This window comes from Microcaecilia unicolor, chromosome 14, assembly GCF_901765095.1.
Source record: "Microcaecilia unicolor chromosome 14, aMicUni1.1, whole genome shotgun sequence".
NCBI classification, from domain to species: Eukaryota; Metazoa; Chordata; class Amphibia; order Gymnophiona; family Siphonopidae; genus Microcaecilia; species Microcaecilia unicolor.
Genome location: NC_044044.1, coordinates 674336 through 746424, shown reverse-complemented (window position 1 = coordinate 746424; position 72089 = coordinate 674336). Strand labels below are relative to the sequence as shown.

Genomic DNA, 72089 nt, shown 5'->3' with positions numbered 1-72089 from the left:
TATTGTAAGCCACTTTGCGCCTGCAAAAAGGTGAGAAAAAGTGGGATACAAATGCAATAAATAAATAATAAATAAAAAATATGTAGATCTCCTCGCTTTGCCAAAACCACTCCTCTTTTATATGAACTACATTGGTTACCAATAAGAGATAGAACATCTTGCAAATTATGCGTTTTCATTTTCAAAATTCTGTTTGGTCAAGCCCCATCATATATGAATAATCTTATTGAATTATCCCCTTGTAATGCTGTTTCATCATCTAGAGAATATCTTGTCTTACATTTCCCTATCTGTAAGAAAGTGATATATAAAACAATTCTCTGTTAATTTCTCCTATCGAGGCACCAAAATTTGCAATTATCTTCTTAAATCAATCAAGTTTACAGATGATTACCTAACTTTTAGAAGTCTTCTAAAAACACATTTCTTCAGTCTGGCCTTCTGAATACAAAGAACTGTATTTGAATTTTACCCACACCCTTTTCTTAATCTCATTTCCCATCTAGTCCTGCCTAATTATGCTCTTACCTATCCACTCTTAATTATTTGTTTGTCCTTGAGATAGTCTAAATCCCTGGTTACTTACTGCATATGTATTAATTTACTTCTTGAATGTATTATAATTTGTTTTATGTTCTGTACATTATTATGTTTTATTCACTTTATCGTTTGTTTGTAAACCACATTGAACTTGAGTCTATTTCAGGCTAATGTGGTGTATAACTGTCATGAATAAATAAATACTGTCCTGCTCAGCGAGAAGATCATTATCATCTATACTAGCCAATGCTGACCTGGAAAGGGACATAAAGGGGCCCTTTTACTAAGCTGCAGTAAGCACTAATGTGTACTTACTGCACGTTAAAACCCACTGTCGCGGGGCATACTCAGGTGTCCTGCAGTAGTTTTTGGATCACTGCATGCTTCCCATGCGCGAAAAAATACTTTTTATTTTTTTAGTGCTGGGAGGCACGTTTTGGGGCAGAGAGCAGGCATGCCCAGCGCTAATCGGATAGCACAGCTACATCGCCATGCAGTAACCGATTAGTGTTGGTAAGGGCTCCCATGATAATGGCCATGCCTTAATTGGGGAAATTAGTATATTGCCATTAAGAGGACATTGAAAATGCACCCATTTTACAGCTACGCAAAAAGTGGCCTCAGCATGTGTGAAACCCATTATTTTTATTGATTTTATCACAAATTGACAAAGAAAGTAAGCAATTATGACATAATTTATTTATTTATTGCATTTGTATCCCACATTTTCCCACCTATTTGCAGGCTCAATGTGGCTTACAGAGTTTTGTTATGTCATAGTCATTACAAGATGTCAGGTATAATTGGTAGTGTACAGAGTTTTGTTATGGCATATTCATTATAGGATACCAGATACAATTGGTAGTATACAAAGGTTAAGTCAGGGTTAAGTAAGGGAAAAGATAAGGAAGGCTTTAGGAAGGATAGTATAGAAGGTGGACTGTCAAAGCTGGTTAACATGTTAACATGGTTAACAAGTTAACATGTTAAGATTATGTACTCAAGCTTATATGATACAATATATACAGCTCAAGAGCCTGTGATTATGGTATATTGTGAGTAAGTATAAAACCATATGTAATATGATATTATAAAATCTGATTAGTGGAGTATGCATGCTAAGTGAGTGTTAGAAGATATAGTACTCATTCTTGATCTTGATATTAACTGGATAAAGATACCACTAATCGTTGCTGGTCATGTAATAATCATATTGGAACATTGGATCACCTACTATATTATTGTCCTCTACTGGATGAATATTGGTCTCTTATAGGGGACTCCATTTCACATATCTTGGACAGTAAGGTTTCTTTAACTTACAGTATCATAATTATGGGCGAATTTGGCACTAGTAATGTTTTAAAACCACATGCAGCCAAATTATTACGTATACTGATACAAGTTGCTATAAAATTGATATACCAGAATTGGAAAGACTTTACGAAATTATCTTATGATATGTGGTGGAACACAGTCTGCTTGACTGCTAAATATGAAAAAGTAGCAGCAGAGAAATGCAGTTCCCTTACAGTCTTTAATAAAACTTGGTCTCCTGTGATTAAATATGTTGCACATTATGAAATGTAGGTGCAGGTGTTATAGAGTAGTGAGTAGGGTAGATGTACACACAAATCCTAATTGTTGCTAATTAACTCCAATTATTGTTGATGCCTCGTTAACTAATTTGTGTATATGCCCGGGGAGTCCAAATTTGGGTGACATATAGAATCTGGGGGAAACTATGCTAAAGTGTTGGAAATATAGATGATATTATAAAATTATAATAAAATTATAAATATTAGACAGTAAGTAGAGAAATACTACTTACTGTCTAATATTTATAATTTAATTATAATTTTATATATACGGTTTAATTTGTTTTATATAGACTCCTGACGCAGGCCTGACCGGCCGAAACACAGCTGTGTCGAGTCTCGATCACCCCATTTTTGAATCATAATTGCCAAGGTTAATAAATATACCTTTAAGTTTTTACATCAACGGTGTCATCCTGATTCATTTTTTCTTTTTTATTATTTTTTTCCTTTTTATTTTTTAATTTTCATTTTAGTAATCTTCGCTGTTTTGTCCATTGTTGTTTTTTTGTGAAGACTGGTTTCTTCTGTTTTTTTGAATTATTGCCACACAAGTCATTTCTGAGGTTTTTCTTTTCCCCCCAGAAATGGCATGCGCTTGAGGCAGGACTACTGCCGTTGGCTACATTGGGCCAGTGGTAGTACCGGAAGAGCAAACGGTAAGCCCGCGTTGGGCTTACCTCTGCTCTGTAATAGGGCCCCTAAAAGAGCTGTTTCTGTTGAATTCTCAGGGGTTGATATTCAAAGTGATTTAACTAGCCAAAAAAGGCGGCTGAGGGGAGATATGATAGAGGTCTATAAAATAATGAGTGGAATTGAATGGGTAGATATGAAGCGTTTGTTTACGCTTTCCAAAAATACTAGGACTAGGGGACATGCGATGAAGGTACAATGTAGTAAATTTAAAACGAATCGGAGAAAATATTTCTTCACTCAGTGTGTAATTAAACTCTGGAATTCATTGCCAGAGAATGTGGTAAAGGCGGTTAGCTTAGCTGAGTTTTAAAAAGGTTTGGACGGCTTCCTAAAGGAAAAGTCCATAGACCATTATTAAATGGACTTGGGGAAAATCCACTATTTCTGGGGTAGGCAGTATAAAATGTTTTGTACTTTTTTGGGATCTTGCCAGGTATTTGTGACCTGGATTGGCCACTGTTGGAAACAGGATGCTGGGCTTGATGGAACTTTGGTCTTTCCCAGTATGGCAATACTTATGTACTTATGAAATGGCTTCTGGCTGGTTAAATAACCAGTTCAGGGCTAACTGCTAATTTTCAGTGGAACTTACATAGTAACATAGTAAATGACAGCAGATAAAGACCTGCATGGTCCATCTAGTCTGCCCAACAAGATAAACTCATTTTACATGGTATGTGATACTTTATACCCGAGTTTGATTTGTCCTTGCCATTCTCAGGGCACAGACCGTAGAAGTCTGCAAAGCACTGTTCTTGTACTAAGCTCTGAAGCTAACGTCGAAACCCCTTAAAATTTAACTCCAGCCCATCCATATCTATTCAGTCATGATCAGGGCGTAGACCGTATAAGTCTGCCTAGCACCAATTTTGCTTCCCTATTACCAGCATTGCCACCTAATCTCCGCTAAGATTCCATGGATCCATTCCTTCTAAACAGGATTTCTTTGTGTTTATCCCACTTAACCAGTTAATATAGCTAAAAATAACCGGTTAGTGCTGAACTGAAAACCAGCAATTTTGGGGTGTTCTGGGGCAGAGTCAGCACTTGGCCCACTTAACCTGCCAAGTTAATAGGTCTGCATAAAAGTCAGTCCTGTCTTTATGTGGTAACCCATAGCTGGTTAAGTGCTGAATATTGCATTTAACCAGCTATGTGTTAGCAGGTTCTGGAAACCCAGAAATTCAAGGCTAGTGCCTGGACATGGCTCGGCATTGAATTTCCGGGTTTAATGTTGGCAGTGGTCAGCAAAACGCTGATCATTACCGGCTGAATATCCGGTCTATAGTGTTCAAATTGTTTGGTGCGTTCTTCATGGAAAAGTTGTTATTGTGCAAATCTAAAAGTGTAGAAACAAACCTAATTCTTCTCACTGAGTTATATTTGTAAAGTTTAGACATAACATATACAATGTCCTGAGATCTTTAAATTAATATTTAACTCTTTATTCCAAGAATAATTGTTTTTGTTAATTTAATTGAACATATTAGTATCCTGTGTGTTAATTCTGGGAATCCTTCTCCAGCACATTCCATCAACTGAGGTAACTGCTCAGATGGTGGTTTGATGCTGGTGGCAGCAGTTTACAATAACTCCCTTTTCTGGGCATATTACTTTGGCAATTGTGAGAATAAAAATGGCCAAAGTTATATGTAGGACTACTGCAGATGTTTTAAAAACATTTTTGCATTGGGTGCCTCCCTGATCGAATAAATGCTTTTGAATATCAACCAGAAAATGTTTACTGTTACTACTAATAATAATTTTATTTACAAAGTTTAATAGTTAATATTATAAAATAGTATCCTTTAATAGTGTTTTCTTAAATAATTATAGCTATACAATGCATTATCATTTTATATTGTCAACTTTATATACAATATTCAATACCTGTTAAATTAAGAAACATCACGGGTCACGGAAGAAAATATGAGAGAATCTTTGTCAATGCTTTAGACACAGTTTGGTAACATTAATGAAACTCTCTATTCTTACATTAATGAAACTCTCTATTCTTACTTACATTAATGAATATCTTCATATTAGTTCATAAACAAATACCTGTGGACTGCAGTTATTTGTTTGCCAAGACTGCAATATGCGCCATAAAGTAGACAGGAAGCAGGAGATAAATTCTCTTCCAATATGGTGCAGATAGTGTTTTGTACAAGGTATTTATATATGTTTATTCTTCCAGGACTCTAAGGTCAAAGATAAGTGATACATACAAATTGGTTCTAATTTTCCACCCCAAGCATCTGGAAGAAATTAGACACTCCTCTATGTAATTATGTGCCTAGAGGCCTTGATTAGCACAAATTATAATTGGGGTTGCAGTAGAGAATGCAAGCTTGCTGAAGGTCAAATAAACAAAAAAAAGCACGAATCAGGGTCAGCACAGCCCTCTGTGCAAATCATGTGCCCACATGGGGTGGCATGGTTGGGATAGAAACCAGCCATGCCCTGCTTCATTGTAGCAGCAAGCAAAAGGAGGCAGCTATGCTGAAAATGTCACTATCCAGCTTATAATCGAAAGTGATCGCCGGCCATCTTCCAACACAAATTGGGAGACGGCCGACGATTTCTTAAAAGCGGCGAAATCGGTATAATTGAAAGCGACATTTTTGACAGCATCGCCACTTTCCCGTCGCTTCGCTGGCGAAAATTCAAGGGGGTGTGTCGGTAGATTAGCGAAGGCGGGACATGGGCGGGCGTGGCTACCAGATGGCTGGCTTTCACCGATAATGGGAAAAAAAGCGGCGTTAAGCAGTATTTCGTCGGGTTTACTTGGTCCTTTTATTTTCACGACCAAGCCTCAAAAAGGTGCCCCAACTGACCAGATGACCACTGGAGAGAATGGGGGATGACCTCCCCATACTCCCCCAGTGGTCACCAACCCCCTTCCATACTAAAAAAATAAAACTAAAAACCTTTTTTGCCAGCCTGTATGCCAGCCTCAAATGCCGTACCCACCTCCATGACAACAGAATGTGTTGTATCCTCCAACAGCCTTTCCCTGGTTGCGATGTGGCTCTCGGGCGAGTGTGACACCTTTTCTGATAGGTGCCCTGCAGAGTCACATTAGCAATGCATTGTGATGGGTGTAGGGTACTGGGCTCTACTCCCATGGTGCTTTTCCCCCCTGCTAACTGGGTCAGAGTGTGCCCTGTTTTGTTTCCTGTTGTAGTCCATGCGGTAGTGGCCATTTTTGTAAGCCAGTTTTAGTTCCCTTTCCTGTGTTACCCACGTTAGAGAACGTAGTTCTTACCTTGAATGGTGCTGAAAGAGGGCATTGTACACCATTGTGCCAGCTGTGACCTACTGCTAATCTTAGTACCAGGGGACTCTTTGCCAGTGGGGCACAACCTCTGATCTGCAGTTAACTGTGAGTAAACGTGGTTATTTCAAGAAAGGACTTTTTCAGAGAGATTAGTCTTCAGGTGTGAACTGGTGTGCCAACGTTATACAGCAGCAATAAGTCCTTGAGGCTGTATGCAGTTCCATGGAGCAATTTTAGTGGGTGCAGTACATTTGTGGGTAGTGGGTTTGGGGGGCTCAGCTCCCAAAGTAAGGGAGCTATGCACGTGGGAGGTTTTCTGAAGTCCACCGCAGTGACCCCTAGGGTGGCTGGTTGATGTCCTGGCATGTCAGGGGGGCCAGTGCACTAAAAATGTTGGCTCCTCACACGGCCAAATGCCTTGAATTTGGCCGGGGTTTGAGATGGCCGACATAACTTTCCATTATTGCTGAAAAACAAACCCGGCCATCTCAAACCCGGAGAACTCCACGGCATTTGGCCGGGCTAAACCATATTATCGACAAAAAATATGGCCAGCCATCTTTTTCGATAATACGGTTCCAGCCAGCTGTAGCGCCGCTGCCAACATAGATCGCTGGCGATCTATTTGGCCGGCGACATTCGATTATGCCCCTCTACATTATAAAAATCCTATATAATAAAACTCACCCTCAGCGTTCTGAAGACACTGACGTCATGTCACTTCCTTCAAGACGGGTTCGAAGGGTTTGTGGTGGTGAAGCCACCGAAATTGCCAAGTCTCGGGGCCCCGCCCTCGCGTCAAACATGATGACGTCGAGGGCGGAGCAATGGCATCACACACCGAGGGCGGAGCAATGGCGTACGGTGCGTTCAGGAGGTGTGGAGCAATAACGTCAGAACAACAAAGGGGTCGGTAGGTAGGAGCGCCCGTTTCATTTGCTCCAGAAACGGACCTCTGTTACTAGTAAATAAATAAAAAGCACAGAGCTTTGAACCTGTGCCTGCATGCTAAATGTCCAGTGCATTTCCCCCCTACCGATGCAATTTGTCAGACTGGCAGCACACAGGTTGCATTGTATTTTTCATGTTGGTTATGGTAGCAGCAATATAGGGTTACCATATGGCTCCAGAAAAAGGAGGACAGATTGAGCCAGTCTAGGTTTTACTTCCATTGCTTTCAATGGAAGCAAATCCCAGACTGGATCAAGCTGTCCTCCTTTTTCTGGAGCCATATGGTAACCCTACAGCAATATAAGAGTAGATATTCAACTAGGAGAGGGGAAAAGGCCAGGAAGTTGCTGGAATAAAAGGAGAAGATAGAGGAGAGATGCTGGACTGGGGAGAGGGGAACAGAGAGAGGAAAAGGGAAACGGTGGATCATAGGAATGAAAAGGATAGATAGATAGATAGATAGATAGATAGATGCTGAACTGTGGGGGGAAGGGGAAAAGAGAAGGCTTACTAGTCTCACATAGAATCACCTTTAAAATCCTTTCTCTGGTACACAAGACATTACACAGGAATACCTCCTAATCTCTCATGTTTATTTATTAGGTCTGCCATCTCCATTTGGGCAGCGGAGCCACGGGCTTTCTACTAGCCAGGCAGGAACTGCATATCCCCTCTAAATACTTAATTACCCCAACCTTGTAGTTACACATGACAGTGTTACACAGTCTAGGCAGTAGCAACCTCCCCAATTAGAAAGGAGCCCAGGATCCAGTAGATATAATAAGATAGTTTATTAGCAACAGTATCTCACCCAAATGTAGTACAAGCAAATCAGGCAGTCATATGGTGGAACAGCATTACATGACATGTCCTCTCTCTCTCTCTCTCTCTCTCTCTCTCTCTCTCTCTCTCTCTCTCTCTCTCTGGCCTTCTGGAGTCTTCGGAAGTCTTCTGATCTAATACCCTTCAGACTGCTCCTTTTATACTATTTTGGCCCCATTGATTCCAATGGACACTAGCTTTGTCACCAGGGCTCTTGGCCCTTATCAGTTGATAAGAAATGACTTCACAAGTTCTCAAGCTCTAAGTATAAACAAGATATGTTCAGAGTTCATCTGTGAGATGACTTCACAGGTCATTTTGCTCTCCTCAGCTCCCCCTCCCTCTACTTGCATCTGACCCTCTACTATCTTTCATTTTAATCAAAACATCTTTGCTCATGACTTCTCGCAGGTGCCAGTCCCAGGATTGTGGACAAGAGCAAATGCCCCCTCCCTTGACAGTTCTCAATCACCTCATTTCAGCACTTGCTACAGTGAAATATATTTTGTATCAGAGATGATTTTTGATTTTAAGAGGCCCAGCTCGTTAGCCTGAGCCATTGGCCTGTAGTTTACTGAGAGCAAGTGCTAGCATATTTCTACATTCCCCTCTTGCCGGACCTCCAAAGGGCCGGCACACATGACTACTAGTGGGTGTGGCCGTCCTTTCCAGAGGGCTCTTAGAGTCCTGTGGGGGGGATGTATATATCTGAGGTGACAGGGGTGCTCTGGCACAATATGGGACGAGGCATGTGAGTCAGCATGTGAATACATAATTATATGCTGGATGAAATGCAGCATTGGGATTCCCCATTTACCATAACCAACCCAAGGAGCCTAACTATCCTACAACTACCCCTCCAGGGCGGAGCGAGACTTGGAAACATGTGAAGTCAATTAAGTCTAAGAGTCATACAGTGGAATCAAAAAGGTTGAGTGCATATGATTGCAATCAACTAATATATCATTGTTACAAAGCTGATCATTAGTCAAACTTTGATTAAGTAAATATAGCTTAAATTGGTGTTAATAGGGAGCAAATATTTCATTTTAGCATTTAAAAAGGATTAATATTGGCCAAATAATGAATAACTACTGCAAACTCAAGAGCATTATAATTATGAGTGTTGCACTGTTTAACCTGCAGTAGTTTTATAATTATGGGCAAGATAATGGCAAAACTCTGAGTGTAATAGCTCTAGATCGTATATGAAGGCACTGTTGAGTTATAGTGTTTTTGGGAAATACATAGGAACACAATCTTCTTCTTCCTTTGTACAGAAAATGAAGCAAATCAATACATTTCTCTTTTGATGACTGAGAAATCATCAACAGTAGAGAACAGTCTGCTTAGTTACTATTTGAGGTCCAGTGATGAAAGGTACAACAGTTTTAAAATAAGAGAAAACCCAATCTAAACCTGTCTATACAAATTGGCAAAATATAACAAACTGGAAAGAAACATATGATAGTTCAGTTGAACAGCATAAGCAGAATAAATCTTCCTTAATAAAAGAGGTATACTTGCGTTACAGGTAATAAGAGTAAAATAAACAGCAGTAGTCCTACACAAAATTTATGGTGGAAATGTAGTTTGTTTTGTACTGAGAGTAGTAACAAGGAGGCTTAAGACAAACCTCTGGACATAGGGAATGATGCACCAGACACCAGTATCAACACCTGATTTAGTAGCTAATTTTGTTGGCTAAGGCAAAAAGGTCTTGTAATGCCTTTATAACAGAATCATCACTGTCAGTATTATTGGGAATGTAAGTACAACAATGTTTCTGGCTTTAAATTGATCAAGTACCCCTCTTGACACTCCTATAGCATTTATAGTGACAATAGAGGTACTCGGCACCTGTTAAACCGTATGTGGAGAAGAGTTTATAAATTTCAATATATCTATTTCCAATTTTCCGGATGAAAAACCAAGGATGCCACCCAATTTGAACAATGTTATACGTGGCATACCAAAAATATACAGGGTCTCCGGTAGAGAGTCTGATTATTGGATGTGTAATCTGTTCAATTTTAATTTGTCCACATCCCTGGAAAATTTCAAAGTTATCATACACGGACCTATTAGATCCAGTAGTCCATGTATCAAATAAAGGGTAACACAAGATATAAAATCTAGTTAAAGGGTCTGAGTTAGGATCATCATCCATTCCAGGATCCCAATTTAGGGGGTGAGTGGGACAGGCACCATTCAGAGGCTCATTAGAGTGAGCACCAGCCATTTGATAGCCAGGCAGGTGTAATGCAAAAAGTATGAAATGTAAAGCCAAAAGAAAAAACAAAACAAACGATGATTTGTATTGTTAGGAATAATAGAATTAAACAGAATTAAAAAGGCAAGTAATGATTAGATACAGGGTTTCAATTAAAATAGAGTAAGTCTACTGTTGGGGTACCTAGGGTGGATTCTTGTGATTGAGGCCCAAGATAGGGGTTGGGGGGGTGTCGGCCTGAGTCATGCAGTGGGAAATGCCTCCCTAAGTCAGGATAATTAAACAGGGAAAATATAGGAGTCAAGTAACAGTAAGGATAGAGAAGGTAGGCAAGAGTACAGTAACAAGAAATTCAATAGCAGTCTAACATTTGTCTAGGTAGCATTAATGAGTATACTGAAGAAACCTGTGAATCTTTTCAAATGTATAATAGATCAGTCTCAAAACCAAAATTAGGAGTGATATAAGCACAACAAGTCCCAACACAGTCTTTGGTGTACAAAGTACAGTGTCCTCTTGTGAGTTGCTCTGAGTGTCAGAGCAAAATGTTGTACTTGCGTCACACGGTTCCACTGGAAAGATGGCAAGTGCAGCGGTGGGCTCGCTTTGACGGGCAATGTTCCGTTCAGGTAAGGTGATTTCTTCCTGTAAGGTAATATCTGTGGTTGTCAGATGCTTGATCATGGGAGTGAGAAGTCTTGGATAATGTTCTTTTAGTCCATCAACTTGAAGTGGTGGCGGAGGCTGCAGAACCAGTGGTAACTGCTGAGCTGGTGGGGATGGCTTGAAAGGGACTGAATCAGGAGCCTTGTAGATGCAGATGTCTTTTAGGTGGACCCAGGAAGTGTAGTCTTGTAACTTGACTAATTTGGAAGGGTCCTACATAAATAGGGGTGTAGTACTTCCGGTGAACCAAATCTCCAACTTTGAGAGCTTTTGGATGACTGGTGGCAGGGGCAGGGCTATCATTACCCTCCCCTCTTCTGACTAAGATTGCTTGTGAAATCGAAGACAGAAAAGTAATGATATTTGGTAACACATCCTAATATACAGAATATTGGTCAGGCAAGTGGTTAGTACATAAGTACATAAGTACATAAGTAGTGCCATACTGGGAAAGACCAAAGGTCCATCTAGCCCAGCATCCTGTCACCGACAGTGGCCAATCCAGGTCAAGGGCACCTGGCACGCTCCCCAAACGTAAAAACATTCCAGACAAGTTATACCTAAAAATGCGGAATTTTTCCAAGTCCATTTAATAGCGGTCTATGGACTTGTCCTTTAGGAATCTATCTAACCCCTTTTTAAACTCCGTCAAGCTAACCGCCCGTACCACGTTCTCCGGCAACGAATTCCAGAGTCTAATTACACGTTGGGTGAAGAAAAATTTTCTCCGATTCGTTTTAAATTTACCACACTGTAGCTTCAACTCATGCCCTCTAGTCCTAGTATTTTTGGATAGCGTGAACAGTCGCTTCACATCCACCCGATCCATTCCACTCATTATTTTATACACTTCTATCATATCTCCCCTCAGCCGTCTCTTCTCCAAGCTAAAAAGCCCTAGCCTTCTCAGCCTCTCTTCATAGGAAAGTCGTCCCATCCCCACTATCATTTTCGTCGCCCTTCGCTGTACCTTTTCCAATTCTACTATATCTTTTTTGAGATACGGAGACCAGTACTGAACACAATACTCCAGGTGCAGTCGCACCATGGAGCGATACAACGGCATTATAACATCCGCACACCTGGACTCCATACCCTTCCTAATAACACCCAACATTCTATTCGCTTTCCTAGCCGCAGCAGCACACTGAGCAGAAGGTTTCAGCGTATCATCGACGACGACACCCAGATCCCTTTCTTGATCCGTAACTCCTAACGCGGAACCTTGCAAGACGTAGCTATAATTCGGGTTCCTCTTACCCACATGCATCACTTTGCACTTGTCAACATTGAACTTCATCTGCCACTTGCACGCCCAATCTCCCAGTCTCGCAAGGTCCTCCTGTAATCGTTCACATTCCTCCTGCGACTTGACGACCCTGAATAATTTTGTGTCATCGGCGAATTTAATTACCTCACTAGTTATTCCCATCTCTAGGTCATTTATAAATACATTAAAAAGCAACGGACCCAGCACAGACCCCTGCGGGACCCCACTAACTACCCTCCTCCACTGAGAATACTGGCCACGCAATCCTACTCTCTGCTTCCTATCTTTCAACCAGTTCTTAATCCATAATAATACCCTACCTCCGATTCCATGACTCTGCAATTTCTTCAGGAGTCTTTCGTGCGGCACTTTGTCAAACGCCTTCTGAAAATCCAGATATACAATATCAACCGGCTCCCCATTGTCCACATGTTTGCTTACCCCCTCAAAAAAATGCATTAGATTGGTGAGGCAAGACTTCCCTTCACTAAATCCGTGCTGACTTTGTCTCATCAGTCCATGTTTTTGTATATGCTCTGCAATTTATTCTTAATAATAGCCTCCACCATCTTGCCCGGCACCGACGTCAGACTCACCGGTCTATAATTTCCCGGATCTCCTCTGGAACCCTTCTTAAAAATCGGAGTAACATTGGCTACCCTCCAGTCTTCCGGTACTACACTCGATTTTAGGGACAGATTGCATATTTCTAACAGTAGCTCCGCAAGTTCATTTTTTAGTTCTATTAATACTCTGGGATGAATACCATCAGGTCCCGGTGATTTACTACTCTTCAGCTTGCTGAACTGACCCATTACATCCTCCAAGGTTACAGAGAATTCGTTTAGTTTCTCCGACTCCCCCGCTTCAAATATTCTTTCCGGCACCGGTGTCCCCCCCAAATCCTCCTCGGTGAAGACCGAAGCAAAGAATTCATTTAATTTCTCCGCTACGGCTTTGTCCTCCCTGATCGCCCCTTTAACACCATTTTCGTCCAGCGGCCCAACCGACTCTTTGGCCGGTTTCCTGCTTTTAATGTATCTAAAAAAATTTTTACTATGTATTTTTGCTTCCAACGCTAATTTCTTCTCAAAGTCCTTTTTTGCCCTCCTTATCTCCGCTTTGCATTTGGCTTGGCATTCCTTATGATCTATCCTGTTACTTTCAGTTGGTTCTCTTCTCCACTTTCTGAAGGATTGTTTTTTGGCTCTAATGACTTCCTTTATCTTACTGTTTAGCCACGCCGGCTGACGTTTAGTCTTTTTTCCCTTTTTTCTAATACGTGGAATATATTTGTTCTGAACCTCCAGGATGGTGTTTTTAAACAGCATCCACGCCTGACGCAAGTTTTTTACTCTGCGAGCTGCTCCTTTCAGTCTTTTTTTCACCATTTTTCTCATTTTGTCGTAATCACCTTTTCTATAGTTAAACGCTAGCGTACTTGATTTCCTAGTTTCACTTCCTTCAATGCCAATATCAAAACCGATCATATTATGATCACTGTTATCAAGCGGCCCTCGTACCGTTACCCCCTGCACTAGATCATGAGCACCACTAAGGACTAAGTCTAGTATTTTTCCTTCTCTTGTCGGCTCCTGAACTAGCTGTTCCATGAAGCTGTCCTTGATTTCATCAAGAAATCTTATGTCCCTTGCGTGTACAGATGTTACATTAACCCAGTCTATATGCGGGTAATTGAAATCCCCCATTATTATTGTGTTGCCCAGTTTGTTTGCGTCCCTGATTTCCTTTAACATTTCCGCATCCGTCTGTTCGTCCTGGCCAGGCGGACGGTAGTACACTCCTATCACTATCCTTTTCCCCTTTGCACATGGAATTTCAATCCACAGTGATTCCAAGGAGTGTTTTGTTTCCTGCAGAATTTTCAATCTATTTGATTCAAGGCTCTCGTTAATATACAATGCTACCCCTCCACCAATCCGATTCACCCTATCACTACGATATAATTTGTACCCCGGTATGACAGTGTCCCACTGGTTATCCTCCTTCCACCAGGTCTCAGAGATGCCTATTATATCTAATTTTTCATTTAGTGCAATATATTCTAACTCCCCCATCTTATTTCTTAGGCTCCTGGCATTCGCATATAGACATTTCAAACTATGTTTGTTGTTCCTAAGTACATCATGCTTAGTACTTGACAGTATTAATTGGCAATCTTTTGTCTGATTTTTATTGTTATTTAAGGATACCCGATCTACTACAATCTCTTTTGCAACCTCACTATCAGGATACTCTATCTTCCCTGTTATGGTGATATCTTTGAAAGATACCTTATCCCGAACCATGCTCTTTTGAGCGACTGTCGGCCTTCCCCCCATTTCTAGTTTAAAAGCTGCTCTATCTCCTTCTTAAACGCCGATGCCAGCAGCCTGGTCCCACTCTGGTTAAGATGGAGCCCATCCTTTCGGAATAGGCTCCCCCTTCCCCAGAATGTTGCCCAGTTCCTAACAAATCTAAAGCCCTCCTCCCTGCACCATCGTCTCATCCACGCATTGAGACTCTGGAGCTCTGCCTGTCTCTTGGGCCCTGCGCGTGGCACAGGTAGCATTTCAGAAAATGCTACCCTGGAGGATCTGGATTTCAGCTTTCTACCTAAGAGCCTAAATTTTGCTTCCAGAACCTCTCTCCCACATTTTCCTATGTCATTAGTACCCACATGTACCAAGACAGCCGTCTCCTCCCCAGCACTATATAAAATCCTATCTAGGTGACGCGTGAGGTCCGCCACCTTCGCACCCAGCAGGCAAGTCACCAGGCGATCCTCACGTCCACCAGCCACCCAGCTATCTATATGCCTAATGATCGAATCACCAAGTACAACAGCTGTCCTAACCTTTCCCTCCCGGGCAATATTTGGAGATATATCCTCGGTGTGAAAGGATAGTACATCCCCTGGTGGGCAGGTCCTGGCTACAGGAGTACTTCCTACTTCACCAGGGTGATGCTCTCCTTCTAGGAGACCTCCCTCCTCCAAGGTAGCACAGGGGCTACCTGACTGGAGGTGGGACTTCTCTACAACATCCCTGTAGGTCTCCTCTATGTACCTCTCTGTCTCCCTCAGCTCCATCAAGTCTGCTACTCTAGCCTCAAGAGAACGGACACGTTCTCTGAGAGCTAGGAGCTCTTTGCATCGGGCACACACAAATGACACCTCACCAATTGGGAGATAATCATACATGTGACACTCAATGCAAAAGACTGGATAGCACCCCTCTCGCTGCTGGACTGCTGACTCCATCTTAGTGTTTTTTGAGTTTTTCCGTAATTTAAAACTTGCTAAAGTATTAAGGATATCAGCCTATCACTAACTTACAGTTCCTCCTTTAAACCCCAATCTTCAAGTTCCGAAAGCACAAGCAAAATTTGTTCACTTACCAGAGAAATATCCTCTTCTCCCAGAACTTATTAGAAGGAAAGCTGATCTTGGCTAAGAAGTACCTGGTAGCTCTGGGTAGGTGGAGCGAAAGCCCTGGGTAACTGTGGCGAAGGCCCTGGGAAGGTCGGGGTGGATTTGGGAGTCACCCCGGATGCAGCTGTGAGGATATGCAGAACGCTGCAAGTCCTCCACAGCACCTGGTAGGAGCACTGTGCACCTTGAGCAGAGGCCCCGAGTGGATCGGAACGGACCTGGGAGTCACTCCGGTGAAGGCTCCGAGGATATGCAGATGAGCTGCAAGTCCTCCACGGCACCTGAAAAGGCAACCGGTGGGAGAGCTGGGCACCTCTCAACCAAGAAAAGGCTTACCAGGGGTTAGGCCGAAGCCAGCATTCCTCCCCCTGAGGGTCACCTGATCTTGGCTAAGAAGTACCTGGTAGCTCTGGGTAGGTGGAGCGAAAGCCCTGGGTAACTGTGGCGAAGGCCCTGGGAAGGTCGGTTATCAGAATTGGCTGTAAGAAGGCACATATTGCAGCCTATACAGAGCTGAAAAGGAGACAGCTTAAAAAAAACAGATGGGGTGGCTTGAAGAGCTAACAAGTGGCAGAGCAGTGAGCCAATTTTTATTTCAATTTACCATAAGTTGTATCAATTTAGTTTGTAGTGCTCAACTAGGCCATTTTGTTTTGTTTTAGAAAACATCCACGTAGACAAGCAGGTACCTTTTTACCTTTGCAAGTATCTGCATATCTGTAAAATCAGTATAGGCCTGGCCCTTGCACAAGGGGCAAGTGACCAGCAGGTATGCAGCAGATGATATACTGATCTGAAATGACATTAGACAGAGAAGCTTTTTCTTGTTTTATTCAAATATGTTGCCAGTAACTCTTATATACTGCCTAATAAAACAGAAAAGCAAAGGAAGTCAATCCTGGTCTCCCAACATTGTGAACAGAAACATTTATAGAATTAGGGAAATACAGTGCTGTGTAAATTGTAAGGGATACCCCCTCTTGTGAAATAACTAATGCAGGAAGGGTATTTATTGATATGGGAAAGACTGATATGGAAAAAGCAGGTTGTGTAGATACTCCAACTATTGGGTGTTCAAAGAAATGTGACCTGATTGAGAGCATATACAGAGAAATAGAAACACAAAAAAGAAGATATAGGGATGAAATGAACTGAACACTTCTTGTTGTGTAAACAGACAAAAAGCATTGTAACTCAAAAGCTGTAGGTGGCATTGTATATAGAATTGAAGGCCTCACATCATGCTTGAAAAGGAGGTAAACATCAGAATAAATAGAGCACAGAGGATACCAGATACATTACCCCATTCAAACTTTTAGATCAAACCTCTGGACCGTCAGCACATTCTCTCTCACCATCTCGACTTGCGATATTCTGTCATGTGAGTTACTAACAATATGCACTTATAACAATGCATCCATAGTGCACATAAACAGCTAAACCATTTTACATTGCAAACATCTCTGAAACCTGTCATATGGAAATACCAATCCCTGTATATCCTTTACAATTACCCCAAAATGAATGGGATTCTCACATCCATTAGCTGTCTTCCACAACTTAAACCAAAACTATACTGGATATCTGTATCATGGTAGCCCCCTCTGGTGGCTAAAAAGAAGGAAAACAGTTCTCAAATTTAGAAAATAAAAAAATAAAGTTGAATTGGAACAAGTGAACTTGCTATGTAAATAATGAGAATGTAATTAAATGTAATTAAAGAAAATACAATTGTACAAGAGGGCAGAAAAACAAGGGCAGGCAAATAAAGTGGGTAATGGAGTGAGTGTAGGAGTAAAGCAGCCTGCTAATTTCCATTGCTTAAGTTGTTACTGAAGACTGTAAGGTAGAGGAAAAAACTGGTGAAAGGGGGGTAAGGTGGGATGGGTCAGCAGGGGGAGTGGGTGCGTTAGGAGGAGGGGGAAAAGAGAGGGGAGAGGAAGGGGGTGGAAGGGAGAGAGGAAGAAGGGGTTGAAGGGTGGTGGAAGGGGGAGAGGAAGGAGGGGTTGAAGGGTGGTGGAAGGGGGGCTGGAAGGTGGAGAGGAAGGAGGGGTTGAGGGGTGGTGGAAGGGGGCTGGAGGGGGAGAGGAAGGAGGGGTTTAGGGGTGGAGGGGGAGAGGAAGGAGGGGTTGAGGGGTGGTGGAAGGGGGGTGGAAGGGAGAGAGAAAGGAGGGGTGGAGGGGGGAGAGAAGGGGGTGGATGGAAAGGTTAGCTGTAAAGAAAAGTTCAAATCATAATAGAATAATCAAGCTCATACTGCATTCTAAAGTTTCCTCTGTCCTGTGAATCAACAAGCTATGAAACAGAAAACAGGAAGCATAAAAATTAGCAGGATGAATCTGCGCTTACTAACAGAAAGACAGGTCATAAATCTTTACACACACAGTGACTTAGGAGAGCAAATGGAAGGGAAAGAATTTACTTTAAGTTCTCCGGTAGCAGAGCTTTATAAAGAGAATGTTAAGAGGTTACTAAAAGAGACTGAAGAGAAGTTGGCCATGTGGAGATCACTGCCCATAACACTCTTAGGACGGATTGCCCTCTACAACATGAACATAGTACCCAAATGGCTATATGTATTCCAAACTATCCCACTCTACCTAAAGAAAAAAGATGAAAAGATCTTAAATAAAACTTTACAGAAATTCCTTTGGCAGGGGAGAAGGGCACGTTTGCCTATGTCTACCTTAACAACTCCGGTGGAATACGGAGGACTGGGATTACTGAGTGTACGACACATGACCGTGGCTTGTGGAATGCGCCACATTAACGACTGGTTCCGTGGAACAGAAGAGTTTTCTAACATGAGTTTGGAATTACAAGTGGTGCCAGAGACTCATTTCACAAATTACCTACATGTGCACAATTGTGCACCTGGGCAGTTTACAATGGAAAGAAATTGAGAAAAAGAAGAAAAAGTGAGAGAGAAAAGTAGAACCTCATAAGCAAGACAGGAGGTTAGAAGGAGGGGGGGGGGAGTTTATAAAGGATCATAGCCTCTTTGAATCAGCCAGATTTTTTAGTTTCACGTTCTGTTTTGAAAAGGAAAGTTCAGTTCTAATGTTGAGCAGTAACTTATTCTACAAGAAAGAGCCAGCATAGGAGAAACTGTGGTGGGTGACATCAAGACGGAGTAGGGTGTGGGTGGGAAGACTGAAGGGACCGAGTAGTGAAAGAAGGAAGAATCTAGATATGTAGTCTGGAGCAGAGGGTGAGAAGTATAAACTTAATTGTAACAGAAAGAGGTAACCAGTGTTCAACAATCGAGTAGGGTGACATGGTCAAAGCAGGGGGAATTGTGAACAACTTCTGACTAAACAAGTTGTAGCCATTTGAGGAAGGAAAGTGGGAGACCTGCACAGAGAGAGCTGTGGTAGGCCGAGCGTGAGATTTAGGATTTGCTCAGGGAAATTTCCTTTTGATTTGTGCATTGGATTCTCCCATAAACCTATTTAATTGTGGATGTCAGATATTGCATGATTTTATGTTTATCTCTTCGCTTGCTGAGCTGTTTTTGTTTCTTCTGATTTCCTCTTTTGCTGTAGCAAGTGATTTTGCTTGTGGTATATATTGTAAAATTCTGGAAATATAAAATAAAAACATTGCAGCTGCCAAAACATCCTCCGCCCCCCCCCCGGCCGCTTTGCTTTTAACTCGTAACCACTTGTAACCACTCGCCTCCACCTACCCTCCTCTCTTCCTTCCCGTTCACATTAATTGATTTGATTTGATTACTTTATTTATTTTTTGTCTATTAGATTGTAAGCTCTTTGAGCAAGGACTGTCTTTCTTCTATGTTTGTGCAGCGCTGCGTACGCCTTGTAGCGCTATAGAAATGCTAAATAGTAGTAGTAGTAGTAGTATGTGGGAGGTGGCCATATACCAGAAGTTTTAAGGTACTCATGGATAATGCCGTCAGCCAAAGCCACATGGAACTGGATATGTCGGCTGCATAAGTTCTCAGCTAGAGTGACACAATTTAGGTCCATATGTGGAAATAGAAGTTTCACACCTGGAAACATGTATGCGGTCTTCCACAGATGGAAAAATAAAGGGGTGACATATCTCTTACAGGTGCTTAACCGCGAGGGCAAGATAAAATCGTTTTTGGAGCTGCAGAAAGAGTTTGGACTCGCAGCAACAGACGAATTTCATTATAAGCAGCTTAAACACTATGTGGATACCTTACCATGGGAATGGTTGGCAGAGGACGTTCAGGAAGAACTAGCATCAGCATTTTCCATGGAGGCGCAACTAAAGGTCCCACTCACATATCACCATCGTCATATTTGAGATACCGCAGCGGAACTGGACTATATAGGACTGGCTGAACAATGGAATAAGGACCTGCCGATCAGGATACAAGCTTCACAATTACAAGCACATATCCTCTCCATCAGACAATTAACTAAAGCAGCGAGCCACTGGAAATTACAATATAAATTCGCACTGAGACTATACATAGCCCCTCGTAGAGCTTTTCATATGGGTGTGTGTTCCCATGGGGCTCATGCCCAAAATGTGGAGAAGAAGGAGCGATGCTCGGACACATGTTCTGGAGCTGCCGGAGCATGGGGAAATTCTAGAGAGACATTACAACCTATGTTTCGCAGTTATGGAACACATCTTGGATATGTGAGGCGACTTTGTTATTTGGTCAACCACTGTTGAGCACACCCAGCCCCGGGGGGCTCAAAGAGTTTGTACTTAAAGCCACCATCGTACCTAAGCACGTCATTCTGTCAGAATGAATCTCAACCAAACCACCCACGAGACAACAATGGAGAATCAAGATGTTGCACCTAATGAGATTAGAACGGCAAGGGATTCACAACCTAGACTCAGAGACAGGGAAGAAATTCCAAAAGTGCTGGACTCCCTTTTGGATGACACTCACCCCAGCAGCCCGGAGTTACCTTTTGAACTTTTAAAGACAGTTAGTGGAATAAACAACAAATAAGAGGATTAGTTAAGACTCAAGATGTTGTTGATGTGAAGGATTAGCGGGAAAGTAGTTTAACTCCATTAAAAGGGGGCGGGGGAAAGGGGGGAAGGGGGGAGGGAGGGAGGGAGGGGGGAAGAAAAGTAAAAAGTAAAAAAGGCAATACTGTTGAAATAATGTTAACATGATGGGAAAAGGAAAAGCAGTTGTGAAAATGTTTGTACACAGTATGGTTCTTTTCCCGGACACGGAATGAACATAGTAACATAGTAGATGATGGCAGAAAAAGACCTGCACAGTCCATCCAGTCTGCCCAACAAGATAACTCATATGTGCTACTTTTTGTGTATACCCTACTTTGATTTGTACCTGTGCTCTTCAGGGCACAGACCGTATAAATCTGCCCAGCACTATCCCCGCCTCCCAACCACCAGCCCCATCTCCTAACCACTGGCTCTGGCACAGACCGTATAAGTCTGCCCAGCTCTATCCTTGCCTCCCAACCACCAGCCCCGCCTCCCAACCACCGGCTCTAGCACAGACCGTACAAGTCTGCCCAGCACTATCCCCGCCTCCCAACCACCAGTCCCGCTTCCCACCACCGGCTCTGGCACAGACCGTATAAGTCTTCCCACCACTATCCCTGCCTCCCTACCACCAGCCCCGCCTCCTGATCTTGACTAAGCTCCTAAGGATCCATTCCTTCGGCACAGGATTCCTTTATGCTTATCCCACGGAATGAAGTGTCTGGGGTGTTGTTATTTTCGAGCTGTTTGCCTTTTAAATAAAAAAGATTGAAACATAAGTTCTCCGGTAGCAGAAAATACAAAAGAGATTGAGCAGACAGAAATCAGTGCATGGTGAGCATTTTATTAACCAGACCGGTGTGTTTAAAAAAAAAAACAACAAACCGGACAGTCTACACAATAAATCAGACACTTTTTCAAAGTAAATAATTTAATGTGACAAGATGTTAAATTGCTCACAGATATGTTTCAGCAGCATTGCTTATCTTTAGAAGTTTAAATTAAGCAGTGCAGTGCTACAGAAAAAATGTGAACGGCATTAAATATTGGGCTATAAAATGGTGTTTTAGAACTAGAAAAGGAAAAATGGCAGCACAGATTAATTAAAAGTTGCATTTGAAAGCAAGCATTAATAAATGTGGTGACAAAGAATAGAAAGTTATGTTAGAGCATGCTATCAGGATTAAGCATAAGGGAAAAGAAAAGCAGGGACTGAATCTAGGCAACCAGCCAAGTCTGTAGAAAGAGAGATATAGCAAGGACACAAGACCAATCCTGGTCATTTTAAAAAGAATAACTTGCACAATCTATTTAAAAATTTAGCTAAAAACAAATCTAATACATTGTTGTGATTTAGGGGATTCAGGAGTTGGACAAAAGTACATAATCTTTAAATAGGAAGCCTGATGAACTGGGCCCATTTTATTCCTACGTAAATATCAGATAAAGTAACGACATTATACCAGGGCATGGTAATACAAAATGTAGTAAAAAAAAACCATACATGGTTAGTACAATAATACAAGACAGTGTAGGACGTAACGACTATTTAGAATTAAGTCAGAAGAGTCTACTAAAAATAAAAATGCTAGTACAAGAAGTAAGAATTAAGTAAACACACTCAGGATAACTCCTAATCTTTAATCCAATAGCTTAAGTATCATTCCTTACAATAGTACAGAACAACACCCAAGCCACTAGAGCAAAGTGATTATAGGGTCCAAATAATCTGCTTAGGTATGGGCCATGCCTAGTTATTGAGAATGGCGTTGGTCCGGGTTCCACAAGGGGAACGATTGCTGGACAGGGGGATTATTACGCAGTGCAAGTCTATCAAAGGACCTGGAATTGTGGCGGCAGTCGGCTGCAATTTTGCCTAAGCGATGGCAGCGCCAGCAGTCAGCATTTGCGGGACAATTGGGACTGGATTGGTGGGCGTCTACATAGGGTCGCATGTCACGGTTTGGTGGACCTCATGAAGGAATTCTCTGTCTTGGTCTACCTCGGGACATGGTATACCCATTGCTGGTATCATTTTGGTAGGACCTGGAGTTGGGACCTCTGGCATTATGATAATAAGTACCAGAGTACATGGTAAAGGTGGGCGGGGGTGAGTCATGTTTCATGCAGAAAGGAAACTCAGTACAGTCTGGAGGGCAATTGGCACAAGGGTTTTGAATCTCTGGACTGGAACTGGAACTGGTGGATGGTGTACCGTAACGGATGGGGGACAAATTTGGTGAGCAAGAACTAGGAGTTGAGGGGAGACAGGGTGATGACATGGGGGTACTTGATCTGGAACTGGAGGAGGAAGCAGAGGAAGAAGGAGTGGTCAGTGCAGACCTTTCATCCTTCAGTTTGGCTATCTTAAGGGTCATAAGATGGGTGAGCATGGCCTTTTCTTTACGTAGCTCATTCTGTGAATTTTTAATTAGGACCCTGCAATGGTGAAGTATATGGTCCTTCATCTTGGACCATGCTTTGACAGTACTGTCAAGACCCTCTCTAACTTTAGGAGGAAGGGTCTCCTTGAGGAGATGGTAAAAGACTGGCAGAGCATTTGTAGCATCAAACCTCTGTTCTTTCTCATCTTGGTATAGTTGCTGCATCCGCAACAGGAAGGTTTCAATTGGTTCTGTGTCTGGAACCCATCTCTGAGAGGTAAGGACAGAGAAGTCCTTATGAGGGGGAAAGGCAGTACAAATGGCAGCCATTAATTTAGTTTCAATTAAAGAGAAAGGATTATCATCAAAGGTAGTGGAGGCCATGATTTCAGCATAGCCCGCTTGTGTAAATAGGTCACCCACATTGGCGTGGGGGGGGGGGGGGGTGCGACCTAATAGAGCTTTAATGTCGCCAACAGTGAATGAGGTTCCAAGTGTGATTTCTCGGAATTGGAGAATCCATCACCCACCACCATTGGTATGCTGGTAGTTGTTGTACAAGGGTATTTAGGTCAGCAGCAGAGTAAGGAGTATACTCCGTGTGGGGTTTCCCGCCAGACATTTTGTTAAGGAGCGGCAGGACTTTAGCAGGGGGTTCAGGAGAGGAGGGAGTGAGTACAGCAAGGCTGTAGTTAGTACCATCGGGTAATTTGTAACCTAAAGGTTTTTTGGATCAGGTATTGTCTGCAATATGTGGAACATAGGTGTCCGCATAAACAGGGTGGTAGTGCCAGGCAATAACAGCGTCTATTCGGTTGTTAATTGTATGATCTTGTGGAACTAGACTGGAGGATGCAGAGTCACAGTCTATAGGGGATGATGCTGCTGGCGGGGTATGGGAAGGCAACAACTCAGATGGGAGCTGTTGGGTGGAGGAACTCACTAATGGAGCCTCATTTGGTGAAAGGTGGGGCATGGCATCAGATTGGGGAGGCTGAACCGATGTAGGCTCAGCCACAAGGGGGGCATAGAAGGCTGTACAGACATGGGTACAACCTATGGATCAGAGTGGCCCATGGGGGGGTGATCGAGTACCCTATACTTCAGAGGAGGCAGAGTGTCTGCAACTGAAATGGCAGCAGGAATTGAAGGGACAGATCGGGGATGGTCAATTGGAATCTTGGGACGCGCACCCAGGGTGGTCAATCTGTGAGGGCTGTGCCTGACCGAGATTGGAATTAATTTGACGGTGGAAGGAACGGAAGGACAGGGGATTGGGGAGGGTAGGATGGGAGATTCACATTACTGACTGTAGCAGCAGCAAAGTGCGGTGACTGGGCGGAAACCGTAGCTTGCCCAACCAGGGCAGCTTGAGGGAGGCCAGTGGGGTCAGGGGGTATGGCAGGGATAATAGGATTGGGAACAGCGTGCTCCCTAGCCGGTGACTGAGGAACCTGAGCAGGGAGTGAAGGGGTGGTAACCCCTGATAACAGCAAATCTCCAATAACCTGATCTATCCGATCAAACACAGCCATGGGATTAGCTGGTATTGCACCGGCAGATACCTGCCGTGAAAGGATGGGAAGTCCCTGGGAAGGGGGCAAGTTAGAGGTGGCAGTATCGAGCATCATTGCAGGGAGAGTAGGAGGACTAGGAATAGCCGGTATGACCATGCTGGGGACACCAGACATGCGTCTGGGTAGCGGTACAGGGTGAGGAAGAACGGGAGGAGGAACAGGTATAACAGCACCCGGGATGACAGGTTGAGGGATAATAAGGATAGCAGCACCAGGAACTGCGGTGGCGGCACCTGGAACAACAGGTGGAGGAATGGCAGGGGTGACAACACCTGGAACAACAGGAACAACAGGTGGAGGAATGGCAGGGGTGACAACACCTGGAACAACAGGTGAAGGAATGGCAGGCATGGCAGCACTTGGAACCATAGGTTGGGGGAAGACAGGGGCAGCAGCACCTGGAACAATGGGTTGGGGGATGGCAGGGGCAGTAGCACCTGGGACAATGGGTGAAGGAATGGGAGGGGTGACAACACCTGGAACAACAGGAACGACAGGAGGAGGAATGGGGGGGGGACAAGACCAGGAACAGCAGGTCTTGGACCGGAAGGGACAGGAATCAGGACAGGTGACAGATCTACCGTACCGGAAATCTGTACCATGGTGGGCTTGTCCAGAGTGATAGGATGGGAAGGAGGAAGTGGAGGTGTGGGATTCAGGAGATGCGGGGGTATAGGCATATAGCCAACTGCTATGCCACAGGTTAAAAGTTTTTCAGAGAAGCCTGGCTCATATGGAGGCAGAGTCCCCTCATATGAGGGCAGGACCATGGGTGCAGTGGCATCCAAAGGTGGATGTGCTGGGGTTTGGGAGGTGAGCAGAGGTCTGGACTTGCCTTCTTGCTCTCCAATAAGGATAAATGTATTTATGGCATTGAGATGTTTATCTCTGGACTTCCCTGTTTTATGGGAGTCATTATAGGTAATTAGGGCACGCAATTTAGCAGGTTCAAAAGAACCGGAGGCAGGCCAATCAAAGGTCTTATCATTGGCATTCCAAACTTTAAACCATTTCTCACAGATACGGGTGAGGGTTTTCTTCTCATTCGGGAAGAATTTCAAAACTGCGTCTAAGGGCATGGTCATGGTCAGAAAAGTGTAAGGCACAAAGTGTACTACAAATGGTGTTATGTAATTATATACTGGGCTATATTAGAGTGTGACAGGAGTCTTAACAGAGTAAAGAAAATACAACAAATGTGGCTGAATATCTAAATCTGCATTAAGGAATGAGTCAAACAAAAATGAAGTGAATTTTATACTTACCTGTCTTCAGGGCTGTCGGTTCTCCAAGGAGACTTCACAAAAGAGGGCTATTCAGATACCCCACATGTGCCCAAGGAGGCCTGAGAATACGTTTAAGTAAAAAGAAAGGGTTGCCTACGGCAATGTCATAAAGGTACAATTTTAGCTGAACCGGACAAAAACAAAAAACTTCAATATGTGCACAGACAAAACAAAAAATTCAATAAGGATATGTAAGAGTCAAGGTACTTAGCGGACCACATGGTCTAAACCTGGCCCATCAATTAGTCTGTCCACTTATTGTGAGTACTCTCAGGATCCATCACAAGACACTTAAGACACAGTCGCCAAAAAAATACCTATATCAAAAAAACCCTCGGTCCATCTTGAACCGGAAAAAACCCTCGGTCGATTCTAGACCGGACAAAACCCTTGGTCAATTGTAGACCAGACAAAACCCTTAGTCAACTGTAGACCGGACAAAACCCTCAGTCAACTGTAGACCGGACAAAACCCTCGCAGTTTAATCACTTCTAAACCTCTAAAAAACGTAATTGTCAGCTAAAATTATAGTACCTGAATGAGGGCAAACCCAAAAACCACTTGTTGGTATGCACAAAGGGGCATAGGGTTGCAACAATTCTCTGTAAAAAAGAGAGACCCTAAGAGAAACCCACAGTACAAGGACAGTAAGTTCCCCAAACTAATAGGCAAATTATTGGAGGTGGGAACCAGTATCAAATAAAATCTTCCTATACAATGCCTAGAACACTAAAAAATACCTTGGTAGAGGTTAGAAAGGCGCTTCATACTCCCTTTATTATTGCTGGGGAAAGAGCAGCAGCCAACACAGACTGTAGTAAGTCTGGAACATCTATAAAGGGTGGGGTCAGTCTCCAGTAATTGGAAACTGGCTAAAAGTAATGCATGACCCAGCTGAACGTGATAATTGGGGAAGCAGCCGGGGGGGGGGGGGGGGGGAGGCTGTTTGTGTATCAGAAATTGCTGCTGAAGGAGGCAGACTGAAAATCTAGAGATAGAGAAACATAAATCTCATGTGCGTGAAGTGGGAGATCCACTAGCATCAGTCCGCACCGGGACAATATGTTGATAAGACAGTTGTACCAGTCCCGGGAAATGGGACTGGGGTTTAAAGGTGTGAAAATATAAAGCAGCAGTGAGTTAGTTAGGTAAATGTATGAGCAATACAGTTGACAGAGGACAGGCAGCAAAAGGTTAAAAGAATACACTTGTAATGACTGTTTGACTTATACCACCTCAGCATGGGACATGAAGAGAAAAAAAAACGAAAGAAAAATTGCTTTTAAAATTCAGTATGTCAATTGAACTGCATCTGTGCTCTGTGCAGGGCTGAATTGATAAGCCAGCTAAACTTGGCACGTCTCCCAGCTTGGCACGACCTTGAGACACTTTTACAGTGCTCATTAGGGAGAATATAAAATGAAAGAAAAAAATAAATGCAGTTCCGTGGCCAGGGTGAATCAAATTAAAAGTATAAGAAAAATATTTTAAAGAAATTTACAGTCCGGTGCCCAATGTTAATTAAAGGTGCTTAACTGTTAATTAAAAGTTAGGGAGGCAGATCCTAATCCCAGAGGGAATAACCATCCTCTGCTACCAAAAAATGTTTATTTATTAGGTCTAACAAAAGAGAGGGAACAAAGTACAAACTAAAGTCCAAACAAAAAAACAAAAAAACAGCACCACGGGCCTTTAAAATGGAACAAAGTTCTTTAATGAATGAGCCTTGACCCGACACGGGCCGTGTTTCGGTGACTAGCACCTGCGTCAGGGGTCACAGTGATGACGTGGAAAACTTTGGATACAGAAAGTGAAGGTGCCTTGGTGCTTTATAACTTTTGCTACGTGAGACGTGGGGTAAGGAATATTGTAGATGAAAATATTCGAGTTATTCCCCAAGTTTTCCACGTCATCACTGTGACCCCTGACGCAGGTGCTAGTCACCGAAACACAGCCCGTGTCGGGTCAAGGCTCATTCATTAAAGAACTTTGTTCCATTTTAAAGGCCCGTGGTGCTATTTATTAGGTCTGCCATCTCCATTTGGGCAGCGGAGCCACAGGCTTTCTACTAGCCAGGAAGGAACTGCATATCCCCTCTAAATACTTAATTACCCCAACCGTGTATTTGCTCATGACAGTGTTACACAGTGTAGGCAGTAGCAACCTCCCCAATTAGAAAGGAGCCCAGGATCCAGTAGATATAATAAGATAGTTTATTAGCATCAGTATCTCACCCAAATGTAGTACAAGCAAATCAGGCAGTCATATGATGGAATAGCATTACATGACACATCCTCTCTCTCTCTCTCTCTCTCTCTCTCTCTCTCTCTCTGGCCTTCTGGAGTCTTCTGAAGTCTTCTGATCTAATACCCTTCAGACTGCTCCTTTTATACTATTTTGGCCCCATTGATTCCAATGGACCCTAGCTTTGTCACCAGGGCTCTTGGCCCTTATCAGTTGATAAGAAATGACTTCACAAGATCTCAAGCTCTAAGTATAAACAAGATATGTTCAGAGCTCATCTGTGAGATGACTTCACAGGTCATTTTGCTCTTTTCAGCTCCCCCCCTCCCTCCACTTGCATCTGACCCTCTACTATCTTTCATTTTAATCAAAACATCTTTGCTCATGACTTCTCGCAGGTGCCAGTCCCAGGATTGTGGACAAGAGCAAATGCCCCCTCTCCCTTGCCAGCTCTCAATTACCTCATTTTAGCACTTGCTACAGTGAAATATATTTTGTATCAGAGATGATTTTTGATTTTAAGAGGCCCAGCTCGTTAGCCTGAGCCATTGGCCTGTAGTTTACTGAGAGCAAGGGCTAGCATATTTCTACACTTCCAAACAGAAATCTTAAATCTTCCCAAGTGAATAAACTCATAGTCCCATCCTTTAGGACCATTTGCGTACGCCTTGTAGCGCTATAGAAATGCTAAATAGTAGTAGTAGTAGTAGTGCTATGATTTCATGCATAAAAAAACTATTTAGTGTCACTGGCCCCACTCTGCCCTCTCCCTGACCATATGGTTAGAATTTTCCTTTGAAAATGTTAAAAACAGATCTTAAACCGTTTCTCCATAGGGGTGCATATCAAATGTGGCCTCTCTCCTACTCATCAATTTATCCTATTGGCAAGAGGAATCTATGCTGGGAATATTCAGAATGCTGCTAGACTACTAACTTAAGAACATAAGTGTCGCCATACTGGTCCATCAAGCCTAATAGGACGGGGAAGAACCACCACAAAGGTGGAGGTACACTAAGATCCTACACGGGGAATGCACAAAGCAGAGAGTAGGAAAAGAAACCAGAGAAGACGTAAGTTGAAAATCAAACCTTTATTCCAAGAAAAACACTGACACACTTGACTCTGACTCAACACAGCTGTGATTCGGCGCCGAAATGCACCTTCATCAGGAGTCTATAAAGTAAAATGTACTATTCAAAATATTTAAACAAAACATATATATACAAAAATATCACGTATAAAATTGTCACATATATAGAAGAAAACACTCCTGTATCACAATAAAAAATCCTATTTGAATTTGAATCAAATCTACAAAACAATGTATATTTCAGACACAAATATATAACAAAATGTATATATATATATATATATATATATATATATATATAAATTTTAAAAAATTGTTGACACTCTAGAAAACGATCACAAGGTAGTGTTGTATACAGTTTGAAACATCTGCAATCACATCTATAAACTTATTTTAATATATAGCAGAAACCAAGATTAGCAAATGACATGTTTCCCAAACAAATATGCAAGTTTGAATATAAACATATAAATATGTATTTTAAAAAATTATTATTATTAATTTATACTGTTTTTAAATTTTAAAAATTTAAAAATTTGTAAAAAATTAGATTCAGAGCAGAAAATAATGATAATGTCTAGATAAAATACATCAATTAGTAATAGATAGACCAAGAGGGGCATAATCGAACGTCGCCGGCGATCTATTTTGGCTGCGGCACAACAGCTGGCCGGAACCGTATTATAAAAAAAAATGGCCGGCCATCTTAGGAAATTATCCAAACCTTTTTAAACCATGCTAAGCTAGCTGCTTTTGCTACATTCTCTGGCAACGAATTCCAGAATTCTATTGCACATTGACTGAAGAAATATTTTCTCTAGTTTGTTTTAAATTTACTACTTAGTAGCTTTATTGCGTGCCTCCTAGTACTTGTATTTTTGGAAAGGGTAAACAAGCGATTCATGTCTAATAAAGTGCTCTTCTTTTATAAACATTATTTCTTTCTTTTTCTAAAATGTTATTATTGTAAACTGCTCTGAAGGGTGGTAAAGCAAGTATTAAAAAAACTTGAAATTTGGATTAGGAGGGAGAAAAGGGAGATAGGAGATGTTGAACTAGGAGGGGAAAAGATAGAGATTTAGAGTGGAGATGCTGGGCTATGAAGGAGGGGGTTGAGAAGGGGGAGTCAGGAAGATGTTGGACTACAGAGAGTGGGAGAGAGGATGTAGATAGGCAGTGGTGTGCTGGAGCCGGCTCGCACCGGCTCGCAAAAGCTGGTTGTTAAATTTTTAAAGCTCTTACGAGCTGGTTGTTGTGGCAGGGGAGCCGGCTCCCAGGGGCGGCGCAACCCGGCGGTGAGGTAAGCATGGCAGGAGGGTGCACAAGCCATGCTTACTTCATCCCCCGCCGCTCCGGGGGGGGGGGGGGGGTTAAATTGTTGATTTACCTCAGCAGACGCAGTCAAACCCCCTCTCTAGCCTTCACTTCATTCCCGTCAGTGTCCCGCCTTCTTCTGACATCATTTCCTCTTTCCGCGAGGGCAGGACATTGACGGGAACGAAGTGAAGGCTAGAGACGGGCTTTCACTGCGGCTGCTGCGATGGAGGCAGGGGAGCGAGAATCGTTGGGTGGGTATGGATGGCTGGAGGGGGCAGGGGAACGGAGAGAATCGCTGGGTGGGTATGGATGGCTGGAGGAGGGGCAGGGGAGCAGAGAGAATCGCTGGGTGGGTATGGATGGCTAGAGGAGGGGCAGGGCAGCGGAGAGAATCGCTGGGTGGGTATGGATGGCTGGAGGAGGGGCAGGGGAGCGGAGAGAATTGCTGGGTGGGTATGGATGGCTGGAGGGGGGCAGGGGAGAGGAGAGAATCGCTGGGTGGATATAGATGGCTGGAGGGGGGGCAGGGGAGAGGAGAGAATCGCTGGGTGGGTATGGATGGCTGGAGGAGCAGGGGAGCAGAGAGAATCGCTGGGTGGGTATGGATGGCTGGAGGAGGGGCAGGGCAGCGGAGAGAATCGCTGGGTGGGTATGGATGGCTGGAGGAGGGGTAGGGCAGCGGAGAGAATCATTGGGTAGGTATGGATGGCTGGAGGAGGGGCAGGGCAGCAGAGAGAATCGCTGGGTGGGTATGGATGGCTGGAGGGGGCAGGGGAGAGGAGAGAATCACTGGGTGGGTATGGATAGCTGGAGGGGGGCAGGGGAGAGGAGAGAATTGATGGGTGGGTATGGATGGCTGGAGGGGGAGCAGGGGAGAGGAGAGAATCGCTGGGTGGGTATGGATGGCTTGAGGGGGGGGCAGGGGAGAGAAGAGTTGCTGGACATGGATGAAGTAGAGGGAAGGGAGAGAGAAGAAATGCTGGACATGGATGGAGGGGCGAAAGAGTGAGGAAGGAGATGAGATGAGGGAAAAGGAAGAGAGGAGAAAAACTGCACATGGATGAAGAAAATAGGCAGAAGCTGGATCCACTGGACAGTCAAGTGTGCGGAGGACCAGAAATGAAGAAGAAAGGAGGATAGGAAACAAATAAATGGAAAGGAAACCCTGGAAACGGAGTTAAGAGGACAGATAGCAGCAAAATCGGATACTGGGCCAGCATGATCAGAAAAACAAAGTCACCAGACAACAAAGGTAGAAAAAATCATTTTATTTTCATTATAGTGTTTGTAATATGTCCACTATGAGAATCAGGTGCTCAACATTCAAAGTTTATATTTACTTATTTATGGCATTTTATCCCACATTAAACATGAATTAGATTGGAACCTGGGATCATAAAATATTTTTTTCCTGGAGTAATGCATTGCCCCCCCCCCCCCAGGCTCTCTCCCCGGCTATAGCCAGCTCTGCAATTTGGGGGGGGGGCGCAGAGGTGGACCGGGGACAGAGCCTGTTGTTAAACATTTACCAGCACACCACTGTAGACAGGGGAAAAAGCGGAGAGATGCATGGGGGTGGAGGGAAAGTAGCATATTTAAAACAAATTGGAGTGGAGATTGCACATTTAGAACAAATAAAATATGTTGTTTTTTTTTCACTCAGTGTATACTTAAGCTCTGGAACTCATTGCCATTACGCCCGGTGGATGACTACATCTTACCAGCGAAAGTCAAGGCAAGCTGATTTGGCAGTGGAAGAATCAGAGTGAAATCTGACAAGATAATTACATATGTTCAGTTAACTAGATGTGTTCTGTGGCAACACTCAAATATGGAAAGAAGTCCTGTCACATGAATGAGTTTAATATAACTTGCACAAGTCAGAGACAGTCAATACAGCATTGTTGACCCAAAAATGCGGACATTGTTGACATTTACACCATTAGCAAATGTTTATATTTTTCTTGTGTGGATACTACACCTATGAAGACCTGTGTAAAAACTGTAGTACTCCTAATTGCCTTAATTGTAGAGTAAAATGTGTTTAGTATGATACATTGTTAGGAGCTTTTGGTACAGGTGTAGAGATAATAAATGCTATTAATGCTGAAACTTTAGACAACACAAAATGTATCAGAACTGATATTAATCAGCTTAGCTGAAATTGGGTGGCGGGGGGAAGAGGGGTTGGTGGTTGAGAGGCTAGGATGGGGGAGGGCAGACTTATACGGGGTCTGTGCCGGAGCCGGTGACGGGAGGCAGGACTGGTGGTTGGGAGGCGGGAAATACTGCTGCACAGACTTATACGGTCTGTGCCCTGAAAAAGACAGGTACAAATCAAGGTAAGGTATACACATGAGTTTATCGTGGGCAGACTGGATGGACCGTGCAGGTCTTTTTCTGCCGTCATCTACTATGTTACTATGTTATTATTTTGCAATATGATAAAGGACCGATTGTAATGGAAGTGAATTTTAAAGATTGTTTTTCATCTCTGTCTTGACCGACCAGTGCACTCGGGGTCTTTGTTGTTGATTAGAAGTAATTCTGTTTAAAAATGGTTGTTTAACTTTGATTGTGTGAAAATAAGTTGGAATGCAGAAGATAAGACACAGTTCTAACTAATTTGGTATGCAAAAGGGAGAATGACACTTATTTCCCAGGCCCAGCTTGACCACCTAGACTTGGGAAAACATGTGACCACTTTCCCACAGACGTAAGCAGAGAAGCATTAGATTTTGTTATTATTTTTCCACAACTTGCTACTGGTATCTGATCCTGTGCTGGTGAATAATAAACAATATTTTTTTCTCTAATTCCTGTCTAACCTTTTTTCTGTGTTCAGAGAATAGCATAGCCAAATGCCTAGACTACTCGCCTAGACTACTGCAATTTGCTTCTCGCTGGTCTCCCGCTCAGCCATCTATCTCCTCTTCAATCTGTCCAAAACTCTGCTGCTGAGCGTTTATATTCTGCCAGAGTCGCTATACTCATGTTAGCCCTCTCCTCAAGTCGCTTCACTGGCTCCCTATCCGCTTCCGCATACGGTTCAAACTTCTCCTTTTGACCTACAAGTGCATCCACTCTGCAGCTCCTCAGTACCTTTCTGATCTCATCTCTCCTACACTCCTCCCCGTGAACTCTGTTCACTGGGTAAATATCTCCTGTCGTCCCCCTTCTCCCCCACTGCTAACTCCCGGCTCCGTTCCTTCTATCTCGCTGCTCCCTATGCCTGGAATAGACTCCCTGAGCCAGTACGTCAGGCTCAGTCTCTGGCTGTCTTCAAGTCTAGGCTTAAAGCCCACCTCTTTGCTACTGCTTTCAACTCCTAACCATGACTCTCTTACTCAACACCCTCACTTATCACCCCTACCACTGCAATTTCCCTACCCCTAGCTGTCTGTTTGTCTGTCCAATTTAGATTGTAAGCTCTGCTGAGCAGGGACTGTCTTTTCATGTTAATTTGTACAGCGCTGCGTAAGTCTAGTAGCACTATAGAAATATTTAATAGTAGTAGTAGTAGTGTAGCCAGAACAAACTTGTGACCTCCAACGTTTAGTGGAGCACTATAATTTTACAAGAATTTATTTTTAAATTATATATTTTTTCTTGATCTAAGTTTTGTATTTGATGTTCATAGTTATCACAGTATAGACCAGGCACCGTCCTAAACAAGTGTAGCCCAGGAATTGTCCTGTAACAGTGTAGATCAGGAATTGTCCTGTATGAGTGTAAGTGAAATCTGGCAGTTCTCCGGAGACCCAGTCCTGTGTTCTCCCCCTTTTTCATCATGATTTGTAAGTCTATAATTGCTATTCTCTTAGGGTAGGTTTTCTTATCTTATTTGAGATCTGTTTCAAATCTTAGTTCACATTCTTTGAATTTTTTATTGTTCCTCACGATGCCTTACTCCCTTTTACAAATGGTTTGTGCTCAGACTCCTCTGATTATTAAAGCTATATAAAGAAAAAAATGGCACAGGATTCCTAAAAAGAATTATTCCTTCTCTGTGGCCACAGAAGGGTTCTTTAGATCCTTGTTTTTAAATATTTCTTTGCTTTCATGGCTCTAAAACACTGTAAATAGGGATATATTTTCTTTTACTTGTAGGCAGTTACAATTGTCTAAATTAGTAAACTATTGTGACTGTTTCTGCATTTATGTTTTCTTTCAGTTGATAAAACCCCTTTCATTTTAAACATTTTCTTTTGCTTCTTTGTGGGAGTTTTTGGACTGAGAGCAGAGATAAGTTCTTTTATTTGTTCTTCTTAACGAGCATGGGTTGGCACAAATAAATTATAGGTGTCATGTTTTCCAGAGGGACAGTGAGCTGTACTTTACAACATGTTTACTTATCCACATTCCTTTGTTAATTGCTTTGTTTTCAGTGATAGAAACTTCACTTTGTTTGAGAGCACTAAACTTTTCTTTGAAATAAACTGGTTTTTCCTGTACTATTTTTTGCTATCTCCTTCTCTGTCTGAGCCTGAGCTAAAACCTGCAAGCCTGCCGTATTGATAAGGATTAAATTACCTTTGTCTTTAGCCTGAAGCAATTTCCAGAATGCAAGTGAGCTGAACTGACACTGCTTTTGCATCATAAAAGAAAGAAAGAAACTTTTGTACGGGTTTCATTAGGGACAGGGTTTTCCTCTGTCCTCCTGCACAGTTTAACAGTTTGCCCCTACTATTTTCAGTTGTAATCCTACTTTTCCAAATCTACTGTTTATTTGATACAATTCTATGTCACTGTGTCCTTTGTGTATATGGTTTCTATTTGGTTTTCCTGATAAGCTTGTTAAGAATTCTACAGTTTTATTTTCAGAGTGTTTAAGCTATTAGGAAACTAATGGACATCCATGACGAGCACTTGGCTGTCCCCCCCCCCCCCTGATTATTTTCTTAAATTTTATGAAGTTTTCAATCCCGCGCAGCCCCAATGAGAGGTACAGACCTCTCGCTAGATTTTCCAGCGTTAAGGCAATCAGAACATGTTAGTGCATCTCATTACAATAGGGTTTCTACATGATTTGCTCATCTGCATTCCATTTTTGTTAGCTGCTACCGTCATCGGAAAAGGGCCTTTAGTGCATGCCAGGGTAATCTACTTGCTCATTAATGGCTCGTTAAATTTAGTGCATCTGCCCTAATTGGTCAACATTCCAGTATGAAAACTTATGTTGGGTTTTCCTCTACTTGTTTTAAAAAAGTACGATGAAACCTGTGCATGTGTGTCCTAAGATTGACATAGCCAGAAGTGTGCAGCTATGTGACTTTGTGAATTAATTTTTTGTCTTTTTTTTTCTTTTGAGACTTCAGATTATAAATGTAGGCTTCTTATAGAATCAGGGTTTAATTTGCATATGCCCATCCAGATCACATTTAATATAAAGAAATATTTTCTTTCTTTTTTATTATTTGCATGACTCTACCGAGACTTTTTATCATTTGCAGAGATAAAAATTCTCGAAGGAACATTTAAAGTGTAATGCTTGTGCCTTTTTTTTTTTTTTTTTACTTCTCAAGTGGCTATTCATGTTATTCATTTGTACACATAAGATGTACTTCTTGCTCTAAGAAACAGTTTTGGTAATTTTCTTGGATACCATACCTAAGTTTGTATAACACCATGTTTATTTGCAGATTACGCCCAGTCCTGAATTCAAATAGACTGATCTGATCTACAGCATCTTGGGTCTTTGTATTTTATTTGTTTGTCTGTGTTTGTGTTACCCCTTACATACAATCAGTATAAGTGATCACTTCTGACCTTTTTTTTTTTTAAATTTTGTGGGTCATACCATCAGTCCATACAAATAGTATCTCTCCTTATTACATATTAGTTGTGTATACAATATAACAACATATTTCTTTTCGGCATTCCCTAGTAGGCATGTTAGCTACTTAGATTCTGTCTCTTATTACCATTTTAGTACATTAGGTACAACTAAAGTGTTTATTTTTGCCCACACTCAGTACAGAATTATGGTCTCTCTTTCTTCAAGGTATACTTTTCCTTCAAGATGACTTTTACCTGGATGATATCTTTGCTCTATCTTGATTGTAAAGGCCAATTGTCATGACTGTGGTCGTGATCCCTCTCTGACTCACTTTATGTCCCGATGGTCAGCTGTTGAGCTGGCTACTGTTTGCATGGTTTCTTTCCTGTGTGTTTCAAGCCTCACTTTGGGTTCTGTGTATATCCTGCCTCTGTCCTGTAGGGTTTCCACTTCCTCTGTGTTTCAAGCCTCACTTTGTATTTCCTGCTTCTGTCCTGTAGGGTTTCCACTTCCTGTTTCAAGCCTTACTTTGGGGTTCAGTATATATTTCCTGTCTCTGTCCTATTTATAAGGAAGTGGTGCACTTTCATTCAGGGCCTTTGCAATGCCAAAGGTCTTCAGGTTAGTCCGTGTGCAGTGAAGCACTTCTGCCTTGCTTACTGTCTGTGTGCCTGTGGGCCCTTCTGCCTTGATTTCTTGTTGCTTTGTTCTTAACCTGTGTGCTTGTGGGCACTTCTGTCTTGATTCCTTGTTTAGGGTGCCTGTGTGCACTTCTGCTTCTGTTCTTTTCGGTCTGTTTGTGTGCTAGGTTCAGCCTTCAGCCATAGGTCTGTTGTTTGTCTATGTGGGTCAGCTTTGTGTCCTGCCTAGTCTGCCTTGCTTGTTCTAGTCCCCTCTACCTTAGCTTCAGCCTTAGTTCTGTTGTTTGTCTGTGTGGGTCAGCTTTGTATCCTGCTTGTGTCTGCCCTGTTTGTCTTCAGCTCCAGTCCCCTTCCCGCTTGTCTCTGCCCTGTTTGCTTTCAGCTCCTGTTCCTGCCAAGCTTGTTTGAAAATCCTGAATCCTGCTTGAGTATCCTGAATCCTGTTCCTGCCAAGCTTGTTTGAAAATCCTGAATCCTGCTTGAGTATCCTGAATCTTGTTCCTGCCAAGCTCGTTCCGGTATCCTGCATCCATTTCCAGCCAAGCCAAGTCCGTTCCAGTATTTGGTTCCAGCCAAGCCAAGTCCATTCCTGAATCCAATTCCAGCCAAGCCAAGTGCATCCTGAATCCTGTCCAGTCCTGCTTGGGGGGTTTTGCTTCCTGCTCCCGCTCGATGACAGTAGGCCAAGGGCTCACGTTGTTCCAGAGTTTGTGACTGTTTGTTAATCAATAGAAATCAAACAAAATAAAACATGGAAAATAAAATAAGAAGATACCTTTTTTATTGGACATAACTTAATACATTTCTTGATTAGCTTTCGAAGGTTGCCCTTTTTCATCAGATCGGAAATAAGCAAATGTGCTAGCTGACAGTATATATAAGTGAAGCATCCAAGCCTTTCATTTACAGTCTAACAGGGTGGGTGGAAGGTATGCATGGGGACATCAAAGCATTCAATTGATAGTCTAACAGGATGGGTGTGGGTAGTTGAGGGGAGTGTGATAAACAGAGAAATACAACTTTATGGTTTATAATGGGCTAGAAAACCCAGATCCTTGTTAAGTCCTGTCTGTTGGGTGTCAAAATATTCAATCATTCTGACTTCAAAGGTCTTACGTTCCTGTATTGTTTTAAAGTTACCTTTCAGGATTCTCACTGTGAAATCACTGGTACAGTGTCCTGGTCCTGTAAAGTGCTAACCAACAGGGGTGGGAGCCCTACTGGCACCAGTATTGTTCATGTGATGTCTATGTAAATTGAATCTTGTCTTAAGCATCTGGCCTGTTTCTCCAATATAGCATCCTTTGTTACATTTTTTACACTGAATGATATATACCACATTGGAAGATGAGCAAGTGAAAGATTCCTTTATGTTGAATATCTTTCCTTTGTGAATGACTGTGGGGTCCTGTGAAATGTTTTGGCATAGCTTGCAGCTGGATAAATTACAGGGAAGTGTGCCCTTCTGTTCCTTTTCAGTCTGTGTTGGGAGTTTACTTCTGATTAGCTTGTGTTTTAAGTTGGGTGGCTGTCGGAAGGCCAGCATTGGTGGGGCTGGGAATATCTCTTTCAGTAATTCATCCTCCTGGAGTATAGGTTGTAGATCTCTTATGATTTTCCTCAGTTTTTCCAGCTCTGGGTTGTATGTCACTACAAGGGGGATTCTGTCTGTGGCTTTTTTCTCCTTGTTCTGTAGCAGATTTGCCCTGGGTGTTTTGAAAGAGGAGGCAATATTCTTGGAGATTATTTTGGGGTTGTAGCCTTTCTGTTTGAAGGATGAAGTCAGGCTTTTAAGGTGTCTGTCTCTGTCCCCTGGGTCAGAGCAGATACGGTGGTATCTTGTGGCTTGGCTGTATATGATGGATCTTTTTGTATGTGAAAGATGGAAGCTGGAGTTGTGGAGGTAGCTGCATCTGTCTGTGGGTTTCTTGTATATAGATGTTTGTATACAGCCATCACTGATTGAGACCGTGGTGTCCAAAAAATTGACTTTTTCTGGGGAGTAGTCAATTTTGAATCTGACTGTTTGTTTAAAGCCTGGCACCGTGACACCTATCCTATATAATAATTCTCACCTCCAACGTTCTGTGCCTGGGATGAAGCCACATTCTGAGGTGGTCTGCTAGGCTGTGTAGATCACATGATGTCAGCAGCTGATCGAACCAACAAGTGACACGCGCAAAACAAAAGAGGCTCGCGACTGTCTGCTGCACTCCACAATCAACAGCTGGCATGCGCAAAAAGCTCGAGACGGCCTGCCGCCCACCCGAACTTGCCACGCTCGCAAACCGCCCTCAGAACACTTCCCAGCTGAGCACACTGCCGACCTCCCAAAACTCAATCCCAAAACTGCGTCCACCCTAAACAGTCTGCTCTACAGACAACACTGCCGGCCTACAGAAGCACCGTGCAGAGAGCACACTGCCAACCTCCCGAACCGCACTCACAAAACTGCGCCCAGCATAAACAGTAAGCTCTGCAGACAACAGTGCCGGCCTCCTGAAGCACCGTGCCGAAAGTGCCGCATGCCCTCACAAAAAAATGCAGGTTGCCCTCACAAGTTTGCGACCCTGCCGGAGTCCAGAACCTAACACGCTCAGCGAACGCACTGCAGAACCACCACTGACAGAAGAGGCAACTCCTGCTGCCATGACCGAGGCATCTGACAGGCAGCTGCGAAATGAAAACGAAACTGTTCAGGGTAAGTGTCAAAAGTGCAGCGACGAACGGAAGGGGGGGGGGGAAGAATTCAGACAGCTGAGAATTGGAAACCAAACTCTTTAGGGTAAACACACACACACACAGAGTTTGGCTCACTGAAGCTCTGTCACACACAGACACTCTCTCTCAGACACTCACACTTGCAGAGTACAGACCTGTGGTGAAGAGGTGCTGGAAGGAGAGCTGCTGTACCCTGTGGCTGCTGAACAATGCAGAGGGGAAGGGGCCCCCCTGCAGGAGGGCCCCAGGCTGAAAGGCCTAGCACACTTGGAGCTGAGAAACACCATGAAGGGGAGGCTTCCTCCACCCGAGCCCCAAGCATGCAACCAAGAGAACCAGAAGAGCCCAGGCCTGTGCACGGAGGAAGGACCAGAGCCCAGCAGCGCTTGCTGAGGAGCCAGCTCACCCTGACTGTAAGTCCTAGCCATAACATTCCTAAGCTGGGTGAAGAACCGGGGGCAAGAAGGCAGGGCCCAGGTTCCACAGCGGAGTTCTCTTCATGCAGTATCAGAGGAGAGGTGGAGGAAGATAGTAGCAGAGTGTCTGAGGAGGACGTTAGTGAGGAAGAGGAGGAATCCAGGCCTAGGGCCTGGCAGAAGAAAGAGGCCCAGCAAATGACTCCTGAAGAGGTCATTAGATCAGTGAAGAAAATTAATCGAGTATTCAAAGTTGTTAAATCGCGACAGGATTGTGAAAAATTACAAGAGGACCTTACGAGACTGGGAGACTGGGCGGCTAAATGGCAGATGACGTTTAATGTGAGCAAGTGCAAGGTGATGCATGTGGGAAAAAAGAACCCGAATTATAGCTACGTCATGCAAGGTTCCACATTAGGAGTTACGGACCAAGAAAGGGGTGTTGTCGTCGATAATACGCTGAAACCTTCTGCTCAGTGTGCTGCTGCGGCTAGGAAAGCGAATAGAATGTTGAGTATTATTAGGAAAGGTATGGAAAACAGGTGTGAGGATGTTATAATGAAGTTGTATTGCTCCATGGTGCGACCGCACCTTGAGTATTGTGTTCAATTCTGGTCGCCGCATCTCAAGAAAGATATAGTAGAATTGGAAAAGGTGCAGCGAAGGGCGACTAAAATGATAGCGGGGATGGGACGACTTTCCTATGAAGAAAGATTAAGGAGGCTAGTGCTATTCAGCTTGGAGAAGAGATGGCTGAGGGGAGACATGATAGAGGTATATAAAATAATGAGTGGAGTGGAACAGGTGGATGTGAAGCGTCTGTTCACGCTTTCCAAAAATACTAGGACTAGGGGGCATGTGATGAAACTACAGTGTAGTAAATTTAAAACAAATCGGAGAAATTTTTCTTCACCCAACGTATAATTAAACTCTGGAATTCGTTGCCGGAGAAAGTGGTGAAGGCGGTTAGCTTAGCAGAGTTTAAAAAGGGGTTGGACGGTTTCCTAAAGGACAAGTCCATAAACCGCTACTAAATGGACTTGGGAAAAATCCACAATTCCAGGAATAACATGTATAGAATGTTTGTACGTTTGGGAAGCTTGCCAGGTGCCCTTGGCCTGGATTGGCCGCTGTCGTGGACAGGATGCTGGGCTCGATGGACCCTTGGTGTTTTCCCAGTATGGCATTACTTATGTACTTAGAACGTGAAATAGAGGTACTGAGGAAGCGGCTGAAGCTAGCAAAAACTATGTGTAACCTGGCTTCCACTGGATCACGAGACAAGTATGTTAAGGGAGTTGAAGCACTCCAGAAGCAGCTTACAGCAAAGCAAAGGCAGCTGCAAAAACTAAAGAACTGCAGAGGTAATCCCCTTCGTGAGGTTTTCCTGAACAGGGAACGCATGCAGCAGACCCAGACGCAGTCCCAGATCCAGCAGGAAGCAGAACCCAGAGACACACAGGACTCCGTGGTTCCAGACACCCCAGAGGCTATGCTGGAAGGGACAGCAGGGGAAGAGAAACAGCAGCAGCCAGAAGGAGGAAAAGACAAGACTGACACAAATAATTCCCAGTTATCACCAGTATTTTATTTCTTACAGGATTCTCAAGAGCTAGGTGCTCCATCCACTTACCAGCCTTGTGGAACTGGGGCTCCTAGTTCATTTGTGGCAGGCACTGTAGATAAGGAGGAGCTCCAGCACTGCATGCAGCAAGAGAGCCTGGCAAGTTTGGAACACAAAAGAGCTATGAAACTGAAAACATTTCAAAAACATCCATTATACTTAGAGAGCTGGCAGGCAGTGGTGTGCTGGAGCCGGCTCGCACCGGCTCGCAAGAGCCGCTTGTTAACTTTGCTCGGCTCTTGCGAGCTGGTTGTTGAAACCCGCGAGCTGGCTCTCCTCCCTCCCTCTTCCCTCACATCACCGACCTGACGAATTCTTCAGGGCAGGCAGTCTTGCCTGCCCGCTGCAAGTGCTGACTCTCCCCCGCTGGCGCTGCAGGTTCGCGCTTTAAAAATGGCCGCCGAGACTTCCAGAGGCAGCCTCGCGAGACTTCGCCCTTGTAAGTCTTGGCGGCCATTTTGAAGCGCGAACCGGCAGTGCCAGCGGGGGACTAAGTCAGTGCTTGCAGCGAGCAGGCAAGACTGCCTGCCCAGAAGAATTAAAGGAGTCAGATCGGTGACGGGAGGATAATTCTATTAACAACTCGGGAGGGGGTGGCAGGGGAGAGAACTAGGGAGTCGCTGGGCATGGGTGGATCATGGAGGGGAGAGAAGGGTCGTCCCTGGGCATGGGTGGATCATGGAGGGGAGAGAAGGGTCGTTGCTGGGTATGGGTGGATGGAGGGCAGAGGAGAGGAGGGTCACTGGGTATGGGTGCATGCAGGGCAGGGGAGAGAAGGGTTGCTGGGTATATAGGTGCATGCAGGGCAGGGGAGAGGAGGGTCACCGGACATGGGTGGATGGAGGGCAGGGGAGAGGAGGGTCACTGGGTATGGGTGCATGGAGGGCAGGGGAGGGTCGCTGGGTGCATGCAGGGCAGGGGGAGAGAAGGGTCGCTGGACATGGGTGGATGGAGGGCAGGGGAGAGGAGGGTCGCTGGACATGGGTGGATGGAGGGCAGGGGAGAGGAGGGGAGAGAGAAGAAATGCTGGACATGGATGGAGGGGAGGGAAGAGTGAGGAAGGAGATGAGATGAGGGAAAAGGAAGAGAGGAGAAAAACTGCATATGGATGAAGAAAATAGGCAGAGCATGGGGAAGGGGGGGAACCCCCTGCAACCGAGATAAAGACCACGGAACTGGGAGGAAGGGGGGACCCTGCCACATAATCTCATTCTCACACACACACTCGCATCCAGTCACTTATATCCCTTTATATCAAACTAAAAAAAAAAGAAAAATGCTAGCGCCCGTTTCATTTGTTTCGGAAACGGGCCTTTTTTACTAGTTACAAATAATACACACTGCTTAGTTACACAACACAATTTGCCCATAACAAATTTAAAATTACAGTATTTAAAATTACTAATCAGGTTGTGGAAGGAATCTACCGGTGAAATTCACCTCCACAAGTATTAAGAGCTAGTCATCTTGAGCCTTATTCTGTTGTACAAGGGCAAATAAATGTTACAACATGCAAGTAGTAAATCATGCTATATTAATTTCTACTTGTAAACTATCTGAGTATGATAAGCTATCCAAGTATAATAAAAAAAAACTCTTTATCATATTGCAAAATAATAAGCTAATTAATGTCAGTTCTAATACATTTTGTTTTGTCTAAAGTTTCAGCATCAATAGCATTTATTATCTCTACACTTGTACCAAAAGCTCCTAACAATGTATCATGCTAAACTCATTTTACTCTACAATTAAGGCAATTAAGAGTACTACAGTTTTTACACAGGTCTTCATAGGTGTAGTGTTCACACAAGAAGAATATAAACATTTGCTAGTGGTGTAAATGTCAACAATGTCCGCATTTTTTGGGTCAACAATGCTGTATTGACTGTCTCTGACTTGTGCAAGTCATATTAAACTCATTCATGTGACAGGACTTCTTTCCATATTTGAGTGTTGTTGACAGTTGCCACAGAACATATCTAGCTAGTTGAACATGTGTAAATATCTTGTTGTCAGATTTCACTCTGATTCTTCCACTGCCAAATCAGCTTGCCTTGACTTTCGGTGGTAAGATGTAGTCGTCCACCGGGGGTAATGGCAATACCCAAAGACACCATAAGAAGGATTACACTGATTCTTACAATGATCTATAAATGAAACATATTAACAGATTAATTACTCTCTAAGATAACATTATTCGTTGGGACATGTTCATTTTTCCCTGCCCAGATCAGAGGATCAGGATGGTACTGTCCGCCCCTAGGGCAATAATTTCAGCAGGCTGTGGGGGCCCATTTTCTTGGGTAACCCACAACTTTGCGCCTGCAGACAGATTAGTGGATCCAAAGCCTTTATCCCCTCGTGTGGTAAAGGTGGTGGGTGGATCCAACTTCACAATTCCAGATTGTAACACAGGTAAAATTAATAATTAAGCAATTCTATCATTAGCCTGAATTAACACATCATGCGTACTTTGGTTATTAAGTATAACCCTTACTTTTCATTGATAGTCTGTATCAATCACCCCTCCCAAATTATTTGAATATCTCTTTGTAACAATTTAACCATTTGTACAGCATATAAATCCAGCCCTGCTGCTCCTGGAGTGGCCTTGTAGGGCATCATAGCTCCTGCTGTAATTTCCCAATATCCTAATTGGTCATGTTTGATAGTCAGGACTTGTAGATTAGAAGTAACCATTCACATTAGGGGTATTTCTGCCTCCCCAATAGGCCGATACCAAATTTATTTTCCAATTCTTTAATGATCCCCCTATTTTACATATTTGTTGTTTCAACAGACCATTCATTTGTTCAATTAAACCTGCTCCAATATATATTATGGTCTGAAGCATATTGTTACCAATTAACCTTCAAAAATGGGAACCATTATCAATTCTAGGTGGCCAAGCTGGGCATGGGAAAGCAGTGCCATCCTCCCCTTTGCATACCAAATTAGTTAGAGGTGTGTCTTATCTGCTGCATTCCAACTTGTTTTTGTATCTACAAGACAAGTTACTTTCGGTCAAGGACAAGATTTCAGAGTGTATTATCGGACCAGGATTGAAAAGCAATCCCTGAAGATAACACTTAAACAATCATTTTCAAACAGAATTACTTCTAATCAACAATACAGACCCCAAGTGCACTGGTCAATCAAGACAGAGGTGAAAAACAATCTTTTAAAATTCACTTCCATTACAGCATGTTTGAAACAGATCAGGTATTCTTTTAGCACTGAATATAATCAGTAGTTATTAGGTTTGTTTAGTTTTCCAGTAGGCACTTTGATATTTTAGTACCCATTGCAGTGTTTACAGTGCTGGTTTCAGTACCCCTGCCAGCAAAGGTATTATTTTTAATACATGGGGGGGGGGGGGTTAGATACGTTGACCCCCCCCCCTCAGTCTTCCTCTGGGACCCCCAAAATTGGAGGGCTGGCTATGCCCCTGCCCTAAAGACTACTATGAATACCGTGCCAGCCAAGGGCAACACACCAGCAAGGTGCCAATAATGGATGCAGCACGGTTTTGTTGAGGTCCTTAGAAACACTGCATCTAAGGACCTAATTCATGCTTATGTCCTTCCATTCACCATGTATACTTGACCCACCCACCATTATATTAAGATTTTTCAGAATCTAAGGGACTTATTATTGGAATGCTATCACAGATGAGAAATTTCTCCTGATATGCAAAATATACTACTACTACTACTTATCATTTCTAAAGCGCTACTAGACGTACGCAGCGCTGTGCACTTGAAAATGAAGAGACAGTCCCTGCTCGACAGAGCTTACAATCTAATTAGGACAGACAAACAGGACAAACAAGAGATAAGGGAATATTAAAGTGAGGATGATAAAATAAGGGTTCTGAACAAGTGAATAAGGGTTAGGAGTTAAAAGCAGCATCAAAAAGGTGGGCTTTTAGCCTAGATTTGAAGACGGCCAGAGATGGAGCTTGACGTACCAGCTCAGAAAGTCTATTCCAGGCATATGGTGCAGCAAGATAAAAGGAACGGAGTCTGGAGTTACTGGAGGAGAAGGGTGCAGATAAGAAAGATTTACCTAGTGAACGGAGTTCCCGGGGAGGAATGTAGGGAGAGATGAGAGTGGAGAGATACTGAGGAGCTGCAGAGTGAATGCACTTATAGGTCAATAAGAGGAGTTTGAACTGTATGTGGAAACGGATAGGAAGCCAGTGAAGTGACTTGAGGAGAGGGCTAATATGAGTCTGCCTGGAACAGACTCCCCGAGCCCATACACCATGTGCCCTCCCTGCCCATCTTTAAGTCCTTACTCAAAACCCATCTCTTCTCCCTTGCTTTTGGCGCCTAACCACCTTCCCCATTCATGATACACTGACTACACTGACTACATAGTTTGTTACCTTTAGATTGTAAGCTCTCTTGAGCAGGGACTGTCCTTCCCCATGTATTAACTTGTACAGCGCTGCGTAACCCTAGTAGCGCTATAGAAATGCTAAGTAGTAGTAGTAGCATAACGACACTGGTGGAATATTAGTCGTGCAGCTGAATTTTGAACAGATTGAAGAGGAGAGAGATGGCTAAGTGGGAGACCTGTGAGAAGCAAGTTGCAATACTCTAAGCGAGAGGTGATAAGAGTGTGAATGAGGGTTCTGGTAGTGTGCTCAGAAAGGAAAGGGTGAATTTTGGTGATATTATAGCGAAAGAAACGACATGTTTTAGCACTCTGCTGAATATGTGCAGAGAAGGAGAGGGAGGAGTCAAAGATGACCCCAAGGTTACGAGCTGATGAGACAGGAAGGATGAGAGTGTTATCCACAGAAATAGAGAATGGGGGAGGAGGAGAGGTTGGTTTAGAGGGAAAGATGAGAAGTTCAGTCTTGGTCATGTTTAGTTTCAGATGGCGCTGAGACATCCAGGCAGCAATGTCAGACAGGCAGGCTGATACTTTGGCCTGGATTTCGGCTGAGATTTCTGGAGTGGAGAGGTAGATCTGGGAGTCAACAGCGTAAAGATGATACTGAAACCCATGGGATGAGATCAGAGTATCAAGGGAAGAAGTATAGATGGAGAAAAGAAGAGGTCCCAGGACAGATCCCTGAGGTACACCAACTGACAGTGGGATAGAAGTAGAGGAGGATCCACTAGAGTATACACTAAAGGTACGCTGGGAGAGATAAGAAGAAAACCAGGAAAGAACAGAGCCCTGAAATCCAAGTGAGGACAGCGTTATCAAGGAATATGCTGTGATCAACAGTGTCAAAAGCAGCAGATAGATCAAGAAGGATGAGGATAGAATAGAGACCTTTGGATCTGGCCAGATACAGATCATTGGAGACTTTAGCAAGCGCTGTTTCAGTTGAATGAAGGGGACGAAAGCCAGATTGAAGTGGATCAAGAATAGCTTGAGATGAAAGAAAGTCAAGGCAACGGCGGTGAACAGCACGTTCAAGTATCTTGGATAGGAAAGGGAGGAGGGAGATGGGGCGATAGTTGGAAAGACAGGTAGGGTCCAATTAAGGTTTTTTAAGGAGTGGTGTGACTACAGCATGTTTGAAGACATCAGGAACAGTTGCAGTGGACAGTAAAAGATTGAGGATATGACAGATAAAAGGGATGACAGTAGGAGAGATAGTGTTAAGTAGATGGGTGGGAATAGGATCAGAGGAACAGGTAGTTAGTTTCGAGGAGGAAATAAGATGTGTAGTTTCCTCTTCAGTGATTTCAGAAAAGGAAGAAAAGGAGGCAGGGGTTGGAGGGTTGTGAGAATGGCCTAAAGGAAGGAGAGGTGGAGGTGACCTGGTTGAGAATTTAAGTATAATCTTGTGAACCTTGTGTACCTGCTGAAGACAGAAAGGATCCATTTTAGTAGTCAAATCAGGTCCGCATACCACAGACAATCTGGGGCTATGAGAATTATTCAATAGATGGGCCGAGGAGGGAAGACATATAGTAGATGTGTCTCCGGCCAGGGCTATAGTAGAGCATCGATTCCCATGATGGCATGATGGCTGAAGAACTTAAACACTTTGGCACTCCTTTTCATTGCCATCAAGTCCAGAAGTGGGGAACCCCATCGGTCCACTATCAGCTGAAACTCCTACCTGGATAGTTCCCATTCTCCCAGGTCCATGTGGAAGTCCATCTCCACATTCAAGAACCCCTTGATGTGAACTGCTGCCAAGCAAAGATTTTTCTCCATCCAACTCATGAGGGACAACTGTGGGTCCCGCCTTGCTTGTTGATATAAGCCACCGCTGTTGCATTGTCGGGGAAAATTTGGACCAGAGCCTCCATCAGAAAGAGAATGAAGTTGCATAAGGCATTCTGCACTACCCTGAGCTCCAAGCAATTTATCGACCACCGAGATTCCTGTTCCATCCAGGCACCCTTTGCCAGACAGAACTTGTAATGAGTTCCCCAACTCGACTTGCTAGCATCTGTTGTCACCACCTCCCACTATGTTATCGGAAATGGAGCTCCAAGGGTCAAATTCCTAGGCAACAACCACCACTGCATACTCTATCTGGCAACCGGCATCCAAGGAAAATGAAGGCCATACTTCTGTGACAACTGAGAGCAGCGGCTGAGATGAGATTCCAGTAACAGCCGAATATGAGCCCATGCACATGGCACCCCTTCTATTGCTGACAGTCTCCACAAAGCTTACCAAAGATGAGAAAGGCTCTCCAATAAATGTCTTTCCTTTTTTTTTTTTTTTTACGGTGTTTGTGCTGGAAAAGGAGAGTTCCACAGGAAAACAGGGGAGAGGTGAAGGGAGGGAAGAAGTAAACTCGCAGGGCAACAGAAACAGGGATCTGAAGACCTCGTGATAAGACTCTGCAAACTCAAGCCACCCACAAAGCTTAACTGGGGACCAGCTGACCAACTGGACCAGGAGCAAAGTACTCATAAGAAGAGCCTGAAAAGTGTGTCCATCCACCTGTTGAGATAGAATGTACTGCGGAGCTGGACTGGATGCCAAAAGAGATATGTCTCAGCTCAGTTCTCTATCTCAACCTGCTGGTTGATAAAACACAACTATCCCACAGTTTCTGGAATATTGGGAAGCTACAAAATAGAATATTTGTTTTTTGTTTGGATTCTACTACAGTATACACTCATATATAATTTGAGAAATTTTGACTCCAAAATGCCTTTTAAAAAAACCCAGAGTTGTCTTATCTATGGGTCAATTCCCCATATTGGCTAAAAAATGTAATCACACCCCAACCCCATTTTCAGGACAATCCTGCATCTCCCCCTCTGTCAGCCACTCAATCCCACCTCCTCACCCCCATTGTGTATCTTCAAAACTTATCTTCTTTACAGCACGAGCAGAAGCAGTGCAGTGATACTCCTAGGTTTTCTGTGGCCTGCCTGCTCACAGAGAAACAGGAAGTTGAGTCACAGGGAGCAGGATAGATCAGAGAGTGCACTCCGGAATACACCACAGGCAGTCTAGGTCTATCGCTGTACTCCTGTTGCTCTATATGGTTTATTGAACTTGATATACCACCTTCCAAAATATACATCAAGGCGGTATATCAGGTTCCGATTAGTTTGAAAGTACATGGCAAAAGGTGTGGGAATTGACATGCTGAACCCGCGGACTGGCAGAGAGATGCCAGACTGTGCACCAGATGGGGGGAAAAGGAAGAGATTTATTTATTTCACATACTTGATATATCACATGGGGCCTCAATGTGGTTTATAAAAACAAATTAAAAAACTAGGACATAGAAGAAAAAGAGAAATGGAAAAAAGAAGAAAAAAGAAAAAGGGAGGAGGGAACACCGTGGAGTGAGAAGGGGGAAAGGGAGGAGAAGAAGGAGGAGGAAGAAATCAGAAAAATCGGGCAAGGGGGGGGGGTTATAAAGGGGGCTCAAATGTAGTTCTAAAAAGGTGAGTTTTTAGCGGCAGTCTGAAAGATGCAATGGTGAGTTGATCCTGAATCTGACGTGGGAGCTCATTCCAGAGTTTAGGACTTAAATAGCTCAAAGCAAAATCTTGGGTACTGGTGAGATGGATAGAAGAGGTAAGGAAAGAAGATTATTATCAGTTGATCTAAGATAACGCAAAGGAGAGTAGGAAATAAGATACCTGATCAGATAGAGAGGGGCAGAAGGGGACCTAGATTTACATACTAACAGTAGAATCTTGAATTTTATTCGGGAGGAAATAAGAAGCCAGTGTTCAGAAATCAGAAGGAGTGACATGATCAAAACATTGTGCATTGTGAAGTAATTTGACTGCTGTTGACTGGATGAGTTGTAAGCGTTTATACTCTAAAGGTAGGCCTGCAAGAAGGGAGTTACAATAGTCCAAGTGAGAAATAACCAGTGCATGTATAAGTGGATGTAAAAATGTGGCAGGAAGGATGATGTACAGCAAAAATCTAGCTAATGAGAGGGAAGGATAAAAGGGAAATGATGTTGGACCGGGAGGTGGAAGGGAGGGAGAGAGAGATGCTGAGCCAAGTGAGGAAGGGAGGTGGAGATCCTCAACTTCTACATGGGTCACAACATTTTTAGCTATTTTTAGTATTATAGCTGCCCTCGACTTACACTTGTATGTAAGTCGATCTCGTGTATACCTGGTATATGTTACATGGTTTTTGCTAATCTTAAATCTTATTTTAATTTTACCTATGTTTTTTGGTCTGGCTGTTATTTGTCTTTATTATACTGTACTTATTGGATATTATTTTTATTTCATGATCTATGTTCTATCATTTGTTTGAAGTCCACAAGGCATTTTCATAAATATGAAAAAATAAAAATTAAGTTTCATACTCACCTATTGAAAGTGTGTGAATCTGTTTGAATGTCTTTGATTCAGGATCAGCCATGATGGGGAAATCTTCCTCTTGTTTAATGCTCAGTGAGAACACAAATGTTATAACTGGAAGGCCTGTGATGAGAAAGGAAACAAGAATTCAGTGAGCCCTGATAAAATTATATCAGCAAACAGAATTTAAGTTTCCACATGTTTGATGCCAATGGTCCTCCTTCTGTGATCTGAAAATGCAAAGCCCTTTAACTTCAAAATATGTACTTTCTCATGGTGGGGTCTTTCATATTTTCTTTCCCCTCCCATTCACAGTGCTGTATGAAATAATTCTAATCTTCCTTTTTAATCCTGAATATTACGTCAGGATTAAAATTGAAAAACCTGTCAATAACAAACAGAAAAAAAAACAGGAGTTATTTTTGACTCTAGGACCCAGTGAAAGATACAACTTCTGCAGGTCTGGCTGTGTCGAGTCTCACCTACCTTTTATATATTATTATAATAAACTTGATTTTGCTGATTTTACATTCATCGTCTCCAAGAAATTTTTTGAGTCATCTTTGCTGTTTTTTTTGTTGGCTATTTTTCTGCAAAGACTGGTTTCTTCTGTTTTGTTTGTATCGAGCAGCATCTTTTGCCAGACCTGCAGAAGTTGTATCTTTCACTGGGTCCTAGAGTCAAAAATAACTCCTGTTGGACTTGAGATATCAGAAATTAAATCCTAAAATTTAGGGACCTGGAATCTGGGATTTTTCATGCTGACAAAATGGCAGGACCCATTAGTAAATGTTATGAATTATACATCCATTAGAATTGATATACTGCAATTAATACTGAAAGATATGCTGATCATGTTTACACCCTAATTTCTAAGTCAAGCTTAGCATGGATTTTCTTATCTTCTAAGATTTTGGGATTGATGGACCTTTGATCTGACCCAGAACAGCTCATCTTATGCTCAAGGCAAGAAAATAATAAATCCTGCAATATACAAGGGTGGAGGGCACATGATAAATAAACATATTTACTTTATGATATCAGAATGCCTGAAATCTCCCTGATGATCTTCTTGCACAAACTACTTCTGCCATTCTTCCACACTTTCAAGAAATAAGCAACATTACTGAATGTGAGTGATGCTTATGTCCAGGTAACAGAGTAAGGGTAGTTACTGCAGATTAAGCCGGTTTGTATAATCTCCTTACTATCTGAAAATTGAAGATCTGAGTGCAAAATGGAGGATGGAGTTGGTCCAGAGGGCTGATACTAAAATGGTCACTGGTCTTTATCATAAAGCATATTAGGATAGACTTAAATGTCTCAATATGTATACTTTGGAAGAAAGGCTGGAGAGAGGAGATATGATAGTGACATTTAAATACCTATGTGGCATAAATGCACAAGAGGCGAGTCACTTTCAATTGAAAAGAAGCTCTGAAATGAGGGGGCATAGGAAGAGGATAGACTCAGAAGTAACCTGAGGAAATACTTCATCACAGAAAGGGTGATGAATTCGATTTGTGAAATTGCCTCCTAGTGGAAGTGGTGGAGATGAAAACAAGGGGCATAGCTACGTGGGGCCACGGGGGCCTGGACCCCCCCTGCCAACGACCCTCTCGACCCCCCCCTCCCGCCTTCACCGTGGGCTACTTTGCTGGCGGGGGACCCCAATCCCCACCAGCCGAGGTCCTCTTCTTCCCACGAAAGGCTTTGTTCTGTTTCTGACATCTGACATCAGACTCACAGAAACAGAACGAAGCCTTGATCTGCAAGGCTTTGTTCTGTTTCTGTGAGTCTGACATCCTGCACGACATCAGAAACAGAACGAAGCCTTTCGTGGGAAGAAGAGGACCTTGGCTGGCGGGAATTGGGGCCCCCCGCCAGCGAAGGTAGGCGACGACGGCGGGTTGGCAGCGGGAGGGGGGGTCGAGAGGGTCGGCGGCGGGAGGTCGAGAGGGTCGGCGGCAGGGGTCATGGCGGCGGGGGGGGGGGGGGGGGGGGGAAATATGCTCCCTCACCTCAGGCTCTGGACCCCCCTCCTGCCGAAGTCTGGCTATGCCCCTGATGAAAACAGTACCTGAATTCAAGAGAGCTGTTTGAAATTCATATAAATAAACAAATAAAACAATTTAATTCAAGAAAGCTTGGGACAAGTACATAGGATCTCTAGGGGAGTGATAGGAAGAACAGATGGCATGGATGGGCAGACTGGATAGGCCATATGGTCTTTATCTGCCTACATTTTTCTATGTTTCTATGTAGGAGAAATTTAATAGACTGCAGAAGCAGCTAACTGCAGAGGCCTGTAAACCACAGCCTCTGTACAGTCAGTAAAAGAAACTACCAGTCACAGATCCTTAACTCCAAGTTTCGGATTCTGCTCTTAACCTGGGCAGGTTTGAAGAATGAGTTATAAATTATTGTGGTAAAAAGCTTAATTTCTGGGGAAGCAGCCTGGAAAACAGTTCTGCCACTTCTTTTCAAAAAGAGTTGCATGGGGACAGAAATTTCACCCATCCCTAACTGTCCCCACTGAAATCCTTGCCATACCCACTAAGATCCATTCTATACTCACACATTTTTGCAATTAATATGTTCCATCCCCACTGGACTCACAGATAAAACCTCTTGCTGGAACTTCTGAGGTTTTGTTACACTATTGAACTGTGATTAATTAACTTTTTGTGACAAAAGTGAATTATTAATCATATTTATTTTCTACTTTACATTTTGTGCTTTTTTTTTTTTTTTTGCTTTTAAACCAGCAGGGACTGTCCATCTAGTAATTTCAGAGGAAAAAAATATTGTTGTTTTTACATCTTCTTAAACTACAGGACATTCTCAAAGACCCTATAGAAAGACTACAATCTCCTACCTGGCAACATGAAAATGCCCGAGGTATTTTCAAAACCTCCTTTAGCCTCCCAGGAGTAAGAAAATGTACACTATTTTATCATATTCTAAATATGCTTCTCACCTTGCTCACAGCACAGTCAGCCAAATTTTACACTATTTTCTTCCTGCACCAAACTTCCCACTCTGCAACCCGCAGAATACTGTCATTCATCCTTCTCCCTAATCCTTTCTTCTGCGATCCGTTTTCTTTTCTGCCCAATAAACCTGCTCGCTCATTTCAAGCATCATTCTGGTTCTCCAATAGCCTTTCTTAATGTATTCCAAGTCTCATTCTGGTGTTCCAATAGCCTCCCTCAATGTGTTTCAAGCCTCACTCTAGTAGTGTCCTCAGACTACATTTAGCAAGGAGGTTGCACCACCAAGGAGGTTGAAGGGAGCAGATGACAAGATGACGTCAAAAAGTTGAAGCCACTTAGGTTAACCTTTGTTTCCTCTTCCCCGCGCACCCGTCATCTAGTACACTCAAAAGCAAGCAAACCTATGAGCTGCTGCATCTTCGTTATCCTTCTTTATCGTTGGTTGGTAGCATTTTTATTTAATCTCACTTATAATTTCGAACATGCTGGCTTCTGCAGCATACGAGTGTACACTTAAATCATTGTGTCATTTGAAGGGGCTGGCTGTAGGCATCAGGTTATAAGAATCCAGTGCATTTTTTTCTAGTGAAAAAGGTGCCGGTACTCTAATGCAAGGCCACCCTTCAGGGGTGGGGTGATCACTAAGGGACCCACCCCACAATTGCAAGGCCCCCTGCAACCAGTCACAGAATCTATGACAAGGCAGAATTGGTGTGTAGAGCCTGAGCTCTGTCATTAAAACTTGGGGACCATGGGTCAAATTTAGCAGACAATGGAAAAGGTGCCGGTACTCAGTACCCCCAAGTACCCCCTCAAAAAAAGCCCTGTAATCAGGTACTTAACAATCAGACTTACTATTTATAAGTACAATTAAAAAAACAAACAAACATTAATTAGGTTCAAACTGGGAGCATTTAGCATCTTTTTTTCTTGTGCCTACATCAAAAGAAAAAGATGTCATGTGGGAACTTGTTCATTTTTGTTTTGTGGAATGCAGTGGTATATTATAAAAATGTACTTGGTTTTTTTACTACTATTTCACAGATATGTATTGAATAATGAGGTAGGGGCTGCCTTCATGCAGAAGTTCTGTCCAGAGGCAGCCTAAGGGCCCTGTTTGCTAAGGTGCGTTAGCGTTTTTAACACGCAATTAGCACACATGTTAACCATGTAGACGCCTATAGGGATGTTGTAGGTGCGTTAATGCATGTTAAAAATGTTAATTCACCTATAAGGTGGCTTAGTAAACAGGACCCTAAATGTGTCAACATTGACCAGTTCAGCACACTGTTAGACACCAAGTTCATACAAAGGGGTCCTTTTACTAAGCTGTGGCAAAAAGTGGCCTGCGTAGTGTGGGCACATGTTCATAATGCGTGCCAGGCCAGTTTTTACTGCATCTGGGAAAAAGGGCTTTTCTTTCAATGGACCAGGAAAAGGGCCTGCGGTAAAACTGAAACCAGCATGTGCCTATTTACGGCCTGAGCCCTTGATGCCACCCATTGATCTAGTGGTAAGGGCTAATACCGGAAACGCCATACGTGGTAGGAAATAAAAAAAATAATTTGTCCTGGTGGTAAAGGCACATGCCAAATCCAAAATTACCTCCAGGGAGTGTGCTTACCTGGCAGTAGTCTCATTTTGGTACGCACTGCACATGCATAGAGCCTACTGTGCCTTTGTAAAAGGGCCCCAAAGTTAATGAAGTTCATCGGAAAATAAATCTGTTGGCTCAGGCTGCTTGCTATGTGAATATTTCATCACTGTTTCATTATTGCCACCAAGTCTTACATATTAAGGGCATTTGCTGTAAACTTTGTTTTAATTAATTTATCCAATCCTTCCTTACATGCACATAGTTTTGCTTTTTAAACCCAAAGATGAATCCTAAGGGTGGTTGAACAATTAGGTATAAACTGTGTTGTTTGTTTTTTTTTTTACTTTACTTGTTTTGGACTGATTTGGGTCCTGCTGATCTGTACATCTGCTGGATTAATAGTAACTCACTTTGATTGAGGCTTCGATGTATTCTTTCTTTTGCTGGCTGGAGTGGTGAAGGGGGTCTTTTCTCTTAGTTGGGTGGTGGATTCATTTTTGGGGAAAGATGTCTTCTTGATTGAGGCTCAGATGTATTTTTTCTGCTGCTGGCTAGAGTGATGAAGGAGCTTTGATGGTGATCCTTACTGGGAAAGAAGTCTTTTTGCAGATTTGTTAGTAGTGAAACCTGGAGAAAGTCTTATCTGCGTGTGTGTGTCTATGGCATCCAGCAAGGCCCAGAGATTCGGTGAAGGCCCATAGAAAGGTGCAGGTCCAGAGGCCAGAGAGAAGACAGTGGGGGCAGACTGTGTTCTAGTTTTTATAATAATTCCTGTTGGGCCATAGTCAAGTGAGTTGTATTGATCCAATTAAAACTCAGGGGTAAAAACTGCTTCTCTCTAGCTTTTGAAACGGAGCATGGTAGCTGGTCACATGTTTAGACTATATCATAAGGGTTCCTAGCTGACTAACTGCTGAAGTACACACCCATACTTGACAAGATTAGGTGGGTCATTTTCTGTGAGTTTCAGAGAGATGGGCTGTCTTTTGTTATCCAGTCTTTTCGATTCTGGTCTTTGGAGATGTGGTGATTAACTTTTTATTATCAACCCATCCAATTCTATTGTTACAAGCTATCAGTGGCCTTCAAGGGGAGGGTGGTGGTCAAATTTGTTTTTCTGAGCAAGTTACCTACCAAGAAGTCTTTGCCATATATTTTTGTTATATATATTTGTGTCTGATTTCAGCAAAATCAATAATTCTGAAAATTCATGCTATAATGTGGGATATAAATGTAAAAAAAAAATCCTTTATCCTCCACCTTTTAAGACACTGCCTATCCAGTGGGGATGGTGATGGCACAATGAAAGCAAGTTTGGTCCAGTGAAGACTAACTCAAAATAACCTGTTTCTTAGCTGGGCCCTAGTATTACCACATTGAAAATGCGACCATATCATGCCTCTGTGGTATTGTTCCACTAATAAGTTAAACAATTGTCTGGCTATCTTGAAAGGATTATATAATCTTTGGAGGCACGACTAGGGACACAAACACAGACTTATTTATTAAATATCACAATTCCTCATGTACATCCAGAAAACAACCGTTTAGGGTGGATAGTGTCCACAATGAGCTCTGTTTATTATTGACCATTTAGAAGACATGAGTCTTCAGTTTTGGCACAGTACAAGTCAGCACAAGAACAAAATATAAGAAAACCAATGGACTTTGTTAAGGGCTTATAGCCCATTTAGTTATGTTTAAACAAATGAGAGATCTGCATGAAAGAAATTTTTATTTTGACTTATAAAACAACATGTCCCTGAAATATGCTCAATCCATTTGTGTATCTAAAATGTAAACTTCTACAAAACAGACAGGGCTGCCGAGAGACTGAGCCAGGCCCCCCCCCCACCACCCCCGGGCCCCAATCGCTACCACTGTCGCCTCCCTCTCCTGCTCTCAGGCCGCCGGCACCGCAGTCCCCAGTCTCCACCCACCTGCCCCCAGCCCTGTCAACAGCCCCCCTCCGTCAGCCACCGGGCCCCCTGCATTCAAATCGGCAGTGCCTCCCTTCGGACCCTCCCTCACTGTGCCCCGTCCTTGAGGAAACCGGAAGTTACATAAGACGATGGTGGGACACAGTGAGGGAAGGCCAGAGGCGATCCGCCGCTCTCAAACAGATGCGAGGTGCTGCGCTGCCAATAGAGACTCTCCCTTTTCCAAATGCAGGGGGCCTGGTGGCAGAGAGAGAAGGGAGCCACCAACAGAGCCACGGGCAGGCAGGTGAGACCGGGGACTGTAGCACCGGTAGCCTGGGAGCAGGAGGAGAGAGACCCCAGCGCCGGGCCCAGGAAAGTTTGCCCCCCCCTGCCCCCCCCCCCTCTCGGCGGCCCTGAAAACAGAAGCAGATGTGATGCCATGTGCCCCCCAGGAGAGTTTAATTTTACTTCCATTCAATTTCAGTATATTCCAAAACACCAGGCTTCCCAAGGCAGACTACAACAACAGTTAAAATGAACCCATCAAGAAACAGGATATCCTCACTGAAATCTCGCAATCTGTCTTGTATAGAACTGTGTGGAAAAATAAGCACAAAATACAGAGGTTGTAACTACTGTTTCTACCAGCTATAATAATTTTCAAGCTGTTTTAGTGATATCCAATTTTTATTTAATGATATTTATATCTAAATATGTGAAGCTTTCAAATAAATTAAAAGTTGTCAAATAAGTAAAAAAAAACCCCAAAACATATTTTGTCCTCCACCTTTGAAGGCACTGCCTATCCAACTGGAACTAGTCAGACTTTTTACATATAGACCACCATTTATTTTTAATAATCTTTTGCTATTGGTTTCAATAGCGTTTGCTAATGTTTTCGGTAAGCTAAAGCTCCGCCTACTGCTGGCAAGCTCCGCCTACTGGCTTCAGCCCTATACTGCACTACCAGATAGAACATCCCGTCTCCTATTTTCTTCAACCTTCTTGGATAGCACCTCCTTGTTCGAATCTCTGGTGACGCCAGAGTGAGGCTTGTAATACGGTAAGAGAGGCTATTGGAGCACCAGCATGAGGCTTGCAATACACTAAGAGAGGTTAAAAGTGCATCGAGAGGAGGAAGTGAAAGAGGTTCCTGCCGTGTGGGGAGAATAAGAATGGATCGCAGGATGGGTAAGGGGAGAAGCTAGAAAGAATAATTCATGCAGAACAGAGCGGCTAAGAGAGAGAAAAAGGAATGAGAGGTTCAGGGAGCAGGATGAATGACAGAATTCTGCGGGTTGCAGAGTGGGAAGATGGTGCAGGAAGAGAATAGATCAAAATTTGTCTGCGTGTTCTGTGAGTAAAAAGTTTGAGAAGCATTGTATTAGAGCACAACCAAATAGTTTATTTTTTTTTCTTATTGTTATGGAATAAAGAAGGATTAAAAATATCTCAGGCGTTACCATGGTGCCTGGTAGACGGTTTGGGGTTTTTCTCTAGGGTTGCTGAGAATGTTTAGTTTACGGATCATGGACGTGAAAAGAAGATGTAAAAACAACAAATCTCTTTTTTTTTTGTTCACTGAAATTACTAGATGGACAGATCCTGCTCGTCTAAAAGCAAAAAAAAAACAAAAACAACAACCCCAGAACAAATAATAATAAATATATAAATGCAGGGTAAAAAAAAATTAGAAAAACTGTTAATTGCCAGGTTGAGTGAAATTTCTGTCCTCATGCAACACAATTTAAAATGAAGTGGCAGAACTGCCCTGCAGGCTGTTCTTTCTATCCCCCCCTCTGCGAAATTAAGCCTTTTACCACAATAGTTTGTAAAACTGATTCGTCAAACCTGTCCAGGCTTGTGTTAACGTTAATTGCCAGGATGAGTGAAATTTCTGCCCTCATAAAACACTATTTAAAACGATGTCCATTTTTGGCAAAAATTTAAAAAGCCATTTTTTTGCAGGTGCGCTGAAAATGGATCTGTGTGCGTCCAAAACCTGTGCCCACACTACCGCAGGTAATTTTTCAGCACACCTTAGTAAAAGGACCCCTCAGTTTCTGCAGGACAAGGCGCAACTTTCATATTCATTGAGGTATTTGGGGTTGTTGCTTGATTCAGGACTGAAGTTTGACAAACAGGTTTCTCATGTTGTGAATGTGGGGTGTGCCTCTTTAAGATTATTGAGGGCGGTGCACTCTTGTTTTGATGAGATGGTGCTTCATTTGTTTTTGCATTCGTTGTTAATGGTTAAGTTGGACTATGATAATGTGATTTATTTGGGAGTGTCCCGTAGTTTGCTTAAGCAACTGCATACGGTTTAGAATGCTGGGATCAGGTTACTTGGATGGAGCCTCCAAGTAATCTGATCCCAGTTGGAGGATTGACTATGAGTGATCATGTCACTCCTCTTTATGCTAAATATCATTAGCTCCTGATGGAATTTCGTCCTATGTATAAAGTATTAACGATGGTGCACCAGGTGTTCTCTGCTAGAAAGCCTGGTGGATTTGTTGCAACATGATGTTCCTCCTAGGGTATTAAGATCACAGGAAAAATCATTGTTAACACTTTCCCCTCATTCTTTGACTTAGGGAAGATGGAAAAATTATGTTCTTACCTGATAATTTTCTTTCCTTTAATCATACCAGACCAGTCCAGACTAATGGGTTATGTCCATCTACCAGCGAAAGGAGTCATTGATGGAAGGGGATGGGAGAGGAGGGCAGGGAAGAGAGAATTGCTGGACATGGAGGGGAGAGAGGAGAATCGCTGGACATGGATGGGAGGAGAGGGCAGGGAAGAGAATTGCTGGGCATCGATGGCAGGGGAGAGAGGAGAATCGCTGGACATGGATGGGAGGGGAAGGCAGGGAAGAGAGAATTGCTGGACATGGATGGGAGGGGAGGGCAGGGAAGAGAGAATTGCTGGACATGGATGGGAGGTGAGGACAGGGGGCAGAGAAGAATCGCTGGACATGGATGGGAAGAGAGGGCAGGGAAGAGAGATTTTATGGACATGGATGGCAGGGGAGGACGGGATAGAGGAGAATCGCTGGACATGGGGAGGGAGGAGACATGCTGGACATGGATGGAGGGGAGTGAAGAGAGGAAGGAGATGCACATGGATGGGAGGACAGGGAAGAGAGGTGAAATGCTGGAAATGGATGGAGAGGAGAGCAGGAGATACAGGAGAATTGCTGGACATGGATGGATGGAGGGGTTGGCGGGGAGAGAGGAGAAATGCTGGACTTGGATGGAGGAGAGGGGAGAGAGAATTATTGCTTTATATGGATACAGGAAGAGAGAGGAGAAATGCTGGAAATGGATGGAGGAGAGGAGAGAGGAGAAGTGCTGGACATGGATGGAGGGGGGGGAAAGAAAAAAGAAGATGCACGTGGATGGAGATGAGAGAAAGGGAAGAGAGGAGAAAAACTGCACGTGGATGGAGAAAATAGGCAAAAGCTGGATCCACGTTATACCTCCTTTGGTCAATTCCACGGAGAAGGACCCAGCTTTTACTTATGGATGTAGGGCAAGAAATAAAGAAGAAAGGAGAAAGTAAAGAAATAAATGGAAAGGAAGCCCTGGAAACGTTGTTAAGAGAACAGATAGCAGCAGAATCAGAGACTGGGACCAATATGGATAGAAAAACAGTCACCAGACAACAAAGGTTGAAAAAATCATTTTATTTTAATTTTAGTGTTTGGAATATGTCCATTTTGAGAATTTACATCTGCTGTCTTATTTTGCACTGGGTATACTGGAGCTGTAACAGCTTACAGAAATTATTTATAATGAAAAAATCACGTTATTTTTTTTCTCCTATACTAATATAATATTTTCAATGATGTCTGTTTATATGCGCCATGGCTGGTATAAGGGGTGTGGCCAATGTGGGTGTGGCTATCATAGGGGTGGGGCCATATGTGGTGACCCCACCCACAATGAGTACCGGCACCTTTTTTTCTACAAAAAAAGCACAGGTGAAAGGTAACAAGGTAAACCATACAAGGAAACAGAACAGGCTTAAGCTGGAGAGCCTAGACAACAAGAAAATAATCTATTCTGGTTCAAAGCAAAACCACACACAGAAAAACAGAACAGGGCTTTGCTTGGAAGTAAAGTTAACAGGCTAGTAATCCATACAGGTATAAAGCAGAACAACACACACAGAGAAACAAAAGAGGGCTTTGCTTGACAGCAAACCTAACAGGAAAGTAATCCATACAGATTTAAACCAAAACCACTCACACAGGGCCCAAAGACACAGCATAACAAGAAGACCAGTTCCCTCAGAATCAAACAACAGTACAACATGAAAGAGGGAAAATAGACCTGTTGCAAAGGCAACGCAGGAAAGCTCCCTGGGTCTTTATAAAGGAGTAGGCTAATGATGTCACAAGTAGAAAATGAAGCAGAAGCAGGGAGACCAAAGTGAGGCTTGGCTAACAGGAAGAACAACAACAGGGAAAAAGGCAGACTGGAGAAGTCACAGAGCTAGATACAGAGAAACAGTAGGTCTGAACATAAGGGCACAGCCACAACCGTGACACCATACTGGGACAGACCAAAGGTCCATCAAGCCCAACATCCTGTTTCCAACAGTGGCCAATCCAGGTCACAAATACCTGGCAAGATCCAAAAAAAATATAAAATCTTATCACAGAAATAGTGGATTTTCCCAAGTCCAATTTAATAATGGTCTATAGACTTTTCCTTTAGGAAGCTGTCCAAACCTTTTTAAAATTCTGCTAAGCTAACCGCCTTTACCACATTCTCGTGCAACGAATTCCAGAGTTTAATTACACGTTGAGTGAAGAAATATTTTCTCTGATTCATTTTAAATTTACTACTTTGTAACTTCATCGCATGCCCCCTAGTCCTAGTATTTTTGGAAAGCATAAACAGACGCTTCACATCTACCCGTTCCATTCCACTAATTATTTTATAGACCTCTATCATATCTCCCCTCAGCCGCCTTTTCTCCAAACTGAAGTGCCCTAGCCACTTTAGCATTTCCTCATAGGGAAGTTGTCCCATCCCCTTTATCATTTTCGTCACCCTTCTCTGCACCTTTTCTAATTCCACTATATCTTTTTTGAGATGCGGCGACCAGAATTGAACACAATATTCAAAATGCGGTCGCACCATTGAGCGATGCAAGGGCATTATAACGTCCTAATTTTTGTTTTCCATTCCTTTCCTAATGATACCTAACATTCTATTTGCTTTCTTAGGCATAGCAGCACACTGAGCAGAAGGTTTCAACGTATTAACAATGACACCTAGATTCCCTTTCTTGGTCTGTGACTCCTAACATGGAACCTTGCATGACATAGCTATAATTTGGGTTCCTCTTTCCCACATGCATCACTTTGCACTTGCTCACATTAAACGACATCTGCCATTTAGATGCCCAATCTCCCAGTCTTGTAAGGTCCTCTTGTGGAGGAGTGGCCTAGTGGTTAGGGTGGTGGACTTTGGTCCTGGGGAGCTGAGGAACTGAGTTTGATTCCCACTTCAGGCACAGGCAGCTCCTTGTAACTCTGGGCAAGTCACTTAACCCTCCATTGCCCCACATAAGCCACATTGAGCCTGCCATGAGTGGGAAAGCGCGGGGTACAAATGTAATAATAAAAAAAAATCCCCCCGGTAGCAGCTAACGGAATGCAGATGATTCAAAGGCTATTATAATGAGCTGCACTAACGTTTACCGATTCCCCTTACCGTGGAAAACCTAACGTGAGGTCTGCACCTCTCGTTAGGCTGGGGCTGCTGTGAACAGACCGGACTGGACCCATGGAGACCAGTGGGAAAGCGCCTAACACCCATGTAAAAAAAAAAACAAGCTGCGTGTCCCAAGTGCTGGTCAGGGACATCCTTCTAAAGTGCCTAACATGGACGTCCTTCAAGGACGTCCTAGACGAGCACTTGGCTTTCTTTTTTCCCTTCTGACGACGACGCCCACACCCCCAGGTCGCCGCCGCTCCCCCTGCATTGAAATGACAGCTTCCTCGCAACCCCCACCACCCCCCCCCCCTGAGATCGTCGCCACTGCCACTCCCCCCTCCACCCGCCCTCCTCCGTCTGCCACCGGGCTGGGTCCTCACAGCGCCTCTCACCTCCGTGTGAAGGTGCTGCAGCAGGCAACAGCTGATTGCCTCCCTTCGGACTTCTCTCCTTTCCTCCCTGGCCCGCTGTCTGACGTAAGGCTGTCGGGGAGGCCGGGGCTGCGGGAAGCTGTCATTTCAATTAAGGGGGGAGCGGCGGCGACCTTGGGGGGGGGGACCAAGGACGTCCATAAAGGACATCCATAGACACAGCTCGTCTTTTTTTATATATAGTGAAGGACGTCCATAAAGGACGTCCTTGGCATGCGCAGAGCAGCCAGCATAACGCTTGGCTGCTCTGCGCATGCTCGACCGGCCGACTGTTTAATGATGGAATAGAGAATGCAAGTGAGCTACAACGAGCAGCTCATTTGCATTCCTATTCCTTGATGCCTGCCCGTTCCTTACCGATTTGCTAAGGGAATCGGTAAGGGAAGGGCTTTAACGATTTTTAGTGCATCTTGGCCTAGGTCTAGAATATTTCCTTCTCTCGTCGGCTCCTGTACCAGCTGCTCCATAAAGCAGTCCTTGATTTTGTCAAGGAATTTTACCTCCCTAGTGTGCCCTGATGTTACATTTACCCAGTCAATATCGGGGTAATTGAAATCACCCATTATTATTGTGTTGGCCAGTTTGTTTGCATCACTAAATTCCTTTAACATTTCTGCATCCGTCTGTTCATCCTGGCCAGGCGGACGGTAGTACACTCCTATCACTATCCTTTTCCCCTTTACACATGGAATTTCAATCCATAGTGATTGCAAGATGTGTTTTGTTTCCTGCAGAATTTTCAATCTATTTGATTCAAGGCTCTCGTTAATATACACTGTTACCCCCCACCAATTTGATCCACCCTATCACAACGATATAATTTGTACCCTGGTATGACATTGTCCCACTGGTTATCCTCCTTCCACCAGGTCTCAGAGATGCCTATTATATATAATTTTTCATTTAGTGCAATATATTCTAACGCTCCCATCTTATTTCTTTGGCTCCTGGCATTCGCATATAGACATTTCAAACTATGAGAACCATGCACTTTTGAGCGACTGTCGGCCGTTTTCATCTAGTCTCTAGTTTAAAAGCTGCTCTATCTCCTTTTTAAATGCTGATGCCAGCAGCCTGGTCCCACCCTTTCGGAATAGGCTCTCCCTTCCCTAGAATGTTGTCCAGTTCCTATCAAATCTAAAACCCTCCTCCCTGCACCGTCTCATCCATGCATTGAGACTCCGGAGCGCCGCCTGTCTCTTGGTCCCTGAGCGTGGAACGGGTAGCACTTCAGAAATTGCTACCCTAGAGGTTCTGGATTTGAGCTTTCTACCTAAGAGTCTAAATTTGGCTTCCAGAATCTATCCCCCACATTTTCCTATGTCATTGGTACCCACATGTACCAAGACAGCCGGCTCCTCCCCAGCACTATCTAAAACCCTATCTAGGTGACTAGATCCTGCAGTGCCTGCTAGAGGCTGTTAATGCTGTGGTACAAAGTTCAAGTTTTAAAACTAAGGGGAAAAGACTGGAGATTAGTTGATAAAATTTGCTTTTTTATATTTTTATTCTGCCTATCAGTAACCTACAATTACTCCTTTAAACCCCAATCTTTATGTTCCCAAAGCACAAAGCAAAATAGTGTTCACTTACCTGAGAAATGTCCTCTTCTCCGAGAACGTCTCAGAAAGTAATAGCATGTACACTCATGATTGTGACAGTTATGCGTGTAAGTGTGAACTGCACACTGAGCAGTAGTCTATAACATCAGACTGCAACTTGCTTAGTGCAAGGGGGCATACAAGTGGGTGGGGCTTGGATAGGTCCAACATTTATACTCATGATCTTACGAAATACTCTTAAGATACTCACTAAGGTGTTACATTTAGCCATGTACATTTATGCCTGCTATTGACATTACACAAGTGATGTTCCTAAATGTTGACGCATAAATGACAACTTGCATAACAAAATCAGGGCGCCCAGATGTCTAATGGCTAGTGGTTTGTGCTTTGCTTCTTGGTGCCTAAGTTTTGGCTGCCTTTATAGAAATGTTCCTTAAGGGTGCAAGTCTGTAACTACCGTATTTTTCGGACTATAAGACGCACTTTTTTCCCCCAAAATTTGGGAGGAAAATGGGGGTGCGTCTTATAGTCCGAAGGTAGCGAGTTCCGAGTTCGGGATCGCCCTCCCCCCGAGTTCGGGATCACCCTCCCCTACTCACGTCACGCGATGTTCCCTGGTGGTCTAGTGACGTCGGGGCAGGAAAGAGCCCCCTCTTTCCTGCCCAGCGCGCTGCTCTCCGTCCTCCTGTATGCTGCCTGACGGTCTCGGCGAGATTAAAAATGGCCGCCGAGAATTGAAGTCTCGGCGGCCATTTTGAATCTCGCCGAGACCGTCAGGCAGCATACAGGAGGACGGAGAGCAGCGCGCTGGGCAGGAAAGAGGGGGCTTTTTCCTGCCCCGACGTCACTAGACCACCAGGGAACATCGCGTGACGTGAGTAGGGGAGGGCGATCCCGAACTCGGACAAGACGCACCGGAGCACCTAGGTTTTAGAGGAGGGAAAAAGGAAAATTTTTTTTTTCCTATTTCCCTCCTCTAAAACCTAGGTGCGTCTTATGGTCCGGTGTGTCTTATAGTCCGAAAAATACAGTATGTGCCTCCGTTTAGATACTCTGAGGCCACACTGTGGGAGTTTGTTCTATAAAGGAACTTTGGTGCCTAGGTTCTGTTATAGAATACAAGTAGATATTGTGTAAGTGTGGGTGCTTAAATGTGGTAGGCACGTGTGTGAGTTATTCTTTAAGTTATTTGCCTAAGTGGAAGCCCTGCCTTAGTCTCACCCATACCATACCCATATGTAAGCCCACTTGCAAATACCTGCTATATAAGTAAGGCAGGAATTTGCAAAATAGCACATAGGCAGAATATTGACATTTATCACATGTATATGTGATTATTCTAAATATTTACATGCACACTGGGCATGTAACTGTGAGTGCCTAGTTCATAGAATTGCTCTTTATGTAACTTTATAAAATAGGCTTTAAGGAAGGCAGCTCCTTGACCTTTACAGCTAGGTGACTTACTATCTGCTTTGTTTATGTTTAACTCATTAGGATTCAGCTACCTTAAACTGACAGGTCTGATCTGCAATGAATCTTAGGCCCTCAGCAGAATGTTGCAGAGTTTCTATTTAGTAGATGTAATCAGAGTGAAGGGAATCATTGCAGAGACAGGATGTGAGAATGAGATGCACAGAACCAGCAGGATGAGATCACTCATGGTCTGTTTCCTTCTGTTCGTGTGCCATTGACCAGCTGTACCTATCTACAGGTAGCACTTTCTTTTGTTATATGTAATTTGGAACCTTAGCCAAGCAAATTTCTTTTTAAATAATCATATGGGGATAGTTCCCTATATATGTTCTTCTCCTCTTCTCCTACATGGTAAAATTAAAAATCATACTCTGATTTTTATCCACCAGATGATGGTTTTAGGAATAACAGTAAAAGAATGAGTGTGTGTGATGAGCAGAAGAGAGGAATGGAAACACGAAAACCCCTCCAGAGACAGCCCAGATACTTCAGCTGAGTGTAAGGGAAATATTGGTAGTATATTACCAACCAAGGTGAAAGAAATACTTCATAAAAGAGAGAGATCAAATACAGAAGAGAAATTCCAACTACTTGTCTACAAACTGAAAGACTTCAAGAAGGTGACAGATATGTAAAACTGCTGATACTCAGGAAACTTTCTCCACAGGCTCACCATATACTCAGATGTTGGGCTAAGGTTCATAACCGTCAGCATCTACGTGAAACTAATCTATTTGAAGATACTCTCCGCTCTGAAAAAACATTTAAATGTTTTGAATATGATTAATGTTTCAGTAAGAAATGCAGCCTCCACCAGCATAAAATGACTTACTCACTTGGGACACAAATTGTTTAAATGTTCTGAATGTGAGAAATGTTTCTAAAGAAAGGGTGAGCTGCAACTGCATAAAATGAATCACACAGGAGATAAATCGTTTAAATGTTCAGAATGTGATAAATGTTTCCGTCAGAAAAGTGATCTGGAAAAGCATAAAAATATTCACATGGGACAGAAACCATTTAAATGTTCTGATTGTGATAAACGTTTCAATCGGAAAGCCCATCTGCAACTGCATAAAATGAATCATACAGGAGACAAACCGTTTAAATGCTCTGAATGTGAGAAATGTTTCAAAACAAAAGTCAACCTTCAATTGCATGAAATGATTCACACTGGACAAAAACCGTTTAAGTGTGCAGAATGTGATAAATGTTTTTGTCGGAAAAGTGATTTGCAAAAGCATAAAAAAATTCACATAGCACACAAACCATTTAAATGTTCTCAATGTGATAAAAGTTTCAATCGGAAAGCTCATTTGCAACTGCATGAAATGAATCATACAGGAGACAAACTGTTTAAATGCTTTCAATGTGAGAAATGTTTCAAAACAAAAACTATTCTCCAACTGCATGAAATGATTCACACAGGAGAAAAACCATTTAAATGCACAGAATGTGGTAAATGTTTCCGTCGGAGAAGTGATCTGCAAAATCATGAAATGATTCACACAGACCACAAACCATTTAAATGCTCTGAATGTGATAAATGTTTCAGAAGAAAAGCCAACCTTCAACTGCATAAAATGAATCACACAGGAGAAAAACCATTTAAATGTTCAGAATGTGATAAATGTTTTCGTCGGAAAAGTGACCTGGAAAAGCATGAAATGATTCACACAGGACACAAACCATTTAAGTGTGCTGAATGTCATAAAAGTTTCAATCGGAAAGCCCATTTGCAATTGCATATGATGAATCACACAGGAGAGAAACCATTCAAATGTTCTGAATGTGACAAATGTTTCAGGTGGAAAAAATGCTTGCAACTGCATAAAATGGCGCATACAGGAGAGAAACCATTTAAATGTTTGGAATGTGATAAAAGTTTCAGTCAGAAAGGCAACCTGAAACTGCATAAAATGATTCATACTGGAGAGAAACCATTTAAATGTTTGGAATGTGATAAACGTTTCTGTCAGAAAGCCAGCCTGAAACTGCATGAAATGGTTCACACAGGGGACAAACCATCTAAATGTTCTGAATGTGATAAATGTTTGAGGTCAAAACAAAGTTTGGAACTTCATAAAATGGCTCCCTGCCATCACTTTTATTTTGTTTGGCACTTTTAATCATAGTAACATAGTAACATAGTAGATGACGGCAGAAAAAGACCTGCACGGTCCATCCAGTCTGCCCAAGAAATGTGCCACTTTTTTGTGTATACCCTACCTTGATTTGTACCTGTCTTTTTTAGGGCACAGACCGTACAAGTCTGCCCCGCCTCCCACTACCGGCTCTGTTATCCAAACTCGGCTAAGCTCCTGAGGATAGGTACACAACTAAATGTATTGATTGTTGAGACTAAGGATGGGACTGGAATAATTCAAGAGTCCAAATCAATGGAGTACTATTATTAATTCTTTGGGCTATGAGTTTAGCCTTATTTCTAAAGATGACAATTATTCAAAGGCTATATCACACTTATTGTTTGTAAATGACCTAAAGCTCTACAATTCCAGTGACCAATAATTAGCAGAACAACTCGGAGTAGTCAAAATCTTCTGAGATGACATAAAGATGGCTTTTGGTCTGGACAGATGTTCAGTTAGAGGAAAGTTGAGCAAAACTGAAAATATCCCTTGGACAGTGACCTAAAAGCACTTGAATAGGAAGGTATAATAAAAAAGGAGCTGAGGAAGGCACGAGATAAGACAAGTAAATAATATTATAGGAGACAAAAATTGATATTGAACAGCTCAGAACAAGATACAAGCCATTAATCAGCTGGCAACTTCTGCACTGTCTTGCAGTTTTGGAATTGTAGACTGGCCTCTTAGGTTCTTGAAAAATCTGGATGTATGAATAAAGAAAAAAGTAATATCTAAGGTGATTGTCCTGACCTGCGGAAAGAGGTTTTAGTTTAAAAAATATAGTTGTAGTCCAATGACAAACTATCCCTGTATTGTTTTTATTTCTATATATGTAAAGTGAGAAAATCTAATTTCTCTTAGTGTCCCCACTATTGACACATGCAAATGAGGCCCCAACAATGAGCCTTTCCGCCTGATCCCACATACTACACAGGCTGCCCCCTGTTGCTTGTGCTCCCTCGCATCAGGAGGGAAGTGTGCTGCCTTGTAGGAATTCCCAGTAGTCAGAAATTACCATTTAGCAGGGTCCCCTATACCATGTGTGGACAAGGTTTCACAGACAGTATAATGTTCTGAAGTTTGACTTTTTAAGTAACTGTACAGCCAGAAATCACCCTCATGCTAAATTGTCAAACTTGGCTCGCATACATGCTATATACTAATTTACCTAAAAGGTATATTATCTCTCTGCCTCCCCCCCCCCCAGTTTTGGGAAGTGGGGGTTGAAATATACTGATCTTTTGCTCACAAAAATATTATTTTTGCCTGGAGAGGCAACAGGAATAATTTTAGTAAGTTATTTGCTTACTTTAGTAAGTATCTGTATATAATATGTACATTGCTTTGGTTGTACCTCAGAAAGACAGTATATCAAATACATGATCCTTCCCCTGCCTTTGGAAATTAGAGCTGTATCAGGTGGTCTAGCATGCAGTTACATTATATGAACAAGTGTTTCCATGGCCAGCTCTCCCAGTCATAGGTGTGGAGAGTAACATTTAAGCCAGACATTCTGACCATATGTTCCAACCTACATCAGACTCCCCATTCTGCTAATCCCCCCACAAACATATGTAAATATTTCTCAATGGAACAACTACACTTGTCTCAGGTAAGCCACCACTTAAAATTTCACAGCTAACACTGCCTGCCTGTTAATCCTACAAGATCATCAGTGGAAGCACTAAATGTGAGTGTTAAAAACTTATATCAAACCTATAAATGGCAAGTGACCGACTCACCTGCAAATGCGCAGTAGAGACTTCCCTCTCTGTCCCGCCCCCGCGTCAAGACGTGATGACGGGAGGAGGGGGGCGGGACAGAGAGGGAAACTGCGCTGAAGGGAACCGCTGACGTCGCTACCGCCCCCCCCCCCCCCCAAGGTAGCCACTACCGCCCCCCCCCGGAGTCGCCACCACCCCCCCTTCACCCGGCCCGGGCCCTCTCTTTGTTATTCAACTTACAGCAGCGCCGAAACAGCAGCAAGCAGCAGCTCCCGTTGGCCTTCCTTCACTGCCTGTGCCCCGCCCTCGCCGACGTGACGTCACACGAGGGCGAGGCACAGGCAGTGAAGGAAGGCCAACGGGAGCTGCTGCTTGCTGCTGTTTCGGCGCTGCTGTAAGTTGAATAACGAAGAGAGGGCCCGGGCCGGGTGAAGGGGGGGGTGGTGGCGACTCCGGCGTGGGGGGGGGGGGCGGGTAGCGGCTACCTTGGGGGGGGGGGAGGGGACATGGGAGGTCTCAGAAGGAGGGGGGCCTTGGAGCTGGGAGGGCTGGACTGAAGGGGGCCTTCCAGCTGGCTGGGAAGAAGGGGGGGCCTTGGAACTGGGAGGAAGGGAGGGAAGGAAGGGGGCCTTGGGAGCTGGGGGGGCCTGGGGCCTTGGAACTGGGAGGGAGGGAGGGCAGGGGGCCTTGGGAGCTGGGGGGAGGGCCTGGGGCCTTGGAACTGGGAGGGAGGGAGGGCGGGCAGGCAGGGGGCCTTGCAGCTGGGAAGGGGGGAGGACTGGAGCCTTGGAGCTGGGAGGGAGGGCAGGGGGCCCCTTACAGTTGTGAGGGAATGGGGCCCCTTACAGTTGTGAGGGAGAGCAGGGGGCCTTGGAACTGGGAGGGAGGGAAGGGGGCCTTGGGAGCTGGGGGGGAGGGCCTGGGGCCTTGGAACTGGGAGGGAGGGAGGGAGGACAGGGGGCCTTGCAGCTGGGAAGGGGGGAGGACTGGAGCCTTGGAGCTGGGAGGGAGGGACAGAGGGGGCCTTGGAGCTGGCAGGGGAGGAGGATGGCAGGGGGCTTTGCAGCTGCAACGGGAGGGGGGCCTTGGGGAAAAAAACATTCCAATACCCGCCCGTTTTTACGGGCTTAATGGCTAGTATATATATATAGTAGCTGAAGCATAGAATGTTATGACAAAGGATTAATTTCTCTTATCAACAACATACCTGACTAACTCTCCCCAGACAGAGAGCTCCATGAGACACATTTTAGTGATCTCCCCTTCGTACAGATCTAATCAAGGGGGAAGGGACTTAGGGACCACTTTTACTAAGGCACAGCAGGGCTACCACCCTGGGTATCGACCCTACAGCCGGGGTAGCACAGGTGGCCGGTAGTAGTTCCAAAGTTCGCATGCGCAGTTGCCCGTGGCAGAAAATAATTTTATCTTTTCTACCATGGGGGGCATTCCTGGCAGTAATCAACAGTGCGCCACATTGCCCCACGCTGCCTGATTACTGCACGTGTAATGTATGAGCCGTTACTTCCTTCTAAATTTGAGACGGTACAGGCTCAGGCAGTAAATAGCCGTGCGCTAATTAGAACATAGTCATATACTGCTCCATTTTTAAAAAGGCCTTTTTCCCACCCTGGTAAAAAATGGCCCAGTGTGTGCCACAGGCCACTTTTTACTGCAGCTTAGTAAAAGGACCCCTTAGGATTTAGTTACTACTTGGTGGTAGCAGCTTAAGGTGAGATTACATTCAGTTACAGCAGGCATCCCTCTGTTCACAGAGGGTCCACAATCAAGTCTGTAGCTGGGACAAGTGACCTGCTGAAGCTCACAAGCACCCACATTGGGTTCCTCCACTAAAACACAGATAAAACAGGATTTTTTTGCCTCGAGTTTTTGTTTTCTTATATTTTACTTACCCCTTAGAAAAATATTTTGATTGTTTTATTTGTACCCCGCACTTTCCCACTCATGGCAGGCTCAATGTGGCAACGGAGGGTTAAGCGACTTGCCCAGAGTCATAAGGAGCTGCCTGTACCTGAAGTGGGAATCGCACTCAGTTCCCCAGGACCAAAAGTCCACCACCCTAACCACTAGGCCACTCCTCCACTTGGTTTCCAAATTTTTCTTCCACACTATTTTTATTCTTTTTTTTTTTCTGTAACAATACATAATTAGAAGCA

General features: G+C 43.5%; 1 protein-coding gene and 1 long non-coding RNA gene across 5 annotated transcripts; one reads left to right on the top strand and one right to left on the bottom strand.

The window, feature by feature from the left end:
• Positions 1-42617: 42617 nt before the first annotated feature.
• On the bottom strand, positions 42618-53462 carry LOC115458001. The gene is made up of 3 exons (XR_003940019.1): positions 53297-53462; positions 50326-50439; positions 42618-43686 (listed from the first exon to the last, which is right to left on the bottom strand). It is a non-coding gene; the product is annotated as an uncharacterized LOC115458001 (long non-coding RNA).
• A 4491-nt stretch (positions 53463-57953) lies between these two features.
• LOC115457788 (gastrula zinc finger protein XlCGF26.1-like) lies at positions 57954-68213 on the top strand. Of its 4 annotated transcripts, none has more exons than XM_030187383.1 (2): positions 57954-58022; positions 66428-68213. In XM_030187383.1, the coding sequence occupies exon 2, from the start codon at positions 66950-66952 to the stop codon at positions 68165-68167; it is 1218 nt and encodes a 405-aa protein (XP_030043243.1). In that variant the 5' UTR covers positions 57954-58022; positions 66428-66949; the 3' UTR covers positions 68168-68213. The 4 variants fall into 4 exon arrangements, with proteins under 4 accessions (XP_030043243.1, XP_030043244.1, XP_030043246.1 ...); XM_030187384.1 differs by lacking the exon at positions 57954-58022 and adding an exon at positions 58034-58187; XM_030187386.1 differs by lacking the exon at positions 57954-58022 and adding an exon at positions 58891-58929.
• The last annotated feature ends 3876 nt before the right edge of the window (positions 68214-72089 follow it).

What these genes read in the sequence shown, in the direction of transcription:
- LOC115457788 (XM_030187383.1), top strand. Translation starts at nt 66,950, where the DNA reads ATGAATCACACAGGAGATAAATCGTTTAAATGTTCAGAATGTGATAAA.